Genomic DNA, 72,089 nt, shown 5'->3' with positions numbered 1-72,089 from the left:
TTTTATGAATAAGGATGACTGTAAAACAAAATAAAATCTAATTGGTCTATTCGGAATACGAAATGTATGAAATTTAACTTTTAAGAGCAATCTACATCTTTATATTTTTATGAATGTATGTATGTTTTTTTATAGAATTAATTACTACTGGACCAATTTAAATGCGATTTTTCGCAAAATAATCTAATTTACCCGAATTAGGTTTTTAAATAATAATATCTTCAATATGTTCATCAGAAAAAAGTTATGAGTGAACCACGTTTTTCATTGAACTTAAAGGGTTGCATTCGACTTAAATGCATTTTCCAAAAAAATCGGAGGATGTTGAATTTTTTAACATTAAAAAAGTTTGTATTTTAACGTTTACAAACATCAGTTATTTTTAATGGATACTGAATTTATTAATTTCAATACAATTTTGTAATTTCTACATATTAACTTATTTTTAATGGATTTTTAGTAATGTTTAAATAATTTTAACTGACATTTGATACATTAAAAAAAAAACGGATTCTTACATAAAATGCACCACTGTTGGTAAGTAGCGAAGAGTTTGACATTTGCAAAAAGAATTCTTTATATGAAAATTTATTATTTAACGCTTAGAAATTCAACCATAAACAAGTACCTAGGTACCTACTTATCAATGAAAAGTATTTTTCCTTTCATCCGAACAGTTTTTGCACACATTCACGACTCAAACGGGCATTAAACTTATCATTTATTTTGGTTTCGAATTAAAGGTCAAACTCACGTCAAAACACGGCTGGCGATTAAGGAATGACTAAATTCGCGTTTGGCATGGGTTGAGTGTCATAAATTTAGAGGGCTCATGGTAAATCGCACTATGACTTTTCTTCATTAACACGTATTCCCGCATTTTCTCCCTTGATTATGGCACTAGTGCAGTGATTTTTGCACGATTTTGATTTGAATACGTCGAGGACTCTTAGCCAATCACATAAGATAAAACGAAAAACCTACCCTTATTACGAACGAATAGCTCAAAAAAGCTCAAAATAAAAAACGTGTGTCCTTATTGACAAAAAAAACGTTTGTTCAACCATTTAATAGCAGGCAAGCCAACGTTCGGGCAGGACAACGTCTGTCGGGTCCGCTAGTAATATAATAAAATAAACCAATATATCTTAATTATATTATTATCATTAAATTTTTTTCTCCCCATTCAGCTTTTATTAATTAATGTCCATCTTTTATTATCGAAAAGGCAGGTCCATACCTAGTTAGTAACCATAACTCCGGATTTAATTAAAATGTAATTACTTAATTCTCACTCTGATTAAGCGCAGTCAAAATAAAAACTCTATTCATCAAGCCATTTAAAAAATCCAATTAATTTAGTTACAAAAGTTCTTTTACGGCCTCCTATTGAATCTTCGTGTTAATTGCTTGGTTCAATTATTATGCTAAAGCTCCATGAGAACAGTATAGGATAAACAGATGTGTTATCAAACCAAAAGCATAAATATTATGGGTCATTAGTAACGCACAAAAGGCTTTTTATTGTGTTAAATGATAATTAATTACACTTCTTGTGTCTTGTGCCTAATTATGTTTAGAGGAGGGATACTATTTACGTTTTAAAAATATTTACGAAATCAACAACAAGAAATATTGAATGTCAACAATCCGTTTTTTTCTAAATTTAATATTGAACATTAATCATCATCATTCTCTTTCCGCACCTAATGGTGCATAGGGCACTGCATTGGTACACTTATCGCAGCGTATCTTGATCGTTTTTGTTTAATTAAGGTGAGATGATCAGTCTTACGCTTCAGGTACCAGTCCAGAGACAATGAAATATGAAATATTCTAGTGTGAAAACACCATTTTAAATTAATATTTTATATTAACCCCGGCGCTGACCATTACACCACAAGGCCGATAAATACACATTTAATTATTTATTATATTATTATATGCATATGTAACTATGTATAACATATAAAGCGCCATTTTCGTATTTCGCTCTCAACTCAGATTTATAAAGTGGTTCTCAGAATTCTGTTTTTGCGTTTCTTTTTATCATGGATAGGTAGGCATGGATAGGTAAGTAGTGTTAATCTACTTTAAAATCTCACTCAAAATATTTATGTTATTGTTTTTTTTTCTTTATTAAGTTAGTTCAAAACATCTTATGAATTAATTTAAGCTTTAATACCATTGAGATTATTATAAAAAATATCAAGAATATAAATTTTTTTGTTTTTTTTTAATTTTTTAAATATTCAAAATCCTTTTTTACAATAATTTTTCAGTCTTTTCTCCTCATAGGTAATCTTGTATTTTATTTTTTAATAATACTCTAATTACCTAAATTAATAAAGGCCAGATGAATATGCTCAAATCCAAATATTTGGATTTGCTATTAAATTAAGGCAAGGAAGAAAATTCAAAATTTACCCTAAAATCATTTTTATTGCTTTAGAAATAATTGAAATCACATTAACAAATTAAGTGAACATGCCATGTAAAAAGGAGAACCGGCCGCTATCGCCTTTTTTATTTGTTAATATAAAATCTCCTTTATTTTGTATTTTCTGATAATGATCCGGATATTTGCCAATCCGAATGACTGGAGTTTGGAAAAACGGAGCTCTACTATATCAACTTTCATCCCATCTATGAAAAAATATAAAAATATTTTCAGGCGTTGATTAGTATATAGGTGAATAATTCAGTTAGATGAGTCTCACGCGCATTAATAAAGGTTTCAGCTCTTTAAATTCACAAAAGTTAACAGATGGAAGAATATAATAAATGCGGATGTTCAAATATATGCAAAATGGTGAATTTTACACAATCTTTTAAGTGGCAACTTAAACCAACCAATGACGGGTTGTAAGCTCTGTGAATGTTAATATTTTCTTCTCTATATATATGTCACAATATTACATTTAGTAAACATTGTTACTTAAGTTAGTCAAGTTACTATACCTCCACGTGCAAGTCAATGCGCGCGCAGGCGCAGTTTCGACTTTCAAAAAATAGAAGAACATTGAGATTTGCCTCTAAATGGGGTGATGCAGCCCTTACTGGGATCCTTCTGTCTTCCACAGTCGCACCATGACGGGCTTCTTAAAAATAGCAACATCATCATAATCTTCTTACTTCTTATCTTGTTCGTACTTCTAAGGGGCGGATTAGGAATTGGGAAGTGCAGTTCAATGCAATATCTTATTTTAAACAGTTTTTTGGCTATCATAAAAATAGGAAAATTAAATGAGGGCTTTTTTGGGTTATCCAGGCGGATGAAGAAAACAGTTATTTTATTTTATTTCATTAATTCATAAAAATAAAACACAAAGAATTTTCAATTAGTCGGTAGAAATATATGTATATAATGTGTCTCAATTACATTATCAGGATAACTTTTATTATAACATGATAATATTTATGCCAAGTACTTGTTTTAATGTATCAGTGTAATTATTGTACATGTTAGTTAGGGTAAATATATATATATACATATATTATGTGATGGTGTGTATCAGAGGTGGTTTTTTAGTATGTGCATAAGTGCAGTGCAGTGCACTGCCAAATAAAAATATGTGGAAATAAATTACTAATTTTATTGATAGTAAAAATATGTTATAAGTAGGTAGAAAGAAACAGAGATTCGTCGCAATATTATACTCGTAAACATCATAATATTCGATTCTAGCGCCAAAAGATCTAGCAAGATCGACTCTAGCGGACGATTTTCTCATTTTGTCTACGCATGCGCAATCGTCCCTGTGCATGTTCTGTTTTGCACAAACCCGGCATTTGTATGAAATATGTAATTTCTCCCAAGATCGTCTTTTGAGCGAGATAGACAACGCTTTATACCGGTGAATCGTGCGTTAGAGGGAGAAGGTCATATACATACTCCGGGCATTTTCAACGCATGCGCAGATTTGAAGTTTAAAGTTCGTTTGCAATGTCACTTTGAACATGCGTATTTAGTTGATTTAGTATCCTGTAACGTGCGTATAATGTTAAGCGTTCCTTGTTTCAATGCGCGGGTTGTCATCTGCCATACTATTGCCCGTTTATCACGTCAGACCTGTCATATTGTTATAATATTATTGAACTTAATATATAAGTTTATAAAATGTAAAGAAATGAACTGTCCATATTTTTGGTCAGGAGCCGCCAGTGGTGTGTGTATATGTGTATCGGTGTGTGAGTATTGTATGTATGTGACAATGTGTTGTGAATAAAAGTGGACTGATTGAACAGTAATTTTTTTTTTATTTTATTTTTTTTTTAAACCTTAATGAGGAACGTTTTGTATGTGAAATAAAACCAAAACCCAGGACGAGTATTTTCGACGCCATTGGATCATTTCTTCGTTAAGTCTATAGTATATCCAAAACGAGATCCCTTTTCAGCAGCGGTGTACAAGTTTCAATTTTGTCTAAGGGAAGAGACCATTGCAGGAGACTGCTGCAAGACATTGTATATATTTATATATAGTATATAGCGGGTTGTCCAGATATTTATTGAAATTGATGTTAATGTTATAATATTTATTTGTATTGTTCTCTAATAATATGCATGCTTCTACTTTCTATTATATTGTATACCAACTCAACACAGGGTTTTTAGCCTCATAGAGTTAAGGATACGTTATAATTTTTTTTGTAATATGTATCTTTATATGAACATCTTTGTCAGAAAAAGCGCCCAAAAATGTACTACAGAATGTGCTACGTAACTGCTAGTGGCAAAGAACATCATTTGTTAGATATTGGCGATACGTAAGCTGGTTCTCGACAGTAGGTAAATAAACGTATTTACGTCACAGCGCGAAATTGGAATATGAAAGGAAATTGAGAAGGACCGACCTTTTGTAGATTTTTGGCTCCTCTGGAAAGCCGCAGCAAAACTTCACACTAATGGTCTTTTCTTTGTCCCATAAATTAAGTTTAGGTTATTATTAATTGTATTTTTATTTAAACGCAATGCAGTATACCGAAATCGATTTACGTGTATATTAATCAAGTCTTAATCGGACACTGACCCCAGGTGACAAATCAATAAATTAAATAGTTTTTGGAACTATATATAGGTGCGAAAGAAACAGGATTCAAGTTGACGAGAGAAAAAGAGACAGGTATAGGAATTTATTTACGCTGTGACACATTTTCAAACAGCCTAACCAGATATTATATTTTTAAAATTCATGTGTCATTCTTTCGAACGCAATAAAAACAAACTGATTCTTATAAATATTTGCTATTTTTATTTAAATTTAAATGTGTATCACGCTTCCAAAACCACTCGATATATTCTAGTTCGGCACTGAATACCACTAACACAGACCCATCTTGTATTCATCTTAATAAGTTAATGATCTGTGAAAATGTACTAGCCAATCTTTAGCTGGAATCACTTAGAACCGAACTGGCGCTGTTTCCGACTATGTTCAGATGAATGAAATACTTTGCTAAAAAAAGGACGATCTTAGATAATTTAAATGTTATTTTAGTATTTACTATTTGTGTATTCATTCATAAAAATATTTAAATCCAACAATGTTTTGATTATGTCCAAATGTTTGCAGACTGGCTGGATTTCCTCACTAGAGAGTTATTCAGATCTAAATTTGTTGCAACAGAGAGAAAACATTATTAGGCACGGCATATAGAAGTCCTAGGCATTAAACATTGTGTAAAGAGGCACATTAACCAGCCAACGACAGGTCATAAGCCTTGTAAATGTCTAAATTTCCAAATATCTTTTTTTTTAAATCCCTCTGATGCAATGAATTTTGATCTGAATAACTCCCTGGGTAGGAAATCCAACCAGTCTGCAAACATTTGGACAAACTCAAAACATTTTTTAATCGACTAACTGGTAAAAGAAGAAGTATAAAATCGGAAAATTGTTTTCAAGCGTTGCCCAGTAGGTGAATTGGTTTAGCCAGATGAATTTCACCAACATGATAAAGGTTTTAGCTCTTTTACTTCACAACAGTCAAAAGATGAAAAAGTTGAGGAAATGTGGGTGTTTAAACATAGGCAGAATGGTGAATGTTACACAGCGTGTAAAGTTGCCGCTTAAACCAGCCAACGACAGGTCAACAGCCCTGTAAATGGCTAAACTTTCATATTCCCTTCCCAAAAATGTTTTCTATTTAAATGTTCAAATCCATTTGAATTCTTTTCAAAAATCCAAATAAAGAACAAAAATCCAAATAAAGAAAATAATAAATCCTAATAATAAAAATTACAACAATACCAATTTTATTTTGAAAGTATCCTATTAAAATTGTATAAAAACATTATACGATAAAATGTCAATTAAAAACATTTACTGCAGCAAAAAAAAATTGTACGGTTTCGACTCAATATTTCATCTTTCGTTTTTTTTCTGTTTTAATGTCTAATTTAAACAGAAAATAAATAATATTTTTTCCATGTTTTAAACGACATTTTTTCTGATATTGTGTGGTTGTTCGATGTGTGATTTCTTTTATAATTTCTTTAAATAGGAATGACTTAATAAAACATTTTTCTGAACTTAGAGTTTATTTTGCAATCAAAAAGAATATGGTTTTTCCGTTTAAGTACATAGATTATTTATTTTATTCATCAAAATTATTATTACGAGTATTATTGCGTTCAAACGGGTTGTGGGTAGTATGGTTGTCGCAAAACTATGGATACGAAATCTGTACACGGTTATCTACGAATAACTTTAAAAAATGCCTCAAAATTGAAATAAAACATTCAACTAGGGAATTATTCATATTTAAATTTATTTCAACAGAAAGGGAAAACATTTTTCAGAGAATGGAATATGGAAGTCTAGGCATTTACAACATTTACAGCATTTACAAAATTTAAATTCCTAGACTTCCGTAGTCTCTTCTCAAAAATGTTTTCCCTCTCTGTTGAAATAAGTTTATAGGTAAAACATTCAAGTTTATTAGGTGGTAAAATTGTTTGATGTTTATTGTAACAATTTTTATAGACATTGAAAGACAACTTAGAAAATGAATTTTTCCCATATGCAAAGCCTGCCGGCCTGTGTAATAATAGCAATATATAGGTATGTGGACTTAAAAAGAAATATTCCTATTTATCAATGTGATGCAATTTGCGGTGACGGTGATCGTGCTGTTAACCATACCGCTCTTAATTGTCATTCACAAACTCGACTAGGGAAGATGGACTAAGATAGGATGACCACTGACCTGTTTCCGGCTTCTTTCGCGCAGAGTTTTTTTTTGGATTGGATCGTAACACTTAAACTAAATAACGGCGCGGCAATCACCGAGATTGCATAACAGGGGAGGCCTTCGGGGGCGATCTTTAACACTCAGCACTGCACAAGCGGATGAACAAGTAAAGCGACGGTTTCGGCTATAGATTCAGCGGTGACTTCGGCTGTCAAAAGACTGATTCAGAATGAGAAGCAAATGGGGGGGTTATGATTTTTTTTAATTTGTGACAATAAATACCAATGTTGATATTTAAACATAATTTTTTTCACGATAAATTACCAAAATATTTTAAGGATAAAGTTGTCTTAAACAAAAATTGTCATGAATATGCTACTAGACAAAAGGATAAAATAAGACTACCATTATTGAAAAGAGCTGAGTCGCAAAATTGTTTGATGTATAAGGGTTTAAAAATGTACGATGAGATGCCTGAATGTATGAAGAATGAAAAGTGTCTGAAAGAATTTAAAAATAAATGTTTAAGTTACTGTAAGGAAATGTAAAAATATATATATGATGTAAATGTACATAATAGTTTATATTAGTTTTAATATAAGCAAATTAAGAAATAAATAAAATAAATAACAATGCATCTGTGATACTTAAATTTACAAATTTTGAATAACTATTATTTTAAAATTAAATAAAAGGCAAAAGATGGCGGCCTCCGTGGTGCAGTGGTTAAGACGCTTGACACACACACGGAAGGTTCCGGGTTCAATTTCCGGTGAGAATACAAAAATTTAGGAATATTTCTAATAACTTTCCTCTAGGCGCAGCTGACAGAGAGTCCCTCAGGACTCTATAGCAGCTGCGGGTGGATGGTGGGCTTAAGGGTCTCCCCTCAATGAAATTTTTCTTAAGCCTGGGTGTTCTGTGATTTAATTAACCAATGTAATTGGACTTCGTGGGTTGTTGTGGTGCAAACGAAAAAAAACAAAGATAGACCTCAAAGAAAAGGTACAAACCCCTGTCGTTAGAACCCTTTCTGTAGTCATACGAACTAACTAGGTTACGCAATACTTTTCAAAGAATTTTCAGTCATCCTACCTTGATTTTTCAGCCACGTATTAACTAATTAAGATAAGACAGCTCTTGAATTATTTTTAGTAATTTGGTACCTGTCTTGAAAACTTAAGGCCTAAATACAGGTAAAAAGTCAAATTTAAGAACAGAAATTTCAGTAAACACTTTTTCCTGACAAAAAAAACATTAACTTATTTTTTTTAATGTTTTTTAAAAATTATTTTTGTTTTATTATTTTTTCAATGTTTTTTTGACAGGAAAAACAACAGAAATTATGCAGAAAAAAAATGAAGAGCACTTTAAGAAGATTGAGGATGAGAAAATAAAGTTGAGGAAGGGATGATAGATTTTTACAGTACAATTGACCCATTCAGAAATCAACTTATGATAATAAACATGAGCATACTCGTATAGTGCATAAATTACATTTGATTTGAAAAAACGCTCAGTTTAAAGTGTTTCAAAAATATTTTTTTCGAAGTCGTAAAGTCAAGTGTTAAAAAGATCTCAATTGGAATAGAGTTATTTCATTTAAATTATATATTGTCAATTCTTGATGGAATTCCATTGTAATGATGTAATAACTTATATGTAAAAATAGTTTATTAATTTAAAAAATACTTGGTACACTTCCACTTATTTATTTTGACCAATTACCGCTTTCACCCTCTAATGGGCATCTTCAGACTGGTGAATATTATCATGTTCTAATAATTTGTCTCACTCTGTTCCATTGAAATATTGCGTATTGTATCTTTTTCAACTTTTTTTTAAATGTACCTACACTTAAGATAATATTTAGTTTTATAGAAATTATCCTTACACTGTATAATATTCACTAGTCTGAAGATGCCCATTTGAGGGTGAAAGCGCTTATTAGTCAAAATAAATAAGTGGAAGTGTACGAAGTATTTTTTAAATTAATAACTTATATGGAAATATAAGTTATTACATCATGGAATAGAGTTAGTTAAATTTGGAATAACTACGATAGATAAATGTATTTTGAAAATATTTTTTTTGGACAATGAATTATAAAAATATTTAACTTGTCGGGTTGATTGAACGAAACAGTTTATAAACATTTATCCAAGAGATGGGGACAATCATTAAAATTGTTAAAATTTTTAACAAAAAAATATTACAAATACTTGTGTTTGTGTAGTTAGAGAAGTTAATCTCTGAAGGGGAAAAAAAGTCTTCATCGGAGTTAAAATATTTTATTAAAGTTTTTTTTATTCATGCGAATAATTGACAATTGGTTTGACAGTCCCAGGTCCCAAGTGACAAAATGGGACCACCCTTCAAATAATTGGTTCTATTTTAGTGCGGACTTTAATTGAGATTTTTCACGCTCGATGTATTCTCAATTACTCGAGGACCAATGACAATCAATTACTAACACATGTAGGAATTGAAATTTTGCTCACGTGTGTACACACATACAAACTTTTAGATCAGTTTCCTTGAATAACACTGACAGCGAGTATAATTGTAGACTTGTAAGAAATAAAAAAATGATCACCGGTCATTTGTAATATACGCGAAGGCAAATGATCAGACCGATGTCTCAACAGAAACGGAGAAAATAACTTTATATGTGCTGTTTTCAATTTCAATTTTATTTATTCATATATATGTACATTACAAAATGGAATATCTTAATTCACACATTTAGAAATAATTAAAATAATTTGGTAAAATTTGGTATATTTAAAAAAAACACATAACTGTATTTTTTTTCATATTTAAATTTTTGTACAAAATGTTATTTGTACATTGGCGGGCTTATTGCCAAATGAGAATTTCTTCCAACCAACCGATAAAATAAAATTTTTATTTGTATAATTCAAGTTACAGAACAATATGTTCAGTAACAATAGAAAAAAAAGATTGAAAAGCTAAAGATATATAAAAATAGATATAAACGTATTTGTTTATAAATTACCTTAAATCAATACTATTACTCTATGGGAAAAAGGAAAAAGAGGAAAGAGGAAAAAGGAAAGGAGGAAAGATTAAGAAAGTTAAAGGAGACATTTCTTCAGACGTGATTTAAACAGAGATAATGTAGTAACATATTTGATGGTGGATGGGAGATGATTCCACAGTCGAGCCGCATAGACACTATATGAGTTAGAGAGAAGAAAGAGGAATTGTGGATGGATGAAGTATACATAATATCCAGAAAATAATATGGTTAAATAGTAAGAGAATCTTGTAACGAAAAACTCCCCCAGAGACGTGAAAAATTTGATTGTCCTAAGTAATATTGTTCAATATAGAGATAGTCCTTCCAACAGGCATAACCATTGGCAGGTTGCTTTTGTATATTGGAATGTGAAACAGTCTATGCTGGCGCTGTCTAAGGTTATTATCTGGAACATAAAAGCTAATGCTCTGCATAATTTCAGGGTTGTTAATAATAATAACCGCGCAAAAATCGAAAGAAGTGCGTAGTTAAATACACATTCCTTCTAGTCTTCAAACTGCTGTAACCAAGCATACCCTGGAGGAACTCAGTTGCCAACCTGTCTGAAAAATAGCACTTTTGACAGGGACGAGAAATGAGAAAGCGGCTATTTGATCATTTTTATTTCCTGATGGATATCTCTAACAGCGTCAGCACACTGTTTCACTTTCCAGCTTCCAGAATCAACCTGCCTCTGGTTATGTTGATTGGAAGAGCTGTCAGGCAGTTGAATATAATCACTTTGGAGATCGACATTTTTCAAATCAGTAAAATTATGTTTGAAGCAAATACTCTTGCTATTGGAGAGTATTTTGCTTTATTCATATTGAACCATTGCCTAAGAGTTCCTGATCTGATATGGCGTCCCAATTTAACGAATTTAATATTTAGTTTTTTTTTGGCTACATAAATAAATAAATATTTGAAATTGAATCAGGAGCTTATGTATATGTACATGTATACGAAATAATCTGTACTTTAAAGGATAAACCACGGAAGTCACATAAAACAATATGTTCAGAAAACAAGATTTCGTAATTGTGCGTTCTTCAAAACTTGATAACATTTTAACCAAATGAGATAATTTCAATCTATATAGAACTTTCACTGTAAAATAATGATTATTTTGAAAATACAATTGCATTTTAAAAGAGCGTATCTGTGAATACTGATGTATTTTGCATTAAAACAAGGTGGACTTCAAATTTTCATTTTAACTTAACAAAGCATTTTTATACCAAAAGTTGACTTTGGTGTTTTATTCACGTGTAAAATAGCTAATTGCGATATTTTTTACATTTTAAACTTCAAAGAGGTAAAAAATGGACTACCGTGTTTTGTATCCTAAGTTAAAGAATTTATTTATGTTTATTACAAACTTATTTCTTATTTTCAATTTGGTGTTTCTACTTTACTTGTTTGTCCACACACTTGCCTACTTTACAGGACATCAGGTTCTTAACGTCCTGGACGTCAATTGCTGACTGTTCGTCGGCAGTTTATATCAGATCTTTTGGACGAGAACCGGACGCAAAGAAGTTGGCAGCCAATAGAGATGCATGAAAATTCTATGTGGATACAATATACTCCAACTAGGGAGCACATATGGAATTTTGATGATGGTGTTTTCACTTTATTTTTCTTATTATTTAATGCTGGCGCGTCCTTTTTTTCTAGATTTTTAAAGTTGAATTAGCTTTATTTTGTATTATTCAAATAGTGTAATTATAATTCACAAATCATCTTGTATCCGAAAACCATGAATTTAATCAAGAAACGTGTGTAAAAATTTTGCATGTCAATAAAAATGGTTTTCGTTTAGATAATTTAGAACGATTAGAAACGAGTAAAGCCATTAATCAAAAACTTAAAATAATAAAAAATCAATTAAATTTAACTTCGAGTACTCTTTTAAAACTATTGCCGTTATGATTTATTTTATTTTTTTATCTCTCTTTCTTTCAATTTTCTGTCTCTTTCATGCAATATTTTATTATATAAATAGCAACGCGTGTAATTATAAGTTAGCTAAATTCCTGACGATGAGGTAGTAACCTCGAAACCGGTCGAAGTGTTATTAAAAAAATTAAGTAGTTTATACAAATTTATAAACAAATAAGTGTAAAATGTCATACCACAAAGTGAAAAATGTTTTTGAGAACAATAATATAATTATAATTCATTTAGTAAAGGGTCTTTACCAGAAAGCCATAATTTTAATTGATTTGGTAAATCTTGTAACTGTCAATACAAATATTTCATTTGTTATATGTTTTGGGTCATATGTTTTTAGTCACATTTTTATTATATTACAATATTATTTTGGCTTCAACAATAGAAATAGAAAGTTTTCTACCATAGCAAAATACGTACTAGATATTGGTAGTTAAAAAGATACTTGTTTTTTTTTTTTTTGTAGAAACGTTATTAAACAATGTTTTTTTTTAAAGTGTACTGTAGGTTTTTTAAACTGTTCTGTAAAAACATGTTATCCCACTTTTTTGTTTAATTTTTCTAGTAAAAAAATATGAACATAAAAAAATTCTAACCTTTTTTGTTCTTTTAATTACTTGTTATGTATTAAAAGTAACAACCAAGCTTAGTAATCATTCATTTTTCTGAAAAATGTGCCTGATTTGAACATCAATTGAGTATCTTAGTTTGAGGTTGGTGGGTCTTAACATATTTTTGCAAGCACCATCCATCTATGAACTCATTGAATACTATTAAAACGTCTTTAATCTTGGAGAACTTAAATAAATTGCAAAAAAACAGCAAAAGATATATCAAAATATAAACGCGTTTGTCTCAAAACGACTATTTTTAACATGTGGGTACCATAAATCATAAATCGGGAATAACGTTAATAATAGAGAACAACTCTACAATATGGACTCCTTACTACAACTGTCGCCAAAACTATATTGAAAGAGTCCAAAAAAATCTTACTGTATATAAATATTTAATTTAGAATCAGTGATAAATTTTCAAATTACTAAAAACATTAAATTTGTTAAAACTGAACGATAGAAGAAAATTATAGAACTTTTAAATTTATTAAAAATTGTAAATTCAATGTGGGATTGCCCTGAACCTGAACTATTATCTCTCATCAACTTCAGGGTGCCTGGAAGAATGACTAGACAGGTGCCACCGTTTTGCAGCAACAATTCACGGATAGTGTATACTTGTAATGCCGTATTAAATAGACTTCATGAACTCGGCAATAGTTATTCCCACGTATCTGATATATTTAGTGTAGGGTATTGTTCCTATAGAACAAACCTTTTGAACTTTTTCCAAGATGGTAAATGGTAATTATATTTATTTATTCATGCATTTCATAATATATACTGTTTTTTGTTTACTTTGCCCAGCTGTATGAAACAGTACTTATGATTTTCTTGTTGTATTACTGTAGAATGTTTTATTATTTAAACTTTCTACTGAATATGCTGTATAATTTTAAGGTTTTTTTTTAATTTAACTCTCGTATAATTTTTAGGTTAAATGTTTTTTAATAAATCTTGGGTTTAAGAAAATTTATGTTTCAAAAAAATATATATATTAAGCCAAATATGTTAGTATTATAAATGTTTGTAAAAGGCAGATTTGCTGTTTATGTTAATAAAATAAAATAATATACGAATATGTCGATGCCTAAAAAATGTGTTTCCATTTATAATTTTCGAGTTTAAAAATGAGCGCATGTAAAATACGGTAACGTAATACGTGCCGTTTGTCCCATAGGGCGTAAAACGTCTTGTTTTCAGGTCATACAAAATATGCATTCATTGTGGAAAATGTATCAACCGTCACCCGTAAAATAAATATAATACGTACCATCGTATTTTTATCTTATTTTGAAATAATAATAATTAAATAACGTGAGAAAATCCTTTTAATAATGACATTTAATTGTTTTTTTAAGTATTTGCAGTACCTACATAAGTCGCAGTGCGTCACAAATGCATTAAGTATATTTAATCGCTCGATTAACATTGGACTGCTACAACTACATACGCTGAACAGAGTAAATGTTGTGGAATAGTATTTTAATTTGTTTGCAAATGAAGTGTGCAACTAATTAGTGGAAAGGACAAGATTTAAAACACAGCTAGTGTAGGAGCTTAGGATGGAACTGAATTAATTTATTAAAATATTTATTACATGACTGGATCATCATCAACTGCAAACCACTGCAATTTTTTTAACTTTTCTTTTATCGTATGATTATCTTTAGCAATCGAAGCATCCCTTGTATTTTTTTTTAAAAATAAATTTCATAAAAGATGAATGTTTTTTTAAAAATTTCCTGACACATCTACTTTTACACATCTAGTAAATGTTATCACTGTAACTCTCCAAAAAAGGGACTAACTCTTGTTCTTGGCTTACACTGTTGTAGTTGTTTATTGTTTTTTTTATTTATTTTTTTATCATCATTTTTTTTTGTTTTTTTACAATAAACATAATAATAAAACAGAGTATTAAAAAAATAAATCAAAATTACATAGCAATGAGATACATATTAATAGAAAAATAGTTAGCCAAAAAATCCCACAGAGGCATGGCCTGTTCGTGGGTATACAAGAAAATGTTAATGAATTTTTGCTCTTATAACAAATAATGGACAATTATAATACTTTTGTGTAACATAAGAAAGAAAAAATAAAATATTCTGTAAAAGATAATATGGTATTTTTTTTATGGTAATTAAAAAAGGAAATAAAAAATATTTTTAAAAAAACACAAAAATATTCCTTTTTATTAAAGGGCAACAAAAAAGATCATATCTTTAGTTTGAATCCAGGATAGTGCATGTTTTTTAAAAGAAGGAAAATTATGAAAGTTTGAAATCAATGAGAGATTATGAGAGTTTATATAATTTTAAGTACGAGTACATGAGGAAAAAATTAAAACATAGGATATACAAAGAAAAAAAATAAACAATACACGTTTTTACACGTTTTCAAAAAGGAAAGAGGAACTAAAGATTTTTTCGGTGATTTAAAAATAACTACCTTTTTGCCTATGACGGCAGTACCATTTGTAATTTTTAAAACCTTTTTTAGCCTTTTAAACTTGTATTATGTACATGTAATTTTTAATACTTATCGCATACTTTTTAAGCTTTTATTAGATATAAACACACGTGTTATTTACATTTTTCATGCTTTTCAGCTTATATAATGTTATTTTATAAAATTACATAAGTTAGTTATATAATTATATAAATTATAAAATTATTTTTCATGCTTTTTTGTATTCATAATAGCTAAAAATTTGCAAATTGCAATTTTTTTCAACTAATCGAAAGTAAGAAAACAATATGTGAATTGTTTTTTAAGCATAAAATCTGGGAATTTCATATCGACACTTAATTTTTGCAATTTTTAAGTATTTCTACATATTTCGTTGAAATTGAAAAACATAATATCCTTTTTGGTGCTGAAATATTTTTTTTACTACTCATTGTAATATATCCTTACCTCATATTTAACTAATAAGGAATGTGATTTCTGAGAAAATAACTGTCTTACTGTCAAACATAATTAAATTAAAACACATTTATTTTTCAACAATGTTTTGAGTATATCCAAATGTTTGAGAGTTGAGGCAATATGGTAAAGTGGCCACTTAAACCAGCTAATGACAGATCATAAGCCCTGTAAATGCCTAAACTTCCATATTCCCCTGTCAAAAATGTTTTCTATGTCCGTTGCAAAAAGTTACGACAATCATTTTTCTTTAAAAGTAATTAAATAACATTCAATCTTCGGGGCCACCTGACGAACCTCGTAAGCGCCACTTTTTATACAATGTCGTAAAGGATAAAGAATTTACCACGGATAACAACAAGTTGAGCAAACATTGTGGATGGTGTAGACGGCGTTAAATGGTAGTGTAAACGGACCTTAACAAAGTGAAGCCGGACCCATTGTTTAGTTAATAAAAAGCTTTTTTAAACGGGTCCTACTCCAAACACAATTAACAGGTGGTGTACACAGGGCTTTATTAAGGTTACTGTGATTTCGAGAATATGCAGTAGCACTTCAATAACTATCATCATCATCAAACTTCTATCCGCACCCGGGGCGCATAAAACACTGCTTTTTTAATCAAATTCAGCGTATCTCCATATCAAATGCAGGGAGATAATATGCCACGCGCTTTAGGTATATGTTCAGGAACAATGAAATATTTCACTTCAAATACCTTTAACTCTTAAAATACTGTGGTAAATAATCTCTTTGCGCGCGGTGATGTAACATCATGTTACCACTAGTAAAAGACGAAATATTCAAGTTCAGACATTTGAGAAAAAAACCATGGAGACATACTGTGAAGTAATTCCTTTTCCATAATTTATGCGAATAAACATATAATTTACCCCTGTTATAGCAAAATAAATTAAAAATCATAAATACGCCGCTTATGTTATGCGCGTGCGTCCCCCATCACTGTCATCAACCGACTAAAGACTAAATCTGTTTTAGACAACAAAAGCCGCAGAACAGCGTCTTCCTTGTTATGACTTGTATCTTTGTGCTCTCTCTTCTATCTCGCTGAATTAGCGGACATATATTCTTCGCGTAGCAGGGATAAATATTTTTAGTATAAACATTTAGCATAGTTATATAAATTTAACTTTCTAAATCGGATAAGAAAATGTCCATTTGAAGATTCCAAAAAATACAAATTGATCATTTTAAAAAATAAGATAGATATATCAAGTCTTGTGTCCTATGTCAACTAGTGTGATACTACAGCCACACAAGAGTTAAATTTAATATTATTTTTTTTATTTACTGTGGAAATCATACGGCTTTGTAACGAAATCAAGGTACAAGAAAACAATTATAAAAAGTAAGACACATTACAGATTTCACATTTATTTAGTATAAGTACAGGAGAGTAGAAAAAATACGAAAAAAAAAATAATAGGATAAAGTTAAATAAAAAGTACATAAAAGAAGAAGACATTATATAGTTCCAACTCTATCTTCCTTCCTCCTTTTTTTGTTTTCATGAACATTTATATTTATTACCAAAAAAAAAAACAACTAACAATAATTTTTTAGATCTACGTAGTAGATGTATATGAAAGTAAAGTTAAAAGTTAAGTGGGAGATAAATTAAAAAATCTTTAAAAACAATATTTTGAATTTGTCCAAATTTTTGTAGACAAGGACTGGATTCAATTCCCTGGAGAGCTGTTTATATTAACATATTACAACAGAGATGAAAAACATTTAAGAGAAGGTAAATATTGTTGATAAATTACCTGGTCCATGAAGAAGTATAGAAATTGAAAAAATAACATTTTCAGGCGTTGCCTAGTATGTGGGTGAAATAATTCAATTAGATTAAAGATCTTATAAAACCATTGTATTTTAGTATTATTTTTAATTTTCCAAGCTTTAATTTTATAGAATTGTATTTTATTTGACTAGTATCTGTATTTATTATAAGAAATTTTATTTAACATTGTAAGAATGGACTGCATAAGTTTGTCAATAAATAAATAAATAAATATCCTGCAGCTACAGAGCGTATGGACAGTTTGAAATGTTAGAAGAGTGCTAGAGAGAAGTTTATGCTATTTAGTTATTTAATTTACATAATATCAAACATAATATTTTCAAACGGATTTAATGGAGAATTACAGACTAAATATTTATAAAAATACCTGTACATAGAAGAAATCAGAGTAATAAGATCTTAATTTAAGTAACAAAATAGTTAAAATTATAATTTAAAATAAAGTTGATGTGGTATTGTAGACTCACGGACCAAAGATCTCAGGTTCAAATCCCACTCTAACACAACTCGATTTTCATTTTTCCAGCTTAAGTTATTTACGACTTTTAAGAAATGGTCTGAAAATTTAAATATTTGAGTAAATAGTAAGAACTCAAGTATTTCTATTTTATCAAAAAAAATAAAAAAATAACCTGGCTGTGGTCCCGTGGCTAGTGTAGCGGACTAATAAATGAAAAAACCGAGGTTAAAACTATCATCATCATCATTCTCTTTACGCACTTCATGGTGCATAGGGCACTGCATTTACACACCAACCGTAGTATATCTTGATCATTTTTGTTACATGATGGTAAAATGATCAGTCTTTCGCTTCAGGTACCAGTCCAGGGACCATGAAACATTGAAGCGTAAAAACACTTTTTTAAATCAATATTTTTAATAAACTATGTCGGTAATCTAACCCGGAACCTCTTACATGGTAGGCAATCGCGCTGACCACTACACCACGAGGCCGACAGATAGGTTTGAAGTATACTCTATTTTTACTTGGTTTCCATTTTTTTATAGTTAGTTATTTACCATAAAAAATGTTCCAAAAAATTAAAATATTCTATATTTAAAAATAACAGGAAAAAAAGTTACTATAATGACAGGATTTTATTTGTCAATTGGCAATTATTTTATGAAAATCCTCTAACCTTTGATCTTTTCAATCGGCTTTTTAAAATGCGATTAGGCGTCTGGCTTTATGCGCTCTGTCCCCCGTTTGATTCCCGATTGTAGCAATTATTCCTTAATTACTCGCGATATGTAAACAGGTATGTGTATAAACATTAATATTTTATCCAATTAAAACAAACAATCACGAATGCCGGCATTTTGCATAATCCGATTACGGCGCTTATTTTTCATCTCAAAATGGAATTTACATAAGGGTTGGAGACAGCCTGTTTCAAACATACAAATTAACGGATATTTTTTCGTTGTGATAGAATATTCGATTGGTAGTATTGACTTTTTTTGTAAATTATTTTATGGGAAAGCCAAGAGGTAATAAATTATTGAATCTTAAGAATCAAAATAAATTTCATCAAGTCCGATCAGAGGCTTCCTCGTAAAAGCTTAAATAAATTAAACGTAACGTAACGTAACGGAACAAATATGGGCAGAATGGTGAATATTACACAGTGTGTAAAGTGGCCACTTAAATCAGCCAATGACAGGTCCTAAGCCCTGTAGATGCCTAGATTTTTATATTCCCTTCTCTTAAATGATCTTCAACTCTGTTGTAATACGTTGAAAATAAATAGTAGAAGACAGTTCGTAACAATAATTCAATAGAAAAGAAAAAATAAAAATAAATAAAGTAAATTATTTTCTTAGTATCTTTTTTTGGAGAGTTACAGTTTCAACCTTTACTAGATGTGTAAAAGTAGGTATTGAACAATTTAAAAAAACATGTACCATTAATGAAATTTATTAATAATAAAAAAAAAATTAAAAAAAAAAAAAAATCCTCACATGATTGAAGAAAAAAAAAAAAACCTTTTTTTTTTTTTACATTCAGGCAAATGTGTGGTACAACGATGTTTGATAGGTGCACAAATGTCGAGATCTGTGAAGTGTGTAAGGCCAAGAAAGAGATCTGCATTATCGACAGCATCAAGAAAGGGGTGCTGCGTTGGTTTGGACATTTAGGGCGAATGGACAGCAAAAGAACTGCTAAAAGGATCTACGGTACAAATGTTGATGGATGCAGAAAACGAGGAAGACCAAGAAAGATATGGCACGATCAAGTCCATCAAATACTTCAAGATGGACATGTCAAAAGTAGGAATAATCGGCGTGCGTACATGAGAAGATGTATGAATGTAGAGGAAGCGAGGTCTGTATGCCAAAATGGCGTTCTATCCTCTCTGCCTACCCCTACAGGGAAACCGCGTGATGATTTGTTTGTTTGTTTTTAAATTTACTCATAAATCCATTTATTACTTATCATTAATATGCACAAAGCATGGTATTCGGAATGTGGAGACGCTACAAGCTTTGTTTGTTGTTTGTTGTTTGTTTGACATTTATTATTATCATTTCTCTTTGACCCTGTGGTGCAGCACAGTGCAGCGTATTTAGGTAATTTCTGTTACATGGAAGGTAAGGTGGTCAGTTTTATGCTTCAACTGTCAGTCCAGGAGCAATGAGATATTGCTGTCATAAATATTTTAAAACCTAATATTTCACGACGTCAAATTTGTTAAGCAAACGCGCCAACCAATATAAATACTAGGAAGCGAATTTATCTCATTTCAGATGACATATTCCTTGATTTTCAGCGTACGACATATTAAGTCGATTTTTCGTAAATGTCAGAAAAAAAAGTTTCTTTTCAAATGTTTGTTAAAACACGTTTTTAAAAATCATACATTTACAACAGTTTTTGTTCACCGTGTAGTGTTGGTGGCACGTAGTTAGTATAGCGCTGATAGGAATAGGGAGAATACAAAGAAGTCTCTAAATAGGGGTTGACAGCGATTACCGAGAGTAGCCGAAAAGAGACGGAAGCGAACGATGATTTACGAACTGGCATAATATTATGATAAAGATCTTAACTCCATATAAACGGCTTGAGCTTATAATCTATCACATATTAATTCAAATACTCTTAGGTGAAAACGCTATAGATTATCACTATTTTGTGATAATTTTTCGTTAGAGCAGACAGAGGAAGGATTTTTGTACGTTTATTTGACTATCATTTATCAATTGGGTGTTAACATAAGTTGTGCCCATTTTTTTCGAAATTAAAAAATGAGCATTACACTCTGTTTCCTGGCCCATGACCTAAACCTTAACCTATTTAGGTTACCTACATTAAGGTTTAGGGCCTATTGGAACTGTATCAGCTCCCAGTCTTGCCAATTCATCAGCTGCCTTATTACCTTCGATGTTTGAGTGTCCAGGTACGTAATAATATAACGTTTTTATCAAGTAATGTAATCAGTCCTAAGTTTCAGGCACTGGCGGCTCCTGACCGAAAACATTGGCAGTGCATTTTTTTTAATACATGTATATTATTCAGGTCAATAATATTATAATAATATGATAGGTCTGACGTGATAAATGAGCAATAGTATGACAGCCCGCGCATCGGAACCAGAAACGCTAAATGCGCCCAACATAATACGCACGTTATAGTTAGCTAAATTCGTACTAATATCATGTCATTACGCATGTTCAAAGTGACATTACAAACGAACTTCAAATCTGCGCATGCGTTGGCAATGCCCGGAATATGTATATTATCTTCTTCCTCTAACGCACAATTCAACGGTATGAAATATTGTCTGTCTCGCTCAAATGACGATTTTGGGATATATGTTATATTTCAAACAAATTCAGCGTAAAAGATCGTGCAAAACAGAAAATGCACTCGGACGATTGCGCATCTGTAGACAAGATGAGAAAATCGTCCGCTAGAGTCGATTTCGCTAGATCTTTTGGCGCTAGTATTTAATATTATGATATTTACGTGTATAATATTACAACGAATCCCTGTTTCTTTCTACATATTTTTAATATCAATAAAATTAGTAATTTATTTACACACATTTTTACTTGGCAGTGCACTGCACTTATGCACATACTAAGGAACCGCCTCTAGTTTCAGGTGTCTTCCAAGAAACCTTGCAAGAAATCGAACCTGGGACATTAAAAATGATAGGCAAATGCGCCAATCTCTACACAATAAGGCGAGTTTATTTCCACTCGATTTCCGTTTTCAGCATTACCCGAACAGATATGAAGGTGGCCGTCGAGTCGAAAACACTTTTCCAGGGTTTAGGTTCTATGTCGCACACAGACCTGTATTCTTAAACCAGCTGGCACAAAAAAAAAACAAAAGGCTTATTATTATTATAATTATTATTGATAACTTATATAGCGCCATTTTCGTAATAAAATACCTCAAGGGCGCTTTACATAGTGATTCTATTGTTAAATTAACTTAATTAAATCTTTTAAATTTGTAATTTAATTAAAACAATTTATTTGGTTGTCACATGCTACGGATTTATTCAAATGATTTAGAGAACAAGTGGGTTTTAAGTTTTTTCCGAAACATTACTTCACTTTCGCAGCCTCGCACCTCTGCTGGGAGAGCATTCCATGCCATAGGGCCTGCGGCCGCAAATGCGCGTTCACTAAATTTAGTGCGCTGTTTGCGTAGAGGTATAATAACTTTTCCTCTCGCCGTAGACGTAGCTGATCTAAGCGTGAGACGCCTGTCAGCTAGTTTATCTGGAATGCATAGTTTCCTTAGATATTCCGGAGCAGAGTTGTGCAGTGACTTATACGTAAGCCAACAGTTTGTATTCGACCCTCTGTGGAAAACGTAGCCAGTGTAGTTCCCGAAGTAGTGGACTGATATCTCTCGCTGCGGCATTCAATACAGATTGTAGGCGAGTCATTTTGTTCATTGGTAGACCTGCATAGATACCATTACAATAATCGACTCTAGACACTACAAACGCATTTATTAATTGACGGGCGGCATCAACCGGCAAATTTTTGCGTATGCAGTTGATTTGTCTCAGCTGGTAGAAGCATGAACTTATCGTTCTACTAATTTGAGCGTCAAGAGAAAGGTCAGAATTGAGTTAAACTCCCAGTAGTTTAACGGTGGGTAAGGCGGTACTACGGTATTGGGTAGGGCCGTATCCTGGATCAAATTCTGTCGTCTGGCTGAAGCCACCCATAGTTTGTCAGTTTTTGATGGGTTTAATGCAAGTCTGTTTTCAGCCATCCAGTTTCCTATTTTCTCGATGCATCCACCAATTAAATTGACAAGCACACTTCTTTCGCGTGGTTTAGCATGATAAGTGAGAATACTTTGAACGAGAACCATCTTAGACATTGTTCCAATTCATGAAGGTACTGGACAATAGACTTTTTTTTTAAAAGAGTCATTGACATATTTCTGGTCTGGTCATCCCAGCAGAATGCTCGTACGAGGTTTTCCTGTAATTTAAATAATTCAATTCCAAAAACACGTACGACGTTTGCTCTGAGGAATCTCTCTTTAGTGGCCCTAAGAGTGTTTAATGTCCTGGATGAACATATCAAGTTCTCCAAAACGAAAGCCATTTTTAGGAAGAGTCTGAAATTTGTAAAATGAAAGAGACTATTGCAGAAGATTGCTGGCAGATATTGCATAGATTTATACGAGTATACTACTAAGCGAGTTGTCCAGATGCCTTTTGAAATAATTTATTTAAGTAATAATATTAAATGATTATTTTTGCTATTATTTAATTATGTACATGCTTCCACTTTCCATTTTGTTGTATCCCGACTCAACACAGGGCCCTTGGCCTCATAGAGTTTGGGATACGTTATTTTTATTATTTTTGTAATATGTATTTATTTTAAATTTTTTTTTTTTTAAATAGAAGTTGCATTATTTTTTACCTTGCTTTATAAGCATATTATATATACAAGGTTTTTATTTTAAAAAGAAAATTTTTCTGCTATTGTATTACATTATTAAATATGTATGTATTTGTATGAATAAAATACATAAAAAAATTAAAGCTAGTGAAATTATTTACAAGATTTCCATTAATAATATCCAGTGGATGAAAATGTACATTCCTGTTTTTTCTTTCGTTTGGCTTTGCATAATTGAACGCAGTTATGCAGAAAGCAGCCGCCAGTAAACAATTTTGTAAAAACGAGATATTGGTGTTATCAAGAGCAGTTAGGTCTATTCTATGTTTTGATGGAAATAACCAGACCGTTTTCATACAAAAAACTGTAATAATCACCTTCTGAAAATAGTGATGATCACAAAAACAGCATTTCTCAATTTGCAGTAAACACTAAAAACTCTTACGGTACTTTAAAAATCATTAAAACTGGTCAAAAACATAACGAAATTCTATTGTGTATTACCAAAAAAAAACCAATGTATTGATTGTTTATCATTTGTCGAAGTCAAAAACATTCCAACTGCTGCGTAGATTTGATTATTTACTATTTTTATAAAAGTGCTAATATCTCAGTTTCACTTTTCTGTTGCTGGCTGTTTTATGCATAATTACGTTCAATTTGTGATAATACTTTAAACTATAGTAAAAATGAATGCCAGGAAAATTATTTACAAGATTTAAATTAATAATATCCAGAAGATAAAAAGATTTTATCCTGTTTTTTTTATTTTATTCGGCTTAGCATAATTAGTAAAAATACTTAAAACTAGAATAAAAATAAAAGCCTGTTAAATTATAAACAAGATTTCAATTAATAATATCAAGTAGATAAAAAGGTTTTCCCCGGTTTTTTTTTCGTTTGACGTATTTTGTTTGGGGATAAAAGATATGAGTATAAAAGACTTAGATTAAAATATAAAAAAGGGAAAAGGTTGGTAGTCATTATTTTTAATGCAAATGATCCGACGATCAGACAATCCTTGTGTATTTGTGAATTTGAAAACAATCAGGTCCTTTGATCCTAGTTTTGTAAATTGGGGTAAATTTCCTTTGTTGTGGGATTACGTTGGCACAGTATAAATAAGGACAGATAGCTGAGAAGGATAAATATTAATAATTTCATTAATTACATTAACTACAAATTACAAGATATTTGGAGTAATTATTAATTAGATAATTATTTATTTACTCTATTTTATTCATAAATTTGTGTGCTTGAGTTTTTACTTATACTTCCGCCAGATTCAAAGTTCTCTTCTTTCCACGCCCGTTTCTTAGTGGAAAACGTGATCATCATCAAATGCCTCCAAGAGGCCCAATCGCTAGCTATCACTTTCACTACCTCCCACGTTAATGCATGATTTTTAATTGTAGACAGTATTTACTGGTATTTACGTCATCGAAAAAGTTGAAAATCCGTAAAAAAATATTATACTTTTTATTAAAAATAGTATTTTTTACTAAAAATATGCCGTTCTTCGTTTTGTCAGCCTCGTGGTGCAGTGGTCAGCGCGTTTACCTAGGATGCAAGACGTCACGGGTTCGATTCCTGACATGGTTGATATGAAATATTTATTTAAAAAGGTGTATTTTCACTATAATGTTTCATAGTCCCTGGACTGGTACCTGCAGTGTAAGACTGATCATCTCACCTTCATGTAACAAAAATTATCAAGATACATTGCAATTAGTGTACCAATGCAGTGTCCTATGCACCATTAGGTGCGGAAAGGGAATGATGATGATGCTGTTCTTCAATTAAGTACGCTTTTGTAAATAACAAATTTAAAAAAAAAAATCTATATTCCTTCAATTCTTTCATCTGTTGATGTTTGTGAAGTTAAAGAGCTGAAACCTTTATTTATGCGGGTGAGATTCATCTAATTTAATTATTTCACCTACATACTAGACAACGCCTGTATGTAGGTGAGATATTTTAATATTAACAGCTCCTCATGGAGTTGAATTCAGTCCTTGTCTACAAAAATTTGGACAAACTTAAAATATTGTGAAAGTAATTATAACATTGCCTATAATCGCACGACGCCGCAATAATTTCACTATCCATCGCCGTTCACCATCATCCGTTGCCTCCAGACGAAATTGTGTGCCTGCAGCGCCTGATCACCAATTTCCCTGATAGCGTGAGCTGATTTCCAACAAGGAAGAGGACTCAACACCAGGTTATTTTTTTATTTTTTTTATTTTTTTATTTTTTTCTTTTATTTTCTTTTATTCAGGAAACATACAGTACAGTTACAAAATTTAATATTTTACACAATTAGACTTAATTCTAATGGACCAGTGAAGTTTCCATATTATAAAGCAATTATATGTAAGGTTAATTATGAAAGCATAAAAAAGAGAAGGAAAAAGAAAAACATAAATGAATGTTGTTTAAAAATTAAAATTTAAGTGAAAAAAATATATTTTAATGTTTGTAGTTTGTAGTGAGTATTTACAAATGGAAATAATATTTTAGATGAAGAAAATTTGTAAGAGTAATTAAAAATTAAGAATTGAAATGAAGAATGAAAAACATGCTCATGTCAGTGTTATTACATGTTGATTTTCTCTGGTCTGAGTACATTTCTAATATATTATTGGCTGCATCCGCTAGCTCATATTGTCAGTTTGGAGAATAAATTTACTATCCGCCATTATAAACTTATTTTTATTACGCAAGGTGAATTATATTTACACGGATTTACCAAAACCAAAACGAAAAGCAAATCAAACTTACCATAGATAAAACAAGTCTATGATATATTTTTTTATAAAATAATTGAAAATGGATTCTTTTTGACATCCGATGGGACATAAGAAGTTACCCCCTACTCATTTTCAATTAATGTTGCTCATTGTTGATATATTACATATTTTGTTTATTGTTTTTTTAATTGGGGATGAATAATAAGTATCTTATTTTACTATTCACCTTCGGCCATCCCTATTCTAACAATTATGTCAATTGGTTGCTCCGTTGAGTCGTGAAGAAAACACAAACAAACAAACGCATTTTTGTATTTATAATTTTAGTATAGATGGATGGGTACAAAATAAAGGTATAAAGTAGGTACATACTTTAAAACTGATGTATTTTTTTATACCTACATATTTAATCATTTAAACGTTAGGTTTGTAATCTACTTTTTTGGTACTTAAATATATTTTGTTGTTCTAAGTACTTGACTTTGTTCAGTGCGACTTGATATTTTTTTTGTACCATATATGAACAAATAAATTTAAAAATATCAAACACAATATTTATGTTATAATAATTTACTCTAAGACCATATGTTTGTTATTTTTAATATTTGCCAATTCAATGAAATAAACTGAATACTGATGAAATTAGTTTTTCTCATTCGTCTTTATTCCGCCTCCCTACTAATTTTTCCCGGCGGGAGAAAACGAATGTTCCAGGAAAAATATTCGTCAGAATGTAGATAACTACGTCATGGAATATTAACTTAGGTAATTCGATTATTTTTTTATAAATCAAAAATTGATAATTAAGTATGCTAGTAAATGTGTATATAAAACAAAAGTCATAAACTTTTCACTGTCCCTACTAAAAATATCTTACTTTTCCATGAACACCAGGATCTAATTACGTATAATTATTTTTTTTTTGCATCTTTAGATATATTTAACATGCCGCTTTATTTATTTGAAAATAAATTACAACTCATTCTATCTGGCTGCCATACACTCCCACTTGATTTTTAATGATGCACAATCTTACACGCATCTGAACACTCGTTCTCGTACAAATACGCACGAATATATTATATTTATTATTGCTTTATTAAGTTAGTTCATAACATCTTTAGAACTAAAATAAACTTATACTAATATATTATATACGCTCGCACACATTTAAGAAAGTACCTCCCATAATTTAATATTTTATAATTTATAAAATTCGCAGATCTGTTATTCATCTCTATTATATAATTTAATTATTATTGACCATATGTTTCTGTAGAATAAATAAAATAATACTTCCTGTCCTAAAAGAATATCGTGTTTTTTGCTTACAAAAAATGTATTATTACTTGAGAAAATTCTCCGAATATTTTACACCATCGTATTTAAAATATTTAATTAAAGGGTACAGGGCGAAAACGGGTTCATTACAAAATAATTAATTTTGTAGGAGTGTAAAAAATATTATCGCTATCGCAACCGGGTTGTGGTCCCGTGGCTAGTGTCGGGGACTCGCGGTCCAGAAGTCCGAAGTTCGGACCCCGCTCTAACGCAATTTGATTCCAATTTTTTTATAGTGAGTTATTTACAACTCGTTGAAAATGGCCTTTAATATTTAAATATTTAGGTAAATTATAAAAACGTTATGTTTCTTTTTGTATTTTTTTTTTACATAAATAAATATTATTTATAAGACGCTGCGTTCATGTTATCTGTAATAAAATAATATGTTTCAATAAATGCGTAATATCTATGCCTTTATATACATCATAGAAAAAAAACATCAAAAATGTTTAGGTAAGTAGGTATTAGGTATCTAACCACATAATATTTTTTTAAATTCGAGCTTTTTGCGGCAGTCGTCGTATTTTTAACCAGCAGTGACACCATATTTTTGTCTTTAATTTATTTCAATTTTAAATCTATTTGAAGTCATTTTTGTTAAATTTAAGAAAATTTTCGGTGTGTTTGTAGATATATTTTATTATTTTCTTTTAGTTATTATCTTATTTTCAAACATACTAGGTATCTATACTATTGTTTTTTTTTTAATAATACATAAATATCCCTAATTTGTTTTTTTTTCAATATTATTTTTCATTCTTACAGATACTGATAATGTTTTTGTGAGCGGTTGTGCCGTGTGTCGATTTTCCTTAAAAAATCAACGGTTCAATGTGCATTGCAGCGTCCATCATTTGAGTTAATAGCGATAATTTTTATGACACGGTATCTATCACATACCTACCGGATCAATTTTTGAGATTTTTAAATGAATTTGAAATCGTTTTATCTTACTAATTTTTTAAAAATAATTTGTTTGGTAATTCATTTAATTAGTTGGGTTCATATTTAATATTTTGTTTGCAATGCATGTATAAGATTGTATCATCATTGTTATATACCAGATAAATAGGTTATTAGTTTTAAGAACAAATCGTCCGGCATTAAGCAGGTAAAAGCGATACTTGGCAGATTTTCTAGAATACAAACGTAGGTACTTAATGTCTATTAAAATGATTAATACTAGACCACCTCACATATGTTACAATTTACAGAGATTTGAAATGGAGATAAGTAGGTAAGTACTTTATGATGATGCGGATTGAAATATTTTGATGAACCTCTTACACGTTTCTTAGCGAGTTCAGTACTCGCGCATAAATCATGTTTCTATTAGTTCTGTCGAGAAAATCACGAATATATTTGCATACGGAAAAAAATAGCCATAAACACAATCCAATCGGTGTGCAATGCATCACACGAATACCTACACGATATCCGCCATCCGCACCACTCGGACTAAATATTCCCCTCGTATTGTATACATTTCACTCTCTCACTTGCATTCCTACAGCTTGCTGACATAGGGGACTCAAATTCAATTTGCGCGAGAGAAAGAGAACCTCGTCCCCACCGTGAAAAAAGAATCAATTCTCATCCGACCGACCCCATTGGCTGATTCGAACCGCCGGCGTTCCATGGGCGGAGCCTGTCGCGGGTCGCCCCTCCCCCTCCCACAACTCGACCCGTTTTTAGTAATAACACTGAAATGACAGCCGGACCGGTTTCCTTTTAGTTCAGTTTGTATTCGTGCGCCCGACAGGTCGGTCCGTTCGTATGCCCGTAGAGAGCTTTTTGACTTATTCCAAAAATATTGACTCGATTCACAATCGGTATCGGAAGCGGTGTTATTACCAGTGATAAAACAATCAAGCTGTGCAATTGTTATAACCATTTCCAAAACTAAAATACCCGACCAAGTGAATGTTTTATATTTGTTGTTGACTGAATTTTAACGATTTTTTAGAACTGTGTCCGATGTTGTCGGTAAACACCAATGGATAAAACAGCGAAGTGCGAATAGAAATATTAATGTTAAAGAAACAAACACCTCCGTTGTCCAAGAGAGACTTTAGTATGACGATTCAAAATTTGTCGGTGGCCAAGCAACGACAAGCGATGGCAGTGTCTCCGGAAGCCCTGCGGCCCCTAGATAGAACATCTACCAACAATAACAACAACCACAATAAAAGTTCGAGGATCAGCTTTAGCGTGGCCTCCCTCTTAGCAGACACGCGACCGCGGTCGAAAACGTCACCATTGAGAGACGAAGACTTAGAAGCTAGCAATAGGATATCCCCCGAAATATTCCACCACCATCAAATTAACCCCCATTCCCCCCTTAGGCAATCACCCCAAGCGAGGCCGGAACTCCCGGGTCAAAAAAGAGACTCACCGCAAATAAGAATGAGCCCAATGACAACCCAAAACTCCAGCCCTCCTTTAAACCTCAATTCGAACGCGGCAACACCTCCCCTGATGACATCCTCAGAAGATGAATACGAAGACTCAGTAAATCAAGAAGATTCGATAGTCGATGTGGAAGATTTGAACATAGACGGTGACGATGGAAGAACCAGCGACGACGAGAGAGAGATGCTGTACAGACGACAGAGGCAGTTGTTGCAAGACAGAGAAGGTCCCGGCTCCCAGGGGCCTATTAGACCGACACCATTCAGCGCGTTAGCAGCAGCGGCCGCGGCGTACCAAGCGGGCCTGGGCGCTCCGCCCCCCGGGTGGCCTGTGGGGCCTCCAGTCTTAGGACCTTTCGGGCCAGGGGGACCCATGTTTCAAGGACCCGGCTTTCCCGTTTCTCATCTTTCGACAGGTAATTACAAAGTAATTTACATTAGTTTCTATTTGTTTATCACGTTATAAAATGCCTATCACATTAAAAAAGATTTAAACGATTTCCCGAAAAGCGCTTTACGAAGTTATTACATTTATGTAGATTTAAAATTATAATTTAGGAGAAGAAGCGGGTAGGTATAAAGTGCTTGAAACATTACTTTAACATCTGAATATCATTCTTTGAATGTTATTTTTTTTCTGTCACTAGTTGATAAACGTCTTCAGCTTGTTAACTGGAATGCCTAACTCTTGATGCTTAGGAGCAACATTGTATGAAAAATTTGTTAATCAATTTTGTATTCAATCGTAGAGAAGACAAATTTATACAACGTAATGAAATAAGGTAACAGAAGATGAAAATAAAAATTGCTACTTACGAAATTTAGTCTCACTGCAGAATGCGGTGATGATCTACTGAATAAATAATTAAATTATTATTTCAGGTTGACAATAATTCACTTAGCACTCCCAGTTGCGGGGATTTTGGATTACATTCAGATTACAATAAAAAAACACATATTTACTTTATTAGCAAAGTGAAAAATATACCTAGTGAACCACATAGCATAAAAAGCACATGTTTGTATTGACAAAGTGAGGCGTCAACATTATTTAAAATTGTCGATTAAAATTAAATTCTCAAGTTTAAGTTTTATAGAAGTACCTAACTATACAAAATTATGCTAAAACATTTAGTACAAACATGTCGCGCTTAGTCGTTAGCCAATTTTCTAGTTTCAATTATTGTGTTTCGGTAAATGCATTAGATATTTTTTAATTCGTATTTTCTTACATTTACTGATATTTTTTTAAAGTGACCACTTTGGTAAAACCATAATCATTACCCTAACAGCACGTAGTGGTGCATAGAGTACTGCACTGGCATTACAATGAGGATGTTCAGCCCTACGGGAAATTGGATATAAAAGCATATTTTTAAGCGCGGTAAAAATTAAAGCAATGTTTTTTGTATGACGAAGTTTCTTGAAAATGTATAAAAAAATACTTCAAAAAATAAAATGATTTTATTAAAAACGAACGGCTCTGAACAACGTCACTAGTTCTTCCGAATATACCAATGATAAGAGCGTTGTGATAGATTTCCGGATAACGGTAAGTCAACTCACAAATCAGCATAACTCTTGAAGAAGAAGGGGGAGAGAAATTGACGCTACACGCGGAGTAATTTAAAAAATACACAGCTTTCAAAAATCAAAGCCCTGATAATACGATACATTGAAATAAAAATATGTTTTTTTTAGGTTAGTTTAATAGTCTATTAACAAATAAAAAAAATAAAAAAACAACAGATCTTCCGTATTGCAGAGTATCTAGATCATTTTTGTTACATGGAAGTTGAGTTCAGTTTAAGGCTTGAGATGCCAGTCCAGAAGTCAAGGAACAATAAAGTATATCGCATTGAGGGGAGACCCTTAAGCCCACCATCCACCCGCAGCTGTTATAGAGTCCTGGACTGTCAGCTGCGCATAGAGGAAAGTTATTATAAATATTTCTAAAGAATACAAACTCTATGCAGATTAAGGAGGGGGGAGGAAGACGTATTAACAGAGGCCAACACGTCGTCCCCACCCCTCAGGATCCCCTCAATGCCTCTGTTTTTTTATTCAAAAAATATGTTCACAAACAATTCACATAAATAAACGTATCCAAATATACAAAACCAATTACTAAAAACTATAGTCACATAACAAACATAACTTACACGAAACGTAAGTAAAAACACGGACATTTACAATAAGAGAACGACTTTGGATAAAGAAGGACTCCCTTGAAGGAAAAGTATATCGCAGTGTAGAACCACCTTTAGAACAAATAATTCACGTCAGCCCTGCCAGGTGCATCGAACTCAGTACCTCAAGAATGATAGGCAAGGCGCCAACGGCTGCAAAACGAGGCGGACATGTCTCCACTCGATTTTTTTCACCGAGATTATTACCTGGAGTCACCATCGAGTCGAAAACACTCGTCCAGGGTTTTGGTTCTTTTTCACACTGAGAACTGTATTTCTCGGACACAGAAAAAAGGACACTTGATTGCGCAAGGTCTGGGTCGAATAACGAATACGCATGTGTCAAAATAAAAGTGTTATACAAGATTGACCCCGCTATCTATGTACGACCGGTAATTTTAATTAAATTTAAGTGACGATTAAGATAACATTACATTGTGTGACTCGCTTTAATTATTTGTTAATATTTGATGAATGTTTTTTCATCTTTTATAACTGAATTTAAAAAAAATGAAATACTGCATTGCGTTTATTAGGTAAACTGATAATAAATTGTTATCGTCATTATTGTAATAAATAGATAACTTTACAACGTGGATTTAATTTAATTCATCAACATTATTTTTGGTACGTGTACTTGTACAAATCTGGATTTTCTCCCAAGGGGGAGTAGGTATATATTTTTATTTATATCCCTACAGAGATGAGGTAGATTTTTTTTCAAATTCAGGATTATGGATATTCGAGCGTTTACAGGGCTTATGACCTGTCATTGGCTGGGTTAAGTGGCCACTTTAAGTACTACAACATTCCCCATTCCGCTTATTAGCGAATATCCACAACGGTAACATTTTTGATTTTTGTATTTATAACTCGGAAGAGTCTTAACTACATAAAATAAAGTAATCTGCTTAATTAAAATACTTAACTTCAATATCAATACATAGATGGCCCTCCAACTCGCTTGTGGATGGTTTCTCAAATTCATAACATAAATACAAAAATCAAAAATGTAACCGTTGTGGATATTCGCTAATAAGCGGAATGGGGAATGTTGTAGTACGTAAAGTGGCCACTTAACCCAGCCAATGACAGGTCATAAGCCCTGTAAACGCTCGAATATCCATAATCCTGAATTTGAAAAAAGTTCTACCTCATCTCTGTAGGGATATAAATAAAAATATTAATTCATCAACGTCATCATTCCCTTTCCACATCTAATGATGCATAGGGCACTGCATTGGTACACCAATTTTAGCGCATCTTGATCATTTTTGTTGCATGAAGGAAAGATGATCAGTCTTACGCTTCCAGGGACTATGAAATATTCCAGTGTAAAAAACCCTCTTTTTAAATAAGTATTTAATATCTACCATGTCGAGAATCGAACCAGTGACCACTGCACCACGAGGCTGACGTTAAAATTTAATGAAGCTTTTCTATTTTTAAAATCAAAATATATATTAAAAATTATTTGCACGTGTTTGGTTCACTCATAATTCGTCAAGATTGCAGAATGACGACGCGTGTGATCTGTTGATTTTGGTGAAACCTTTATTGTTGTGAAGAGATTCATTCATCTGTTTAAATTATTTTTCATACTGGAATCAGACGAGTTGGTTTTATTAAAATATTTTTAATTTGTCCAAATGTTTGTAGGCAAAATTTTGCAGATTAAATTAACATTGATAGCATCTACCACATACCTGAATCCATTTTAAAGGCTAAATGGCTGTCTTCGGATTCAATCATACAAGCAAGCGATTTTTTTTTTCACTACGAATTTATTGTTTTTATTCCTCTACTAACCAAATTCAGTAAGGAAAAGCGCCAACAAATATTTATAATGGTGAATGTGTAAAATGACCACTTAAACCAGCCAACGACAGGTCATAAGCCCTGTGAATGCCTAGACTTATATTTTCCATTGTCTAAATCGATTTCCATCCTTGTTTCAATTTGTTAATTGTACTGGCGTTTAAAAATTAAGCCCCAGATATATCGGCTTTTTGTTTTCGTTTTACTAATACGCCTTCATTTATTTATAATTTTAACTTTGTTACATGCAAATTTTACATTAATTTCTAACTATAATTAATTCAAACAAGTACCTAGAGTCCTAAATAAGATAATTGAGAGGAGAAAAGCCAACTGTGTTCGCCTATCATGTTTGAGGTCCCGGGTTCGACTCCTGGGAAGGTGCTTTTTGTAACGGATCGTCGATAAGCGCCGCATATTTTTTTTCCACATAGTAAAAAATGATTTATAATAAAAATAATGTGAACTCACTGGGGTTACTCGTGCCGAGGACACTTAACAATACACTTTAAAAAAAAAATATTTTTACATGCGAGAATATACAAAGAAGAAATTTACAGAGATAATTAACAAAATTTTCAGACAATTTTGTAGAACACTTATTTTTGTTAATATTTTATTTAAATATACCTAAATTTTTCACATTGCAAAACGCACAATAAAACAACAAATACATAACATAACCTATACAGTTGTGGAGCAGTTAATTCAATGTTTAAGTGGGCGAATGCGACAATCCATTTTACTTCTACCTAGCTTCGCTATCCATTTTGTTATAGCCTTTTCAAACATTTTCTCGTTACTAATAGTTTTAATGGATAGTGGAAGCAGGTTATAGATTTTAATTGCATAATACTCAAAATCCCTTTTCCAAAAGTGGTATTAGTTTGTATTTGTTTAAGTTGTCTTATTTGATGTACTAATTCAGTGTCCTATGCACCATCGAATTCGGAAGAAGGAATGATGCTGATGTTGTTGTTTTTCATGATTTCCACGAGTTTTTCTTTGAACCCTGGAGGTGTACGTAATTAACAACCTTGAGAATCAAATTTTAATTTTAAATAGGCGTAATTTTCTACTGACAAATTTTGAAACAATGAGTTGACCTTATTATAAGTGAATCTTTGTTTATTGTTACGCAAAAAATAATTTATTCTACGCGTTATTGGGTACGAATTCATTTTAAATGTATCTGCTTCCGTATTATGTATTATGTCATACGAAACAATTTGGCGGCTGCCGTGGTGTAGTGGTTAACACGCTCGACGAAAGTTTTATTAAAATAAATGAACGCTTGAATACATAACATCAATGTCGGTTGCACAGTAACAAATTATAACGTATATTAATTTTAATTTAAGAACAAAAATTAAGTTTCTAAAGTTTGCTTTTTATACATTTTTCATTATTTGAAATTGTATTTTTATATTTGTAAATTGTTCATAATCTCTGTATATTAAAAGCCCTTTGGACGTTAACAAATGTATATACTAAAAACATTTATTATATAAATAAAAGACGAGTGATACTTTAATCCACAAATTTGGAATATCCAGTGACCGGTTTCATCGCTTTTTACATCGACTTTTTACCCTTTGTGTTTCAGAAATCATAATTTAAAAAATCACACTCGTGAAATGGGGCACTAAAAAAAAACCACTTAATCTCATTAAAATAGCATTATATCAATCCATTAGTTAACCCAAAAAAAAAAAAAAAAATGATCCTTAAGATATAAATAACTTTATTTAATTTACTTTCATATAATTTTGAATTATCAATCCTTACCTCTGTTTTGTATAAATTAATTGAACTCCTTAATAAAGATACCAGTCTCGAAAATATCGCGAAAGCGATGAAACCGATCACTGTATATTCCAAATTTGTGGATCAAAGTATCACTCGTCTCTTATTTATATTAACAAATTACAACAGGGATAGAGAATACCTTAAATAAGGGAATATGGAAGTCAAGGCATTTACAGGGCTTATGACCTGTCATTGGCTGGTTTAAGTGGCCACTTTACACACTGTGTAACATTCACCATTTTGCCTATGTTTGAACATCCATATTTCTTCAATTCTTCCATCTGTTGATTTTAGTGGAGTTAAAGAGCTGAAACCTTTATTGTTGTGAAGAGATTCATTTGACTGAATTATTTCACATACTAGGCAACGCCTGAAAACAATTTTTCAATTTTTAAACTTCTTCTTGGACCAGTTGGTTTCATTACAATATTTGAGTTTGTCCAAATGTTCATCGACAAAATACGGGATTTCACCACTTCGGGGGTCATAAAATAAATTACAATGAACTTCCATTGAGAATTTTCACTTACAAACTTAAATGCTTTTTTAAAAGCTTGTCTTAAATCTAATTAAGAAGGGCGACGGGAATCTGTTAAAAAAAAACACCCGGAAGCTGACTGCAAAACAAAAAAACAAACTTTTCTGAGTAATATCTAGTCCCAAATTTGGCATACCGGTAATTAAATTTAATTTAAATAAATCTTAATCATGTATATTTAAATGAATATCCTAGATTAATGGGTTATTTTATTAATTCCTTGCCTTTACTTATAAATATCACAGAAAGTTTTTTTTTGTTGTAACTTTTATAATAATCTTAACTCATGCTCAAACGCTCAGTCATGCCTAACACGTATTCAGTCGTTGTTCGTCCGCCAACCAAGTGTGACGTTGTATCGAAACCGAAATGCCTGCTTGTGTCATGAAAGCGCGTAAAAACCTTATGATATTTCCCTATTGAATTTGAATCAGGTTCTGATCCCACGGCTAGTGTTGCGGACTCACGGACCAGAAGTCCAAGGTTTGAACTCCACTCTACTCTAATTTGATTTCTATTTTCTTAAAGTGAGTTATTTACAACTCGTTGAAAATGGCCCCAAAATCGAAATATTTGAAATAAATATTTCCTATTCTTTAAAAAAAAAAATGCTACCATAAATTGGAGGATACTCTTTTCAGGTATCCGATAAAAATATATGAAATAGATTTAGAAGAATTAATTATATTTTCAAAATCAGTATGTATATTACGAAGAAAAGTTTTTCAATATGGAAATGAAAAAAATAAATTTAATAAAATCACGTTACAAAAAAAACGCGACGTGTTTGGCCTTGGTTGTTGTGACGTCAAGATTCATGATAATGTCCTCAACAAATTTCAATGGAAGAAATAAACATGAATCGTGACTTGTTAGGGGTGTGGCCAGTGGAATTACTGTTTTGCGGGAATTCAAAATCACAAATCTAAAAATATTTTTTATGTTACTAATAATTAGCGGAAGTATTTTTTTATTGGGCAGTATTTCAAAGACATTTATTACTTTAAAATAAAAATATCTGGTAAAAATAAACTCAAACTACTCATTAGCTATGGGAACGTTTTCGTGTTTACTTTTAAAAATATTTTACTCCATAGAGCGCGTCAATGTATTAATTTGACAATGATTTTATCAAATTAAAACTAGATTACTACACAATACATCGGTACATAAGGGTCTTATAATTATTAAATAATAGAAATTGTTTGATGCTTGAATTTCGCACCTTTATGCAATTTTAATGAGGAATAATTTATTAAATACTTATTAAATGAATTATGATCTGTTTTGTTGTGGGTAATCTTAATAATTTCTTTTGATTTCTATACCACACACCATTATAATTTGCTAAGAAAAATGGCAATTGTCGGGTTCCTAGTATTGAGAAGGAACTCGTGAGAACATGCGTTAGTGGCTAGATTTTTGCCAATTAGAATTACAAATAACGCGCTGATTTATGAACGTCAATCGAGTTACATGCATAGTGCATTCATTTGAGAACAAAATATAAATTTAATACAAAAAAATTAGGGAAAACATAAAACGGAAATCTCCGTTTAATATTTTTTTTCAAAAATTAATATAAATTAATTCAAATAGAACTGTGTAGCAAGGGTTATTTAGGGGTATTTGCTTGAAGAAACACGATGTTACATCACCGAGTGTAAATGATTTTTTTAGCACAGCCTTTTAAGATTTAAAGATGATAAACAACGAATACGAACTTATAGAGTTATGAATATTGTAACGGTGCTTTATTTATTAAGTTTTTTATTGTTTATTTTTTAGCATAACAACTTGAAAAATTATCTACTCTGCCCAATGTTTATTTAAAAAAATAATAATGAAGACATTTTTTGTTGCTATAATTCCACTCCTCCATGTGCTTTGTAGCTACAAAACGATGGATAATCTAACTTTAATATGTCAATGTTAACAACTATCAAATATCATTTTTTTGTAAAAGGGGTCAAGAATTTCAACCGTCCATACGCTCAGTAGCTACATGACCTGTTTGATCTTACTCCTGTTTTTAAAATTACTCAAACTATATTTATATTTATTTTTTTACTGTGAGACGGAGACTAGCATAATTGATCAAGAAAGGATTGCCACGTTGGTTTGAACATGTAGAGCGAATGGAAAGTTAAAGAACGGCTTTAAGGATTAACGGTTCGAATGTTCATGGATGCAGAAAACGAGGAGCAAATTCAATGAACAAATTCAACAAATACTTTGAAGATGTATGTGTTGAAAATCGGAATAATCGGTGTGCATGCATGAGAAGATGTATGAATGTAGAGCAAGGACTATATGCAAAGACAGAGTGTTTTGGCATCATATTCTCTCTGCCTACCGCTACGGAGAACGGCTTGACGATTTGTTTGTTTTTCTTCAAAATATAAAAAAAAAAGAAAAGATGAATAAAATAATGAGAAAGAAAAAAGATACTACGAATATTTAGAGGAATATTTTTAGAAAAGAATTACAAGTAAAAATTAATTTATTATTTTTAATTGGGACATAGAGTTCTATCCTATATGTCTCCCTACAAAGTAGCGGTGTGGTATTTTTATAAATTTTTCTATTGGTAATTTTTGTCGACCAATTGCGTCGGTTATCAAACCAGGGTCCTTAACTCTTGTGTGGCTGTGAAGTCACACTAGTCGACTTACGATATAAGACTTGATAAATCTCTCTTATTTTGAGATGAAGTTGTATTTTTTATAATCTTTAAATGGACATTTTCATACCGGATTTGAAAAGTAAACATTGTATAACAATTCTGGATTTTAATAATTAAAAAATAAAACTTCGCTAGCCGAAGAATAATGCCTGAAAGTACAGCAATACATCTGTATTAGAGCGAGCACGAAGATATAACATATAACAAAAAAGACAGAGACGCTGTTCTGTAGCCGCCGTAGCTAGTGTTGTGTGAAACAAATTTAGTCGGTTCTTGACAGTGATGGGGGACGCACGCGTAAATTATAAGCGGCGAATTTATGATTTAAATTTTTTGGCCATAACAGGGCTAAACTGTACTTTTTTTTTAATTATGGAAAAGGAATGATAAAACAGTATGTCTCCATGTTTTTTTGTCAAATGTCTGAGCTTTAGAATATTCCGTCTTTTGCTTGTGGTAACACAATGTTACATCACCGCGTGCAAAAGGATTATTTACCACAGTCTTTTACGAGTTAATATTGAATTTATTGGATACTAGCGGACCCAACAGACGTTGTCTTGCCCGATCGTTGGCTTACCTACTATAAGCTTGGAAAAGACTTTTTATTGATAAGTATGTATGTACCTAGGTACTTGTTTGTGATTAAATTCCAAAACTGAAAATTGTTAATATTCATCTATTGAATTTAAGTAGGTACCTAGGTACTTGTTTATGGTTGAATTCCAAAACATAAAATAAATAAAATTAATAATATGGCATTCTTTTTGCAAACGTCAAACTCCGGTCTTCTCACCAGCAGAGAGGTGTACTTATGTAGAATAACGATTTATAAAAATGTGGTAAATTTAATATTATTTTAGTATTACCAACAATCAAGTAAAAAAAAAAGATTTTTTTTTAAAGAATTTAAGGAAAGGATATGATTAAGATCTAAAAAAACAAAAGCTGTTTGTAAACATTAAAAAAAAACTTTTTTAATACACAAAAAACAACATCTTTCCATTTTTTTTGTAAACGCATTCTCCTCGACTGCAACCTTGGTAGATCGATCAATAAAACATTTATGCTCCTTACCTTTTTTAAATATTAGATTTAAGATTTTAATATCTACGAACACGCACAGCGCAAAGATCTATATTTCTCTGAAAACCGCATGTAAATCGATTGAGCCGTTTAGGAAGAGTTCAGTGACATCATGCGTACAGAGGAAATATATATAAAGATAAATACTGAACAATAAATTGATACGATTGGTACTTATAAATGCATTTGTATATTAATCAAGAAATTGCGTGTAATTGCTTATTTTAGGATACAAAATAAATTATGTATCAATCACTTTTGTAATTGCTATAAATTATCACTAATAGACATTTTACTAGAACAATTACTATTTGTTTCGTAATAGGCAGTGTATAACCCTTTAACCCTCTCAGATACAGAAAGTAATATAAAAAAACTTCTTTACAAGGATTCAAATATGACAAAACACAGTAGTAGACATTCACGTGATACGAGATCGGCTGGGTTGTTCTTATCGCATGTTCAAAAACGAGGCACGTACCTTCAAATAAGATTTTTAAATCAAGGATAACCTGTACAATGCTTTACCTAAGAATATGAATGTAATTTTTAAAAATGCTTTTACCCTCGCAACAAAACAGCTTAAATGCATTAAGTAATTTTTTTTTAATGAAAAATCAAATATATAGTAGGTAATATATTCCTCGTATATATAGTCGGCCTCGTGGTGAAATAGTCAGCGCGTTTGCCTACCATGCAAGAAGTCTCGGGTTCGATTCCCGATATGGTTGACATGAATTTTTTTACAGTTTTTTTAATTTTTTTACACTAACATAGTCCCTGGACTGGTAGCATCAGGGATGCCTAAGACTGATCATCTCACCTTCATGCTATAGAAAAATGATCAAGATACTCTACAATTGATGTACCAATGCAGTACCCTATGCACCATTGGGTGCGAAAAGAGAATGATGATGATTTGTTAATATATTTACACATTTTATATACATGTTTATAATCCGTTAGTAATTAAAATATAAACATGTTTTTAAATACTTTGATGAAAATTCTTTTTTTTTTCTTATAATTATAAACTTAATGGTGTATAAGGCACTTTATAAGTGCACCAATTACAGCGTATTAATATAGTTTTATTATTAAATGATTCAGCGTTAACTTAGTATTACAGGTTACCGACGAAGACACTTAAAATATTTTCATTCAAATATACGAATTTTTGTAAACATGATTCGATTATACCTTTTAGACGCTTAAAAAAAAGTATGCAAACTTCTCATTGTAATCGGAGCCCGGAAATAACAGTGGCATAGATTTAAAAATATATTTTTCACAGCAGAGCAGCTATACTGCCGCTTGCGCTATTAGGAACCTAACATTCATTTTCTAAAACAATGACACAACATAGCATACTGACTTCTACCATCTTGTATACAATGTTTTTAGAAATAATTATGGTATAATTATCGTTGTGCCACTATTTATTTGTAAATTTAATTTGAAAAATCAAAGAATAAGTTTGACACTCTTGCCAAATAAATATTTTTGAGAATCATGCTTTTAATTGAAAATACTTAATTAAAAAACAGCAATTTATTGTACTTGTACTATTATTACCGCACGGGTGTGTTATGTCAAATGATCTAGATCAAGAAATTCTGATTAAGCGATGGTAGTTTTACAACTAAATTTGTTTTTTTATTTTTATTTATGGTTTTTAAAGGTTTATTTAACATGTGTGCGAAAGGGTTAAGGTGCTTAAAGTATCATGTAGAAATATACATTATACCTTTTTTCTTAAATGGCTATAAATTAATGACCTGACTGAAGTTAATTAAATGCGTAATCACTTTTTACTAAGTGACTATGCAATAGAATAATAATTATTAAATTATTTCATGATTAAAGGAAAAAATATAAATCAAACAGTCACAACTATTCGACCAATTAATAAATGGAAAATCGATTGACAAAATCGTTATCAGAGATAGCGAAACATTTTGTTTAGATTAAAATATTAAAAAAAACAACTTTGTTTTTAACAACTTATTTTATAATTCACCACCGACCGGTTTTAAAGCAACACAAGATTCCTGATCAAGATAAAATTCAGTAATGAATATTATCCTATTTTGAAATTTTGACAGTGTCTGTGTAATCATCTGGAGAAAATAAAGTCTTGTCATGAAAGATTTTGTTTTTAGACAGACAGCAAACTTTGGCTCCCGAAAACCACAATTACGCAAAAACCAAGGCAGTTCTATGGTTTTCAGTATGAAAAAGTAAACTTTGTATAATTTGAGGCACATATAAGTATTATGACATGTCATTGAATGGTTTTTGTGATCATTTTACGCAAAACGTAATATTTATCTTTGATTTATCCATTTGTCAAAAAAAAATAATTAAAAGAGCTGAAATATTTATTTATCTAGATGAGACTCTACCTAATTATTTTAGTTACTACAGAATGTCTGATAATCTTGGCCTGTCATTTATTGGTATGTTAAAAACATTTACACTATGTAAATTTTTCCATTTATCCTATGTTTGAACATTCATATTTCTTAAAATTATCCTTCATTTTAATTTTTTTGTACCAACATAATATTATGTATCTGTCCAAATATGGTTCTTATCAACATAAAATCCCAGTATTGTTCACATGGATTTATTTATTTATTTAAACGCCTTTTGGGCTTTTAGATGTTTAACATACATATATACAAATAAAGACAGACATGTATTTTACAAAGAAGTAGCAAAAAATATATAAATGATTTTTAGAAGAAAAAGAAAAATATAAAAAATATCATCTTTACATATTAGTATAAAAGTGGAAAGAGCAGAAAAAGAAGAAAAGATTTAGACTGACTCAAAACATTGTTTTGATTTGTTCTTTATTAGAAATTTATTACCATTAATATTGTTAATTTTTTTTAGTAGGAAATATTTGCTTTTTTATGATTTACCTAAATATTAAATTTTGAGGCCCATTTTCAACGTGTTGTAAATAAACTCTTTATTGGAAAATGGGAATCAAGTTGGGGTAGAGTAGGATTCAAACCACGAACATTTGATCCGTAGGTCTGAGACATATAGCCACAGGACCACAACCCGATTTAAATTAAAAATGATCATAAATAATTTACATTTCGGCATTTTGAGAAAATTACCCCAAGGATGCTAAACAATAAATATCCCATCACGCTTTGAAGCTACAGAGAGAAAGATCGGTTGGGATTAAAGTTACAGTTTCCAATAATTATTGATTTTAATAACAGATGGCAGCTTGATTACAACACGTCTTACAGCTACAAAGCGTATTGACGATAAGAAATCTACCCCCTATTCTCGTTTTATATTTTATTGATATGTTATTAGTGTTTTTATTATTTTAAAAAGTAGAGAAGCTAAATTATAACGTGCCCTGTAACTATTAAGTGCATAGTCAGAGAGATTTGAGTATCAAAAAATTTAAGAGTAAATAACGTTTGCATATGAAAGCCAAATTACCAAACGTCTTGGAGCTACAAAAATAAAGTCGACAACAACGAAAAATAATCATATTCTAAATCTAGAGATTATATATGGAGAATCAGAATTTACAGGAATCCATAAGTCACTGCATTAATCATTTAATTCAAAATCCTTTGTTGTTCCTTTCCGATTGTATTCATTTATTCAAATGTAGCAAGGCTCACAAATTTCAAGATTATGTCTGAAGGATCTTGGAATTTGAAATCGAAATGTTTGCAAATCTTCCTGGAATCCGGGCAAATCCTTTTCGGGGATTTCGGAAAACAAAACAGGATCGAAGAACAAAGCAACTTCCCATCAGAAACAAACAAGGGGTTGATACTTGAAACTACCCCAGGGAGTTGTGGGATGATTTGGCAATCTACATTGTCTGATCGATAGAGTTTCAATAAAGCCTTGCGTTTCAAAAGACATCTGTCAACATAATGTTTGTATATAAGCTTAGCATTATTGAATAGTTGTTCATATAAGAACCGTGATTATTCTTAAAATAAAAAACTTTACACTCATGATTTAGAATAAAAAGTCATTCAATATAGCGGAAAAATTCATTTGAAAAGAGAAATTCACCACCGACCACCTCGTGGTGTAGTTAGTGGTCAGCACATTTGCCTACCTTGCAAGAAGTCTCAAGTTTCATTCCCGACATATTTGTCGTAAAATATTTATTAAAAAAAATGTTTTTGCACTAGAATATTTCATAATCCCTGAGTCTGAAGCGTAAGACTGATAATCTTACCGCTATGTACAAGCGCCGCGGCACAGTTGATAAGACAGCTTACTGTGAAACTAGCGTCGCGGGTTCGATTCTCGCCAGTTGCAAGAAAGAATCCAAGAAAGAGTTTTTCTCAATTGGTCAGAGTGTTGTGGAATATTTTTCATAACTTCTTTCAAATCTTAATTACCGCCTGCTGACAAGCTTCTAAATAAAAGGTTTAACGGGTTATTCCTTAAAAAAATTGTAACAAAAACGATCAAGTTCCACTGTGTTTAGTGTGTCAATGCAGTACCCTAAACACCATTAGGTGTGAAAAAGGAAATGATGATGATGTTTGTATTAACAGTACCATTTAGGGGTTTTAAACTCATAAATGCTGTTTTTTAGTGAATTCTTTACCTTTGTACCTGTCGCTCTTTAGCGACGCATTAAAAAATTATGTTGATGCATGTGTAATTCACAATAAATGCTTATTAATGTTAAAGATACCTAGTATAAATGTTTCTCTACTAAATTTAAAGCTCTGTTTTCCTTAATTTTGCATAAATTGCTTTATATTAAACACTCACACTGCAAAAACAGTTTGGCGAAAATGTTTTATGAGGTGTTCTTCAGGGCTACTTACTCGGAATTGTCTTCATATAAAAATGAAATTGTTTGAAACATTTTTTTATTTTTATTTAAAGAATCGTTTGTTGTTTTCTTGGATGTATTTTATTATTCATTATGAAATCATATGTTGCTAAAATATTGTAAAACATTTTGAATAGTATTTAATCCACTTTATATTTATTGTTGTACTGTTGAAATGACACCACAATGCGCTTCTCTTGAAAAGGCATACATCTAACAACGAACAAAGTTAAACATCACAATTCATTCTCCATTCATCTGCGCTTCTCTCTCAAAAGTGAAGGGCGATGAGCCACCACGGTTGAAAGACAATAGATTCTCCATATCTGAGCATTTCCGGTTTGGAATGCAGAAGCGGGTTTCCGTTTAACTTTGCGAGATACCTCCACAACTTCCGATTCAGCTCCTGCAAGAGCTATATCTCCTTATTGAGAAGATGCAACTATAGATTACAGCATCAGTATCCATGTTTCTTACGTCACATCATTCTTGGTTGCTTGGATACTTCCTGTCTTTGCTTTAATTAACTAATAATTATCAGTTATTCCATTGCACGAAGACGCGAAATAATTAAAAAGAGGAAAGCGGGGTACAATACGATACAATTGTTTGAAAAAGTAATAGATAGGTACTAATAAACGTAGATTGTGGATAGACCAATTAAAACTTTAAAGGTAGAATTAAGCAAAATTAGAAATCAATTTATAGTTCACTAGAAACCAAAATAAATCAAAAGTGTTTTAAATAGCCTCAGGACTTTAAACAAATGTACCATTGCATGTTGATAACATGTCTTTTTTGTATGGAAATTAACGTTTAAATAAAATGAATTGCTTTCCTGGAAAAAATATTAAAATATCGTTAGGTACGTACATTTAATACATTTATGTTGCTGAAAAATTGAAGCGTAGGTAGTACGATATTTATTTGATTTTATTTAGTATGAGAAATACTATTTTCTCATTTGTCTAAGTGTTATGGTGAGTTTTTCGATAACTTCATGCTATGTTCTCTCTTTCCCACCTGCTTTAGCGTATATTAATAATAAACTTATATATTTAAAAAATATATTTTCATATTTTTCTGGAATGTTCGAATCAAAAAATATATCATTCATTTTTCAGAAACAAAATACCTTAATATTTGTTAAATATATGAAAAAACACTTGTATCCTAAATCAATGATGTTCGCGTTTTATAAATAAGCATGTGTAAGATTGTGTAAATATTCATGTATCTACTCGTATGTTAATGTGTGAATGTACGCGGAAGTTTGCCGATATGTAAATTTGTGAGAGTATTTTGAATAATGCTTAAGATTTTGTAATTTTTTTTATTCATTACAATCAACCGTGGAATAGAATCATTGTCACAACTTACCCCTGACACAATTTGTCTCGCCATCCTCAACCAATCGTATTTTTTAAATTAAAAACTAACATTTATCGTTTAACGTTTCAACGTAAGTTATAAACATGCTCATGTAAAGAAGATTTACTTCAATCACGCAATATAAATTGCAGATTAATAATTCAAATCAATTTAAATAATTCAAAACGTAAATGCAAATATGAGTAATTAATCGATTTTAATATGTAATAGGTACTATGTAATTAAAATTAATTACAACATTATAATAAAAAATCGTAACCTTGAAGTAATGTGCCCTTTAATTATATTTTACTTAATTTATAATTCATTTTTCTTTTCCTTATTTGTCATTCCATATTTTGTTTCTTTTCTTTATTCTATGTAAACGAAATACGGTTATTTTTTTCCTAAAATTTGTTTTTAAACACATTTTGTTTCAATTCTAAGATACAGAAATAAAACATCTTAATATCTATTGCATTCGTCCGCTAGCTTTTAATGAAACATAAAAATACAAACCTACTCAGAAGTGCCTGTATTTTGTATTTGCAACATTTTTAATTTTTTTTTATCTAAAACAGTAGTTTGAAACCCTTAATTTGTATGTTTTTATAGTAGTAAATAACAACGCAAAAATTTCTGAATTAGTTATTCAAATTTAAATTTTTTGTTTATTTGCTTACGTAAGATTAAAATAATTGCGACATTAAACAGTCAATCCCATTTGTGATAAATGGTTTGCTATCAAAATAGTTCGCACGTTTCCGATTAATAAATGTGTTTATAAATAATTGCATTGATAAGTGAAACAATTTATTGAATATTCCAATTATAAAGGTAAGGCATACATTTGGGTAAAAGACTTGAAACTAATATTATGTAGAGAACTTGTGACTAGGAAAATAAATAGTTTTTATTCTGAGAAGGGTTTTTTTAGGTGATTACTTAAACTAGTCAATTGAGATCAAAAGCTCTGTAAATTTATTTATTTTACTATAGTAGTTTGTGTTACTTAGTTTGTTGTTTAATCCATTACGTAATTATTTATTTATTTATACATGCACACGGCACGTAATGCCTTTTGCTATACAAATCATTCAAGTGTATAAAAAAATTAAAGAGTTAGAAAACACTTTTTTTTTAAAATAAAAAAAAGACAAGTAGTAATCTCAAATCAAAGGAACATTGAATAAAAAATACAAAATATAATTTAAATTTATTTCAACAGAGAGGGAAAACATTATTGAGAAGGGAATATGGACATCTAGGCATTTACAGGGCTTATGACCTGTCCTTGGCTGGTTTAAGTGGCCACTTTACACACTGTGTAACATTCACCATTCTGCCCATGTTTACACATCCGCATTTCTTTTCAATAATGTTTTCCCTCTGTGTTGAAATAAATTTAAATTTGAATAACTCCCTAGGGAGAGAATCCAGCCGGTCTGCAAGCATTTTGACATACTCAAAACATTGTTGAATACAAAATATAATTTTACCAAGTTAGAGAAAAAAACGTGGTTTTTAAAGTTAAAAATAACAATCCAAAAAACATATAATATATATTTACAAAAATATACGAAAAGCAGAAAAATAAATAAAATGGAAAGCAATATATATATTGTATAACTTAGAAGTTGATGAATAATAAGCAGATAGCTGTTAAACTCGATGTGTTCAGAAAAATTGGTCCATATTATCTGCAGAAGCCGTATAGGTACAGTTTTGATCTTAGGAAATATGACCACATTTCTGATTATCGTAGGCAACTGAAATGGCTCAAAATTAGACAGCGGAGAGACTATCACTCCCTCTCACTTCTGTTCAATGCACTTCATAGTCCTAACGCTCCTATATACCTGCGTGAAAAATTTCAACGCTTATCAGTTCATGGTTTACCTCTTCGTTCTAATTCTCAAGGCACTCTCCGAATACCCATCCACAATTCCTCTTCTCTAGCTCATCCACCATCAAAGATGTAACTACATTATCTCTGTTTCACACATCATTTCACACATCATTCATCACATCTGAAGAAAAATCTCCTTTCTCTTCCTTAATCTCTCCTCCTTTCCTGTTTGCTATTTCCTCTTTTCTCCTTTTTCCCATTGAGTAATAGTTTTAATTTAAGGTAATTTATAAGCAAATACGTTTATTTCTATTTTTATATATTTTTAGCTTTTTAATCTTTTTTTTTCTATTGAATTTGTTCTGTAACTTGAATTATAAAAATAAAACTTTTATTTTGGTGGTTGGTTGGAAGAAATTGCCATTTGGCAATAAGCCCGCCAATTTCCAAATAATATTATGTAAAAAAGTTAAATAAATAAATAAATATAGAATGCGAATTGCTGAATTCTGACTTGCATTTGTTCGACTACTGGGTGCGTAAAACAGCGCATAAGATCTCGCTTCGGTATTATAGGGAACATACAAACGGATACTTCCAGATATCAGCTCGTAGAAATGTTTCCCGAGAAAAAAATGACGACGAGATTTGAGGGTATTGTAATCTAGCACCCCAGCTAGAAAAAAATAGGGATAATCTTTAAAAAATATATACAGCAAAAGTCGCTTTTAAACCTTCTCTATTTCAAGGATGTGGTTCAATTCAGAAAGATTCTAGAAATAATAGAAAATTCCTTGACTTCCATAGCCCTTTTCAAAAATATTCTCCATCTCTGTTTTGATAAATTTGTAATATTAATTAACTCCCTATAACTTTAAATTCAGCCTTGTCTACGAAAATTTATTTGTTCATACGTGTAGTTAAAATATTGTTCGTATAATATTTCCGTAGTTTTATTACACATTGGTTTTTATTGGTTCTTAAAATAAAACGCTTGCACTAAAACTACTTCAATTGTAATCGAAACGAAGTAGAATAATGTTTAAATAAATAAATTTATAATTGATGTATTTTACTGTAGAATATAACTTCTCGAGTAATATGGACGGCCATGGGCCTATTATAATTGTGTGATAAGTTTATCATAAAATAATAAAGAGAAAATTATTATTTAAATTGCCATAGCTACAAAGAAATTATTGTTTTAATGGTCAAGATAAAAAACACGTAAAAGTGCAGTGACTTTAGTTACAATGTATGAATTTCCGATTACAATATTCTTTTAAGACTTTTTCATATGGATCAGAATAGCATTTATAATTAAACGTAGTTACGCCACTTCGTGTTTTGAAAAAACGATCAGCAATTACAAGAAACAAAGGGTGGTATTTATACGCATTGCCCGCCTGGTGGTTTGATTTTTTTTAGAACAATCTAATTTTATATATTTAGTAAATGTTATAACTGTAACTTTACAAAAAAAAAAAGAGTAGCTCTTGTGTTTGGAGAGTGACTTATACTGTTATAGTGATTTAGTAATTTGAAGTTATATTATTTCGAATAAACACGAGAAAAAAATCTAAACAACGTAATATTAAGTAGTTCCTGGACTGGCACCTAAGACATAAGGCTGACTATATTTCCTTCATGAAATAGAAATGCAGCGCCCTATGCACCATTAGGTACAGAAATGGAATAATGATAATGATTCATACGAATGCCTTAATACAGGATGAGAACTCGTTATAATTTTGATTGAATTTTTTAGTCAGATTTTGCTCGCGCATATAAGGTACTTACTGTGAAATGGTGAAAAATTCAGATAAATTAAACTCATCTATTTAAATTTATTTCAACAGAGAGGGAAAACATTTTTGAGAAGGGAATATGGAAGTCTAGGTATTTTCAGGGCTGAACTTATATAATAATAGCCAGTCTGCAAGCATTTGGACATGCTCAAACATTGTTTAATCTCATCCACATCAATTAATGTTTCAGCTTTTTTACTTCACCAAAGTCGATAAATTAAAGAGTTGAGGAAATGTGGATGTACATTGGCAGAATAGTAAATGTTACACAGCGTGTAGGTTAAGACACTACAACCAGCCGTGACAGGGCATAAGCCCTGTTAATGCCTATAGTTCTATATTACCCTCTCAAAAATGTTTTTCCTTTCCGTTGCAATAAATTTCTATCTTAAGAAGTGAAAATCCGTAATCAGTGAAATCCAGCCTTCTTTACAAACATTTGTTCATACTCAAACTATAGTGATAAAAATCAATTTTGAAAATGGTATTCTACACATTAAACACATTTTTTAATATTGCATGTTAGGTGTTTTAGGTTTATATAAGTTTTTCAGATGTTTTAAACTTAATAAACCATAAATAAAGGAGGTCTTTCTAAAAGAAAACTCCTTGTACTTAAAAATGTAATAATGCTTTTATATATTGTTTTATTTATAAGGTAAGATCATTTTTCTATAACACCTCAGTCAATATGGCAGTGAAAATACGTATAAATAATCGTTTTTACCGTATCCCATCGTATGCTCTGTTGGGTTTCTTAATTGGCCAAATAAAATCACATTAAGGGTTCCCCTTTGGATGGGATCTACATACAGTTGTCCTCCCTAACGCATACCATGACGAAAATAAAAGACAAAACGAGTTAATATTCGCTTAGCTCAAGTAACATGTCAACACCTGCATTATGCTAACATTTATTTCAAGTTAAGTTGGAATAATCGGCGTGCGTGCATGATGCAGTCGTTTGAATTTGTCGTTTGATAAGTCGTTTGCATCGTCGCATGGGCTCGAGAAATATTTGAAAATCATGTACAAATCGATATTTTATTTTAAGTTTCCGTTGCAATACTTATATTTCGGAAATTTTATACCGATAAACTGGACATAATTATTTATTTCATTTGGCTTCATTTTACTTTATTTTGTACTATGTATATTATTTTATTTTATTAAAGCATATAAAAATATACTTTATTTTATTTTTTATACAATGAGTATTTTAAACACATTTGCAAAAAATATTTAATTTAATTTTTATTTTTTAAATTTTATTTAATTTTGTTTTTAAAATTTTTTAAATGATTTTTATAAAATTTTATTTCATTTTATATTATTTTTTACTATTTTAATTTATTTTATTTTTTTTAATTTAATTTAATTTTATTTAATTTTATTTTATTTTATTTTATATTATTTAATTTTATTTAATTTAATTTTATTTTATTTTATTTTATTTTATTTTATTTTATTTTATTTTATTTTATTTTATTTTATTTTATTTTATTTTATTTTATTTTATTTTATTTTATTTTATTTTATTTTATTTTATTTTATTTTATTTTATTTTATTTTATTTTATTTTATTTTATTTTATTTTATTTTATTTTATTTTATTTTATTTTATTTTATTTTATTTTATTTTTTGTACCTAGTTTTATTTATTTTATTTAATAGGGTGTATTTTAAATGCTCTCAGTAGGCAATAACTATTTTTACAAAATACATTTATTTTATTTTATTTTTATTTTATTAGGGAAATCAACAGTTCTACATACATATTTTTAGTAAACAAACAGATATAGTGTATAAACTCAGAACTAATAACAGATTTCCACATAGTATACAAAGTTAGTAAAGAATATATATATTACATATCAAATAAATACATACAATTTATACATATAAAAATGTTATTTTCAAGTACTCAATAATCAAAGATTTTTTAAATATTAATTTTAAGAACATTAAGTTACTGTAAATTGGGCGGGATAAGGACAAAAATGCTTGAAGAGAGATATTTATTATTATATATTTATTATGATACATATTTATTATTATACATTGATTTGTTAAAATTATTGTAAAGGTGGGTTCATATTTTTGTAAGCTGCGTGATCTACTAAACAAAATATTTTAAAATCAAAAACACATATGGAAAAAAAAATATCTCTTACAAAACCAAAATTACAATAATAGCACTTAAACTCAAAAAACTGAATGAGTTATTAATTATACTAGCATTAATAAAAACATTTTATTTAAATTTTGTTATTTAACAATAAAAAATATCGAAAGAGTTGAATCCGTTGCCAAGTCTATATACCTAGTCTCTGAATTGGCAAGTGAATATAATAATAAGCAGTATGTTTTAGATTTGTTAATATAAAATACCGCTTCCATTGTTTGTCGCACACGAGTTTTAGGGATATCAAATGCTATGAGATTCGTTAAGGACGTACAATGTACATCCAGTTAATCATTTGAAAAAAATATAAATTCAGAAAATCACTAATTGTCCTGCAACTATTAAGTATTTGAATGTTAAGTAAACTATTTAATAAATGAAAATAAATTTGTTCAAGGGAATTGATAGTCAAAAGTATAAATTTTAAGAATTGACACTGAACTTTAAACAACATTTAAAAATAATAGTATAAATTGTGACGTTTTGTATTATAATTATCATTAATATGTAGATATTTCTTTTACATGACAAACATTTAAATATATTATTATGTTTCTGTAAAGCACTTATGTCTCAGCTTTCAATTGTTTTGGTTCATAAATCACTCTATACACTTTGAAGTCGGGAGAAACTTTAGTATTTAGTCGGGCCAATAATGCGTTTGAAGTTTTTTCCGTCACTCTTCAATCCAACTGCAATTTTGTTGCTTTTCTCTTTTCGAATCATTCTCTTTAACAGTCAAAGCATCCTTAGTTTTCAATTAGCAATTTTTGCTCTTTTTGGAAGGGTTTGCTAATGGCGGTTAAGTGTGATCTCGATTTTTGAAAATAAAAACTTAAATGTTCATGTTAATTGTTTTTTTTAACTACTTACTTTATATTTTGAGTGAAATTGTATTTGATATAGATGTGTATTGTAGCTTTAGAACATGAAACAGGAACAAAATAAGGCTACAACTTAAGAAAAAAACAAAATCACAAAATACCTTCATGTAAAGGAACATTAAAGCTTAAGAATTAACAGGGCTTATGACATATCACGGTTGTTAAGGTGGCCATTTAGGCGCTTTATAACATTCACCATTCAACCTCTATTTTAACATCTGTATTCCTTTAGTTCTTCCGTCTGTAAACATCAACAGATGGAACAACAAAAAGGAAAAAAAAAATTACGATGGTTATGATGATGATGATGATGATGATGATGATTATTTTGTTGTGTGCTATGTTTGCTATGGTATGTGATGGTAATGAGAAAAATAAAATTCACAAAATGTCAGCTCGTTTAAAATCCAATAAATTCTCTCGGATTCCTCTTTCCTCGGACGTTAATAGATGTATTCGTTCCTTTTACTTCAAGAGATAAATTATTTTACAAGTTTGCCCTGGTAAACAAAATTAACTTTGCTAATACACACTTAAGAATCACAATGCTCTAACTCAATTAACTTTTTTTTATTTACTCCAATAATTCGTGGACACAAACTATTTTACCAACTTTCAATTTTTTTTGTTGGGTCTGATTATTCTCTTCATTTGGAAAAAAAAACAAAAATAACTTAAGTTAACACCAGTAAATTGTCAGCACCATACACTGCGCAAATATTGCGAGCAGCTCCGTCAGCTTCATTCTTCGATTGAACGCGAACAGAAGTGATATCAAAAATGCTCAAATTCGTCTTCTTGACACTCCATTTTGAAGGCTTGTAATCATATATAATACATGTAATATAAAATCAAACGCTAAATCTTGTAGAGCAAGAAAAAAATATTTCAAATGACGTACAAACTTAATCATTCTTTTTCTTACTTTTCGTGAAAAAATGGATACAACGCATGTTCACACATTAAACATATTTTTTTTGTTTATTAAAAATATTTTTTATCATTCGTATGTCTTTATTTAATTAGGAATATTAAAAAAAACCTTTCCTTTCTTTATTTACATCACACAAATTTTATTGATGCACATTCTATTTATTGTTTCAAATGCATATTCATTATTCAAGTTTTTAATATTTTTATTTTCTGGATTCATTTTATGTCATATATAAATATTAATAAAATGAGCTTAACTTCCAGCACTAATATCCGCTAAGCGACGCGACAATATTTTTTTTCATGTAAGAATATCCGTATTAAATTAATTAAATATATAAGAAATATCAGTATTTTGGTGAGCACTCAATTAGATTTTGCTTTTGGCATATTAATTTTATTGTTCATTTAAAGATTTAAATAAAAAATATCATTAAGTTTAATAAAACATGCAAATTATTACGTTTGTATAAAAAAATAAACACTCTAAAGCATAATCGTTTTTTCATAGTGATTTTAAGTTGTATCAGTAATTCATTCCGTCTGCGAGTCCACATTAATTTAGACGGGCAACAAGATGTCAAAAGAAATCAGCATAAAAAACAAGCAAACTGTAAATGGATATAAATCGCAACTCCACTCCAATACCTCCCCAACTTCTTTTATTCTATAAAGAAAAATAATATACTTTGAAGTATTAACTAATTTTAATAAAATGTTTGTCTACTGAATTGAATCAACTAAACATAATCATTTCCCGTTCCGCAGCCATAGGGCACTGTGTTTGTAAACCAAATGCAGTGTGTTTCTTAATTTGTTGCAACAGAGAGGGAAAACATTTTTTAAAAGTAAATATGGACGTCTAGGCATTAGCAAGGTTTATGACCTAGCATTGGCTGGTTAAAGTGGCCATTTTACGCACTGTGTAACATTTACCATTTTGTCTATGTTTCAACATGCACATTTCCTTAACTCTTCCATTTGTTGACTTTTGTGCTTATTTTTTCCTCCCCTTACGGGGGTGGGATTCGGATCTTCTGCCTCTCACCACCCAGGGAGTCCTTTTTTATTCAAGGCCGTTCTCTCATTGTAAATACCCGTGTTTTGACTTATGTTTATTGTATAAGTTGTGTTTGTTGTGTTACTATAGTTTCAAGAAATTGTTTTTGTATTTTTGGATCCTGAGAGGTAGGGACGACGTGTTGGCCTCTGTCCATACATACTCCTCCCCCCTCCTTAATCTGAACGGAGTTTGTATTCCTTAGGAATATTTATAATAACTTTCCTCTATGTGCAGCTGACAGACAGTCCTCCAGAACTCTATAACAGCTGCGGGTAGATGGTGGGCTTAAGAATCTACCCTTAATGTTGAGTTTTGTGAAGTAACAAGGCTGAAACCTTTATCACATGAGTGAGATTTATTCAGCTGAACCGATTCGCCTACAAGGCAACGCCTGAAAACAATTTCCCTATTTTCATACTTCTTCTTTTACCGGTTAGTCACTTCAATAATATTTTAAGTATGTCCAAATGTTTGCAGATAGGTTATATTTCCCCCGTAAAGAGTTATTTAAGAGTAAATTTCTATTTATTTCTCCCTATGGAGTTATTTTTAGTAGTTCGTTCATCTGTTACGTGAATTTGAGGTGATTTATCCAACGCTTCAGGAGTCTGTCCTGGAAAAATTAAATATCGCAGATTTAACCACTTTCGAAATTACGCTTGTGTCGGATTACGAAAAGTTTTTTTTTTAACAATAATTAATGGAAATCAAAATCTAATATAGACTACACATAATCCAGAGAAATATATTACCTAAGTATGTATGCATGCAGTAAATAAAGTAGCTGTTATTTTTTGTAAATAAACCATGATTATTATTATTATTGTTATTTATATTAATGGTTCGCGAACTACTAGCGCCACCGCGCGGATTTACGTTTAAATAAATATTTTATTCCGAGTCATTTCATTTAATATTTTTTATGATTATTTGTCAGTCGTTATTTCCGAGCACGCCACCATTTTATCAAAAATACGAACAGTTTTGAAATTAATACAAAATTAGTTGAACTGTGACACGAAAGCTCGCATGTCGCTGGCATTAGAATAAAAATAATATTACAAAGCCACTTTCGTGAACAGTGGTCATCGAATTTTTCAGTTGGATACAATTTTGTACAGATTGGCATTTGATCACGCAACCCAACTCCTGTTTGTAAGTAAAAAAATTATTCATGTACATCATTGCTGTTTACGTCCTTATAATATTTTTAATTAAATAAAATACTACCGGACCCGACAGACGTTGTCCTGCCCAAACGCTGGCTTGCCTGCTTTTACCTTGGAAAAAGACTTTTCATTGAAAAGTAGGTACCTAGGTACTTGTTTGTGATTAAATTCCAAAACTAAAAATTTTCCATTTTCAAATATTAAATTTAAGTAGTTACCTTGGTACTTTTTTACTGTTGAATTTCAAAACATTTTTTCTTTTTTTAAATATGGCTTTATTTTTGCAAACTTCAAACTACGGTCTTCTCACCAACAGAGGGGTGTACTTATGTACGGTACAATTTTTAAAAATGTTTTGAATTTAATATTATTTGAGCATTACCAAAAATCCAGTAAAAATATATAAATGGGTAGTAATTATAAGGAACTATAGGAAACAATCTGATTGAGATCCCCAAAAAACAAATGCTGTTTGTAAACATTCAAAAACAAACTTTTTTACACGCAAAAAACATCTCTATTTTTTTTAAATGCATTCTCCTCGAATGCAACCCTGGTAGATCGATGAATAAAACATTTATGCCCCTTATTTATTTTTTACGCACAGCTCAAAGATCTATATTTCTCTGAAAACCACACGTAAATCCGTTAAACTGTTTAGGAGGAGTTCAGTGACATCACACGTACTCAGGAATTATATATTTGTATATTTAATAAGATGTTATATTTTTAAAAAGTGAACTGATAATATTCATTATAATGATCAAAATAGGAAAAAAACTTATTGAATTTATCTTTTAAAAGGCTGTGCTATAAAACTCCCTTACACGTGGGTGATGTTACATCGTGTTACCTCAATAAAAAAAAAGATTTTCTGAAGTTTAGACTTTTGACAAAAAAAACAAAAAAAAACATTACGACATAATTAATTGAAAACAATTCATTTTCCATAATTTGTAAAAAATTGGTATATTTTTTTATTTCAATAAAAAAGAATAACCCGCAAAGCCACTAACCGCAAAAATACAACACAACACCTAGACCAATTGAGAGCAAAATCTTTTTTGGATTTCTTTCTTGCAGCTGTCGGGAATCGAACCCGCGACGCCACGGTCAGTCAGCCGTCAGCCGTCTAAGCAAATGTGCCGCGACACCTGTCTTTTTTAATATATGGCCCGTTATAGCAAAATAAATTAAAAATCGTAAATACATAGTTCATATAACTAGAGTACACTCCCGCTGATGGCCGATAACCAACTGATCGAACTAATTTCTCATTTTCTTTTTGTTCCTTTCACACAAACATCGGCCACAGAACAGCGTCTCGGTTTTCCTTGTTATATGTTCTATTCTCTTGTTTTTTTAAACAGTAAAACAGATTTTTGTGGTATTAGCATCACTTACATTCGTATAATAATTAAGGGTCTCCCCTCAATGTTTCAATCTGTTTTTGTATATTTGGATACGTTTATTTATGTAAATTGTTTGTTAACAAATTTTTTTGAATAAAAAAGTGATGAGGCATTGAGGGAATCCTGAGAGGTGGGGACGACGTGTTGGCCTCTGTCCATACGTCCTCCTCCCCCCTCCTTAATCTGCATAGAGTTTGTATTCCTTAGGAATATTTATAATAACTTTTCTCTATGCGCAGCTGACAGAGAGTCCCTCAGGACTCTATAACAGCTGCGGGTGGATGGTGGGCTTAAGGGTCTCCTCTCGTGTAATAATTATTCATCGCTAAGTAAAGATAAATAATTTTTTTTTTTAATCCAGCATATTTTAACAAATTTTAATTTCCAAATCCGATCTGAAAATGTCTATTTGAAGATTACAAAAAATAAAACTTCATCATTCAAATAAATAAAACAGATACATTGAGTCTTGTATCCTATGTAGACTCGTGTTACACAACAGCCACACAAGAGTTAAACTTTGAACAATAAAGTTTGGCCATAAGTATTTGTTAATAAAAAAAGGAAAGAAATAACCAAATTTGACCTCAATATTTCACAATATTTGGATAAATAGTACACACAATAATAATAATATAATAATATAATACAAATACACACAAACACACCCTTTTGTTGTACCGCAATTTAATATGTACAATTTTTATTAAGAAACTTCGCTGGTCTGTCTTTAAACCGTATTTTTTAATGTTATTATATCATTGTTGTCTGTTTGTTTCTGTAAAATAAATAAATAATAAAAAAACAAACATTTAAATTCCGTTTTAATTTAATTTTAATTAGTTTTAGTAGTAAAGCCATTTAAAATTTGGAAGCTTTCAATTTTTGACGGTGGCGGTGTTCCAATAATTCAAACACCCAATTGAAAACGGTATTCACGCTCAAGTCGGGAAGCATTTAGTCTCACAGTCCAAACGCTGTTTCGCTAATTAAAATATGCTTTGACTGTGCCTATAATCGATTATATCCACTGTAAAGGGCCGCACTAAACCAATTCAGTTATGCCGTTAAATTTTAAAATTATTCGAAATTTAATTGATTTCCACTTAAAAATATATTAAATTTCGATTTAGAAATCTTATTTTCAAGTTTTATTTATTTTTCCTGTGTCCGAGCGGATAAAGAACACACTTATCTGTACGACAAAGAACCAGAAACCTGGACGAGTGTTTTCGATATAATGGCGGCTCTTAGTTGAAAATCCTGAAAAAGGGAATCGAGAGGAGAAAGTCCACATTGTAGCCAAGTTGGTTGGCGCGTTTGCCTACCATGCTTGTGGTCCCAGGTTCCATTCCTGGCAAGGATGCATTATTTCAATGTCCTTTGATTTGTATTTGAAGAGTAAGTCTGAAAACCTTACCTTTCTATAACCTATTGCCTATTTTCAGGTCAAATAGGGAAACGTCACCTTTTTATATGTAATTTAAAATAAATAAGGGTCTTTGAAATACTGTGGATGAAACAAATAACCAATTTACTAATTATTAGTCAAATAAAATTAATGTTGAATTCCATTGAATACTGTCTATTGCATTGGCCACGCCCTTAGTACGTCACAATTCGGGTAAGTTTTGAACTTTGTTTGTGATTGTTTAAATTTAAATAGAACATCGTCACGAATCTTTACACCACAATTATAGAGGCCAAACATGTAGCGTTTTCAGAGGGAAATATTTTTTTATAGTTTCTTTTTAAAAGTTATGCATGAAAATATTTCTCCACAATATTCGTATTGATTTTAAAAATACAATCGATTTTTCTTAATCCGTTTCATGTGTTTTTATTGGTATTTGTAGTATTTCCTAATTCTGGAAAAAGCGCTTTTATAATTTTAGTTTTTTTTTATAATAAAACCTACGCAATTCGTTTAAAATATATTTGAAATAATATAATCGATTTTTCAGAATAGTGGATTAATGCCTTTGACCTGGACAGGGTCACTTTGATTGAGTAACGGTTTTTTTTATTTACCAAAGCAGTGCCATATGCACCATCGGGTGTGAATCGGGGTGTTGCGATAATTATAAAGATCAATGTTTAATACAATAGTAAAATATTAAAACCGAAACTTCTAATCCGGCCTCGTAAGCGTTTGGTCAAGTCCGTAACGGTTCGCAAAGAAAGGAAAGTTAAGTATGTGGGCAGTATAATGGACCAATCGCCTTTGATCTTGGTATGCGCGTGCGCAGTAACGAAAAACGAAAACAAAAGCGCATCAATACAAAATTATTTGAATTCGGTATTTAAATTGATCGTTAACAATCACTCGTCCATTTGAGTTTCAACTGTTTTAGAATAAACATAGTGCTGTTTTTTTTTTAAACAAAACTAACGAAACTACAATCAATTTCATTGTGAAAGTAAGAAATCCAGCATTTGCTAATGGCTGTAAAATGGTATAAACATCAAAATGAAATGTGACTTTAATAATTCTATTTATATTTAAGCCGTTTACTTTGTAGTCAAACTTTTCGATAAATGTTAATAAAATGTTTACCTCGTGGTCTAATGATGAACGGGTTTGCCTACCATGCAAGAGGTCTCGAAATCGATTCTAAACATGGTCGGCATGAAATAAGTATTTATAGAACAGGGTATTTTTACGCTAGAATATTTTAAAGTCCTCGGGGTGGTATTTTAAATCTCTTCAAAGGGAGGTAGAGAGTGATTAATTTGGGGAATCTTTCTTTATGCATGTGTCTACACTTTGCTTTATATATGGCCACACTGAGGATTAAACATCAAATAAAAACAATGAAGTGAAACCAACTCTTTGTTTTTTTATTTCGAACATTATTGCGACGCATACCAAAATACTAAATGAGGTTGAATTGACCAAACCGTTTTAGTTTTTTAAAGAATTTTAAACAGTTTAATAAATCATTTGATTTTAAGTCATTTGTTTTCCTATATTATGAAACAAAGTGTGGTTGCATGAAAAAATAATTATCCATATGGTAACCACTTTCTATGGTGTAGAGAAGGTTCAGAATATCACCCCTGGACTGAGGCCTACAGCGTAAGACTGATTATCTTAATAAAAAAGAAATCTCCATTAAGTACAGAAAGGGATTACTTGATTAAAACGTTTGTGGTGCAAATTAAACAGATGTGCCTAATTTGTACTAGGCATTCAAATACATATTATTATATTTTTAATGTAAATATTTTTTGAATATAGTTGGCTTTTTGTAAATAATGTTAGTAATGTACAATGGCGGGCTTCTTGCCAAATGGCAATTTCTTCCACCCTACCAATAAAATAAAAGTTATTTTTTTAAAATTCAAGTCACAAAACATAATCTATAGAAAATAAAAATAAAAAAGAAGAAGATACATAAAAATTGAAATAACTGGATTTGTATATAAATTATCAAATCAATATTATTAATCAACGGGAAAAAGGAAAGAAGAAGAGATTAAAGAAGAGAAAGATGTTTCTTTAGACGTGATTTTTTTTATTTGATTTATTTACAATTTTTAAAAACCCGTTAGGGTTACATTAGAAATTTAATATTGTCTAGTCATTTTATGTCTCGTCTAGTCTAGTTAGTTCAGTCATCAAGTGCTTTTTCAGATGGATTTTAAATTTGTCTCCAGTAAAAGTTTTCAATTAGTAAGGTAGGTCGTTGTAGTGTTTAAGTCCATTATGTAGTATTTTTGACTGTCCTGTGTTTGTCTTCCCTTTTTAATATGAAAGTGTTGTTGTTGTTCGGTGTTATATTTGTGTATGTCAGCATTTTTGACTAATATTATGTCGTCGTCTTGTATGTTTCCCAGTGTTATTTTGTGCACAATTTTTAAGGTCTCAATTTTAGTCAAGTAGTTTAAGTCAAACTGGTGTGTTTTTTTGTACAGTTCAGTCGTAGATACTGAGATACTGTGGTAACATCTTTGATAGTGGATGGGAGATGATTCCACAGTCGAGCCGCATTGACACTAAATGAGTAAGAAAAAAAAGAGGATTTGTGGATGGGTATAAGTTCATTATAAAAGGTTTTATGTATTTACTGGATGTCGAAAATAAAATATAAAAAATAAGGAGTAATTAAAAAAATATATATTTACAGATGACAACCATGAAGTTTCGCATAAATAAATTGTCTATGTTTTTATGAATGTATGTATGTATGTGTATGCGCATGGGTGTATGTACGTGTGTGTGTATGTACATGTGTGTGTATGTGTATGTATATATATGTGTGTATATATGTGTATGTCTGTAGTTATATGTATCAAAATGTGTATACGAATAAGTTTATATTTTGTTTGTCTGTGCTCTATATTAATTTGTTAACTATTATAATATATTAAAATGTATTTGCCTGGCTTGGAACGAGATATGCACCCTTGTTAGCTGGGCAAAGTGAACATGGAATTGTATTTTGATAAAGAGTGTGAATAAATAAATAAATATTTTGTTTACATATATTTATATTTTATGAATCTGTTTTTAGTAAGGTATATCAATAATTTTAAAATGCAAAGAACTATGTAATTTTTAGCTTCAAGACATGTGTGATAATTTTTTTAAACGCATTTTCTTTGATTTACAAGGTTACGTGCGGCATCCAACTTGCATAATTTGTATTTTAATATGACGCTTTGTAAATCAATCAGCATAGCATTTTAATATTCGGGGCTTAAATTAAGGGCAGGTCATTGCGTTTTTATTGTAATTGTTTTTATTTAACCCATTGGCATCCAGCGTTGCGTTTCCTCGTGCATTTCCGATTCGGTAGTAAAACAAATTTCCAAAGGAAGTTAACACCTTCAGAGGTTAATGGTAAAAGGATACCAAATCGTTTCTCTAGAACTTCCTTCGAATTAATGTCGTTCCGTTGGCGCAATTTAAATAAATATTCCGAATTCAAATAACTTACTTGAACAAAAGAATTCCTTTCAGAATAAACCATATGTCTATAAAAATAAATTGTAAAAAAGGACCGTCAAATGTAACCCGCAACAAGTTATCTTCAAATTGTTACGTTGACTTTTAATTCATTTACACGAGTAAAATTATTATAAATAATTATATTTTAAATCGTTAACAGCACAAATACATTTAATGAAATGCAGAGAATGAAAGACATGCATGTTACCTAATTAAAACTTAACAGATTAGAAGCTGTTAAGTTTTAGGTCTTAACTAATTTAGAAGATTCCTGCTTAGGTAAAAGTGCTACTTAGTCGATAAATAAATTTGTAAAACTATATGATGTTATATTGATAGTTAAATGGATCCTTCTGAATTTTAATTGATACATTGTATTTTTTTGCCGGTAGTATTTATGGTATTTTTTTTAAACACTTTATATACATATACAAATTATATTGATACAAGGGCAGGCATATTGCCTTAAGGCAATTTCTTCCAGCCTACCGAAACCATTCACTTGAGAAAATTACTACCACATGAACATATTCTAGGTAATTATAGAGAATTTTGTAATTATAAACAAAAAATTAAGAAAGAAATTAACTAAAAAATTACATAAAATAAAATAAATAAAACAACTTTGATTTTAACTACTAATTTTTAAAAATTATTTTAATGTTCACTAAATACTATACGTGGACCCAATAAATCAAGCCGTTTTTTCCTTACACGGGTAGTAATTTGATATCACTATTTTCGAAGTTAGACAGGAGAAGACTAAAAAAAATATTGTTTATTTGGTTATTTACTATTGTTTTCTTATTATGAATTGCTTTATCAATTTCTAAGATTTCTAAGTTGTCTTATTTTAATATTATTATTAGTCGCTTTTTTAATTTCTAAGATGTCTAATTTTAATATTACATATGATATGATAAAAAAAAGGAATCAATTCATTAGTTACGTAAACCTTGACGAAGAAGCTTGTTTGCTTTGAAACCAGTCAGAGGAAAAAATAAAATAAAAAATTAGTTGTTAAAAACAAAGATGTTTTATTTATTTTATTATAATGAATAACCACAAAGTAAGTGCTTCAAATGTAAACTTTATAAAAACTTACACTTTAATTTAATTTTGTTTATTCAGAAAAATAACACCAATACAACAAAATACAGACAACATTAAAAAAATAAAGTCAAATCAGTTTTACACATAAATACAATTATCTAATCTAAAATCAAGTTCAGTTAGATATTAATACATGTAGAAGTGCATGTGTGCGAGTTTTCGTGTATGAGGATGCGTGGGTAAGTGAGTGGAGTGTGATTTTGGTAGGTATGTGAATATGTGTGTGAGTGTATATGGGTGTGAGGGTAGGTTTTATGGACAGGGTGAGTATAATATGTTTGAAATGAGTGAATAGAAACATCTTAAATTTATAATTTAAAAACATTTTTTTATAAAGAAACATAATTTTGTTCAAATAATATACATATTTACTATGAAGAGAGCAGAGGAGAGGTGGTGGGAAGGAAAGAAGAAGGAAAAAGGATTAGGAGAAAGAGAAAGGAATGACGATGATGAACATGTACTTTACCAGGAGTTAATAGAAATGCAATAAAAAAATGGGGTGAGAAAAAAGGAAAGGAAGAGAGAATGGAAAAAGTAGAAATATGATGTAAATATAAAATATTTTTTTCAATTGAAAAAAAATAAAATTTGCACACAAAACATTTGATCGTCGAATATTCTATCAGAATTCTAATTTGTTTATTTAGTATTACCAAAAATGTATAGGTATCATTATAAAATTATTGTTATATGAAGAGCAAACTCAATTAATATAATATTTTTCAGCTAAATTTGATCGTTGTAGCGTGAGTTAAAAAGGTGTGTTAGTTTTCTTTTGAATCTGGATATTCTAAATAAAACAAAATAAAGTTTTTAATACTTATTTGTGTCAATTGGTCTTTAGTCTTAGCCATTCTTACTGCGAGTGTCTTTGGCGAAGCTCCAGAAATAATTCAAGTCCCATTCAAATGATCTATTTGCATCCGACGTATGGGAACATCCATACCATTTAGATTTAGACACATTAGAATGTGTATTTAAGTATTTTCTACACATATTTATTAACTCGTTAGATGTCCCAAGACGTGTTGAAAAAAAAGAAAATATTTAGGATTTATAACATGGACACATTTTTTACCGGACAAAATGGCTGTCTATTTATAAAAACCGCGGAACGAACTTAAAAGCTTTTTTAATAAATGTCGACTAATGCGTGAGACTTATTATGATTACATTATTTATTCATATTTTAATAAAACTGAATTAACGGAAATCTGTTTAATTCAATGTTCAAAATTCAAATTCAAAAGCGAATGGGAATATTTCGCACAAATAAAATATGTAATGTAATGTAATATGAAAAGTTTAAAAACCTTGTATTTTGTCATAAATAAATAAATCTAATCTCATGTTTTTTTTTTTTAAATTTAACGATATCAAATATTACTCCTATTATTTAATTTATTTTAGTACTATGATTATTCACAGTCTAATATTTACAATATATTAACTCTTATACTTATTTTAACATTATAACAACCTTTTTGTCTTAATTTTTCCCAATGTTATTTTATGATAAATTGAGAGAGATGAAAAACAATAAAGATAGACGTAACAGCACAGTTTTCAGAAGACTTTTTTAGCACGGTGTTTTAAGAGTGAAATTTATTTATTTTTATTTTACAAGAAAAAGAATTTAGGTTAATGAATAATGAAAAACAATAAAATCCACACATTAAAAAGTATTTCATCAAATGTGTATGAGAAATTTTGAACCTCGACTTAGGTCGATTTTTCAACAAAGCTCATTTTTAATTTTAATCATAGACAAAGAGATCATAAAATTATTAATTATTCTGATTATTGTGATAAAAATCGTGAGATTTAAATCACTCTGCCATTAGAAAAAAAAATAAAGATAGATTTTTAATGGTTTATAAAATACTTCGGATCTTTATCAAATATATTGAACATTTTTTTTGTACTTATAAAGGTATGTTGGGTTTTAATTATTCTTGTAATAAAAAATATATATATTATAATTATTTCTCATGGAAATTCAGATCAAGATAAAAGTCTTTATTCAATGGAGCGAAAATATAATAAAATCTTTTTCTTAATAAGATATTTAATTAACCTAATTAAATTTTATTTTTGTATTATTGAACTATCGATCGCATAATAATGAATGCATTATTTATATAAATAAGATAACTATCGTTTTTACTTGTGAAAAATTATTTCAATTTTATTATATTTATAAATTTGCGGCGGTTAAGGTAGGATTTATAATTATTTTTACGTAATTGACAGCTGATTTAACAAAGACGATATAATAATAAAAACGGTTTAGGATATTTTAATTTTACTTTTTTTATTTATTTATAAATTTATTGCGTATACATGCATATTTATTACCAGGTAATCCATATAACATAGCAGTATTCTAACATGAACGCGAAGTGTTCTCTGGTTAGGTTAGATTATGTTTGAAGACTAACTTCATCTAAAATTGCTTAGCCTGCTCTAAGGTGGAGATTTTTTTGTGTTTATTATCATGAGTAGTCTTATTTTAATATTGAAAGACCACCCAAAAGTACTTAATTACCACTGAATAACTAACTTAATATATTAATGAAATTGAAAGACTCACGGTCTTAAAAACTGTTTTCAGTTATGAGCAGGGAGTCTTTTCACTATCAATGGACTGACATCTGAAGCGTTAGATTGATCATATTACCTTAATGCTTGAGACACGCTGATCTGGTGTTCTAATTTAGTAGCCTATGCACCACTGGGTGTAATTTATACTGTTTTTTTATGTGTCAATGAATAGTAAAATTATAATTGGAAAAAATAAATATGACCGGTTTCAAAGTTACGAAAAATTATTTGTCAAGGCATATTTGTCTAATTAAATGTTGTATCCATATCACTCCACACCTACCATCTTTACAAAAATAAGATGACAAAAAGACTTGATTGATTTAGATTATGTATTATCCCATATATTTAGATTTAATATTTATTAATCACTGTTTAAATAAAATAGTATAAAATTCATAGGAGAAGTGTACTTTGAAAAAAAGCTTGTTTAGTTTTGAAACCAGTTGGTAGAAAAATATAACACAACTAGTTAAAAACAAACTTGTTTTATATTTAATTTATTTTGATGAATAACCACAACGTTTGTTCCTCAAATATAATTTCGTAAAAAAATAATATGTTTGTGTCAGAATTTGGTCAAGTTTTTCGTTCGGCAATTCAATCTCAAGTAGTCGCTCGTTTCTTTACAGATGCAAATGGAGAGCCCCCGAAGCTAAAGTGCAACCTGAGAAAACACAAGCCTAATAGGAAGCCCAGAACCCCATTCACTACCCAACAACTCCTGGCTCTGGAGAAGAAGTTCAGAGACAAGCAGTATCTGAGTATAGCCGAGAGAGCAGAATTCTCCAGTTCATTAAGACTCACAGAGACGCAGGTAACAATTTATTAATTTATTAATTAGTATACTGGTGTTCAGTAATGCTTTCAGCTCTTTCACTTCACGAAGAAGGCTGAATGGGATATCTCAGGCAAATGTACAGTAAAACATGTGCACAAATGTTTATATCCGTACAGAATATGCATATAGGTTGAGCCGATACTATTTTTTTCCGAATTTTGAAATGAAAAGGGTCTAAAAAGTTGCCTTTTGAATTACTTGGAATGCAAAAAATTTCTTAAAAAATATTCGATACTACTTTTTGCCCTCAATCAAAGCTTGAAATTTTCGAAAAAGTCGATTTTTTGCGCTTAACCGGCTGTCATTTCGTATTTAGGTAAGAAAATCAGTCCAATTAAATTTTATAATGTGCATTTAACCTTAACCAATAAGCATCTAAGGGCGTGAGTTGCACTTTGTTTTGTGATAAATGGGTAGCATTGTTTTAATGAGCCATTGTTTTCGTCAATATTAGCCAGGCGCTCAACGGAATCAGTTCCACGGAGTGTAAACTTTTTTGCATTTCGGTAGTTGTAAAACGTGTTAGAATTTGTAATGAGATTAAGTTATATCTTTACTAACAAAAAAAATATTTTATCAATATAGATAAATTACAAAATGTTCATACACTGATAAACTTCAAACCTCGGTTGAGGGCCAAAAGAAGTACAAAATATTTTTTTAAATAATTTTTACGTTCACTATAATTCAAAACGCAACTTTTTAGACCCCTTTCACTTTGGTGTCTAAAAAAATAAAAAACTTCATACATCATTGGCCCACTCTAATATGCAAGGCAAAGCCAAGCATTGTAGAAAAAAATAAGAAAGTCTAACAATAGGTTATCGGTCATGTAGACTGGCTTTTAATTAAAAATACGGACCATACCATGCTGTAAAAATGAATTAACATTGCATTTTATTTAAAGATTATTAGTAAAAGTTATAATTTTATCATAATAGGATAAAAATAGACTTTAAATCTGAGAAAAGCGTGCAATATAAAAACTTTTGTACGATAATGTTTACATTAATCTATTATTCAACTTAAAATGAATTATTTTAGATATAACATGCATTATTTTAAATATTCATTTCGCATACAAATTAAGGAATTTAATCTCAATTAATTTCCTCAAAATTTTAATTACTTGCTGTGAAAAGGACATTCGTATTTTGAAATAATAATTTAAACTTCCCTTTATCTTGGAAACCTTTTATATACTGTTATACTCTTTACATTAATTTCGATTCAGGGCAAATGAAAAATTGAACAGAATAATAATTAAATTTAATTCTTTTATAATAAAAAAAACAGTTTTTTTTTAGCAATACTTTAACATACATTGCCTGAATTTAAACGTAAATGTTCTTCATCTTTGTTGTACAGTATACACAATCATTTTTATTCCTCATCTAATGGTGCATAGGACACTGCATTGGTACACCAATCGCAGCATATTTTAATAATGTTTGTTACATGAAGGTAAGATGATCAGTCTTACGGTTCAGGTACCAGTCCAGGGACTACGAAATGTGAAATCACCCTTTTAAATAACAAAATCATTTCAACCATGTCAGAAATCGAACCCGAGACCACTTGAGTGGCAGGCAAACACGCTGACCATTACACCACAAGGCCGACACACATATCAATAAATTATTTTTTTTTATTCCAGGTGAAGATCTGGTTCCAAAATCGCCGCGCCAAGGCGAAACGACTCCAAGAAGCCGAGATCGAAAAGCTGAAGATGGCTTCGTTCTCGCGTCACCCTCACCACGCTCTTTACCCTCATGCTCTGCAGCAATACTTCCACCCCGCGCACCCCATGGGAGCCCTCCTGAGCGGGCGGCCTTTGGGCCCCCCGGGCCTGCTCCCACCACACCTGGCCTTGCTGGGCGGCCACCAAGGCCCCCCGAGCCCGCAGATGCAGAGACAAGAGGGAAACGGCCAGCATAATCCATAACTTGGAAATCCCATGGATTTGAGCCAAAAAACGATTAAAACATTTAGCGCGTGTGGTGAAGCAGGTCGTAATTTTCAGCACGTGTGAAAATCATGTTTTGGTTGGAACACGAGAGGAATATTATTTTTTGGTTGGAAGCATCTGGAGAAAAACATGTCATGGTTGGAAACGCGTGGGAAAATCGTGTATTGGTCGGAAACAAGTTGGAAAAGTCGTGTTTTGGTTTGAAACACATGTGATAAATCGTATTTCGGTTTGAAATACGCGTGAAAACAAGAGATTGGATATGTATCGCATATGTTAAATATGAGTTTTTTAAGCATTTGAACTATCAGAAATATCCCTCATCATCGTCATACCCTTATCCGTACCTAGTGGTGTATAGAGCACTGCATTGGTGCACCAACAGCTGCTCTTTTGCCCCCACTTGATCCTCTTTTGTTATGTAAAAAATTAACAGTCTTACGCCTTAGATTCCAGACCAGGGACTGCGAAATGTTTTTGAACCGAAAAAAATATATCTTCTTTTGGATAATGCGTTTTTGAAATTATTAAAATTTTCTAGTAAAAATAATAAATTTATTTACCTCACAACCAATTCATTTAAATAAATAAGATGACCTTAATTAAATAAAAAAAGTTTACCAGCACGAAAATTTTATGATAACGATTTCCTAAATATTTAATTGTAATAATTGCGTTGAAGATTTTTTTTTGAAGAAAGCAATTTTTTTGCGTATTTATTTGTAATGTGTTGTGAAGAAGGAAAAAAGATCTCAAAATCACAGAATTATTATTTCAATTTTTTGCCATATACATAGTTACACTCGAAAGCGGTATTTATTCACAGTAATATTATTTAATGTGTGTTTTACAATAACAAAACACTGAGACGCTCGGATAAATTTATCTTTAATCGATGTTTTGGTGTAGATTCCGTTTTTTAATGTAAACATTTTTTTCCTCTTTAAAATTAGGCAATAATAAATAATTTAACGATTATATAAAAGTAATTCAAATAAGTGATAACTTTATGATGACGACATATCATAAATTATTGTAAATAAATAAAATTAGTCATAAAATTAACAATTTAAGAATGTAAATAATTAGTCAAAAATGTACAATTATAGATTAGTTTTCTTTGTAATTAATATTTTCCTTGTTGTTACTTGCCTTGATTGTAAATAAAACCAAAGAAAATTGTTTTTTTTTTCCAGAAAATTTAAAATGTAACTAAACTCATATTACATACATTTTTTGACGATCGTAAAATAATTTTTAATTTTCCCTTTGTTTTTCTCAAAGATCTTTTTAACGCAATAATTTTGTGATATAAAATCGCAAAAAATATCGAAATGTAATTGCATTCCTAAAAAAATATTACAATTACAAATATAATTAATATATCTGAATACTATATACATAATCAAATGTTCCATTGTAAATATTATTGTAATCTTAACTATGGTAAATTTATTATTTTACAATTGAAGTGTATGTGATGTAAAGGGTGGATGTCAATTTCTACGCGTTTTGAAGAAATATTGCCTTCTGACAGCAGCTCACACGGTCAAAAATTAATAAGTTATTCATGAATAATATTCGTATATTATACTATTTATTCATTTGATTTCCATCTTATATAGAGTATACGAGTATATTCAAAAGTTAAGATTGACATACCCCTTTAGGAGCTAAATATTGGTAATATATGTCAAAAAATAACACTTGAATTGGTCGATTATAGTTCGAAGTTAACAAAAACTATTGCAGATGAGATTAAACAGTACAGGCTTTTAATATTAAGCAGTTTGCTTATATTTATGTGTTAATTTTAATTTTTAAAAGGTTTGAAAACTTATAAGCGTTCTATACCAAAACAAACTTTTTTGACATTCATCCTTTGTATCCTGTGCCCTTTAATTTATAATATTTATATAAATGTGATCCAAATTATATAATTCAATATGTAATCTGAAAATTTCGTCAAAAGTTAATTTTCTCTAAATCTATTAGCTATTGAAGGCATATTATATCAAATAAAAACATTTATAACGAAAAGATTAATGATTCAAAGAAATGAACATAAATTTGTGACTTTAATTCATGAATCATGAAGCCAAAGCTTTTGGTTTAAAGTTGCAAGTTTATGTACAAATACGGTCTAGTAATCATTTCAATACAGAACCTCAAGAAACATAGCGCATCGCAAGGTTAAAAGCTCTATGTTTAAGAAGTTTTAAAAGTACATTTGTATTTGCATCATTATCACAATTTCCCTATACGTACGAAGTGGAGTATAAAGCACTGAATTAGAACTTCAATTGCTGTTTTTATTTATTTCATTCGTTCAGGCGTACGTCTGCTAGTTTTAATACAAATTTGAGTCTTAAGAGTGAGGCGAGACTTAGAGATCAGGTCTCAAATTTTGAGTCTTTTCGCGACTTTGAGACTTTTTGATTTTAACGGTTATTTGAATAAAAAAATAGTGAATGTAGTTTAAAAATCACATTATAGCGTACTGTCATATTAATTTTGGCACTCAATACATCAGATGCAGCATATTTCGATCACATCAGCCAATCAACAAAAACAATGCGGTTAAAATCACTTTCAGCTGATATTAAATGTTGATCTTGCCAGGAATCAAACCCGAGATCTCAGACGTGATAGGTGAAAGGTCTAACTATTTGCGAGGTTGACTACTCTCAACTTGATTTCCATTTTCAGAATTTTTACCAGAGAGCTGGTATCGAATTCAAAATTCTCGTCCAAGATACTGGTTCTATTTCACACACAACTGTATTCTTAATCCGACCGGACACTCATGTGTTATTCTGGCCAACTTTCTCCCCCCTTGTGTACTTTAGCTGCAGAGCACAGATAATTAATTTTATTTATTTATCACAAACATTTAAAAAATGAATACTTGACCGTCACTGTTAGGCCTTGAGGTTATCATTGTTTTGAAGAATGGATAAATGGAGAATTAATTTTTGAAGAATATACCAGTTTTTGATTT

General features: G+C 30.5%; 1 protein-coding gene across 1 annotated transcript; it reads left to right on the top strand.

Moving 5' to 3' along the window:
• The first annotated feature begins 29,277 nt into the window (after nt 1-29,277).
• Nucleotides 29,278-69,836, top strand: Dr (muscle segmentation homeobox protein Drop). Its single transcript, XM_088227021.1, has 3 exons — nt 29,278-30,371; nt 66,911-67,095; nt 68,777-69,836. Exons 1-3 carry the CDS (start codon nt 29,576-29,578, stop codon nt 69,062-69,064), a joined length of 1,269 nt encoding a protein of 422 aa, XP_088083147.1. The 5' UTR covers nt 29,278-29,575; the 3' UTR covers nt 69,065-69,836.
• The last annotated feature ends 2,253 nt before the right edge of the window (nt 69,837-72,089 follow it).

The sequence above is a fragment of the Micrasema longulum genome, unplaced genomic scaffold, assembly GCF_059751315.1.
Source record: "Micrasema longulum isolate JH-2025_06_02 unplaced genomic scaffold, ASM5975131v1 h1tg000483l, whole genome shotgun sequence".
Classification (NCBI taxonomy): domain Eukaryota; kingdom Metazoa; phylum Arthropoda; class Insecta; order Trichoptera; family Brachycentridae; genus Micrasema; species Micrasema longulum.
Note: the sequence above shows the minus strand (reverse complement) of the source record. Positions and strands in the feature narration are given on the sequence as shown.

What these genes read in the sequence shown, in the direction of transcription:
- Dr (XM_088227021.1), top strand. Translation starts at nt 29,576, where the DNA reads ATGTTAAAGAAACAAACACCTCCGTTGTCCAAGAGAGACTTTAGTATG. An exon ending in CGTTTCTCATCTTTCGACAG is followed by an intron (nt 30,372 to 66,910) that starts GTAATTACAAAG and finishes GTTTCTTTACAG; the next exon opens with ATGCAAATGGAGAGCCCCCG. An exon ending in TAAGACTCACAGAGACGCAG is followed by an intron (nt 67,096 to 68,776) that starts GTAACAATTTAT and finishes TTTTTATTCCAG; the next exon opens with GTGAAGATCTGGTTCCAAAA.